Consider the following 72,089-nt stretch of genomic DNA (forward strand, 5'->3'; position numbering starts at 1 on the left):
CCACATCCAAAAATGCACTTCATATGGGAGGGAGGGAGAGATGGGAATTTTAAATACTTAAGATCCAGAACCTTTTAAAAAAAAGGCTGGAAAAAAAATAAACTTAGGCAAGTGGCAGATTTGGGCTTTTGATAAAAGAATGTTTAAAACGCGGCTTAGATAAGAAATGAACTGCTACTCCAAATCTCTTGAAATTTTTCAGCTTATGATGGCTATGCTGTCCTCAGTGCCAGACGCCTCCTTCATGTCTATTAGAGTAAAATCATCAGATTTCATTCTGAAGCAGTGAAAATGGAGTCTTAAATACTTTCACACTGACAGCTTTTACTGTCTCTCTACTTACATTTGAATGAATTGCTGCTAAGGGTATGATCTTGAATTGTGGTTCAGCTAAAATTACTGTGCTGGCTGGAACTAATTGGAATCTTTCACAAGTGAGGGACCACATTCCTTTTGGAAATAATAAGAATGGTTGAACATTCGACTACTACAAGCTTTCTCTATATTTTTTATAAAACTACATATTTTATAAAAACTTAACTACAAAAATGTTTAGTGAGATGTAGATCAGTTCAGTGCTAATAGCCTGCCTATTGAAAATTTATTTTTTGTTATATCATTCTATTCTAACGCTTTCATCGTATTTGGCTGAAAGGGAGTAAGACCTTGTACCCTGTATTCACTTGATGCTTTAGAAATTGTACTTTTGGTTTTCAACTAGAATTACGTATCTTTATATTTTAAAAATATCTACAAACATTTGAGTTGAATTTCAGACTCTGGAATTCAATGCCCGGACAAAAATTTAACATCTCATTCCTCTTATAATCTAGGCTAGAGAGAATAAGATTTAAATAAGCTATGAAGCAGTTATATTGGCTAAAAGAAAAAAAATGTAGAAGGATCTTTATTAGAGCAACCAGTTAAACAAAATCAGTTCTAGAACATGCAACTGGTAAGGTATTTTTGCCTTAAATTTCATTATCCTCACCTTATCTTGTATCCTGGCACTCTTGCTACTGAAATTTAAGATCAGCACTGGAAAACTATGTTAATTATTCTGATAAATGGAATGGTTTTAGCACATTCATTTTGTCTATGTAAAAGAAATAATTTCCCAATAGGTGCCACAAGTATAAAATCTATTTGTCACCTATTGTTTTAGAGATTAAATCAGGTTGTCAGTACGGATGGAAACCACAAGCTTATTGCCTATTTCAAGCTTTGGGGGGGCATGTCCTTTTGCTTCAATATTGCCTGCTGCTCTTCTGTTGTCTCCCTAAAAAGCAAGATGTAGGAGCACTGTGCCGGTAGTTTGTCAGAATTATGCAACAGGACTAGACTAGACTGCTCAGCTAGCAATACTTTGACCTTCATCATTTTCACCAGGTTACTGTGAGGCTGAAATAATCTAATAACAGAATGATGGCATTAGTGTACTTTTTGCCTCTTTGCTGGTTAAATAGCAGGGCAGTCTGGAAGTTCACATGTATTGCCTATTGAAGGGAAAGGAAGCCAAGAAAAAAAGTCAGCTTTTGCAGTGACTTTTTAACTTCAGCATGGATTACAATACAATACAAGATAGTCAGCCTACAGAAACACTGCCTGCAATCAGATTATCTCTCCCCACTTCTTCCTGTAGTGCCTTGGTTGCCGGCTATTTTTCCTACTGGCAGATAACGCACAAGAGAAAACACAGCCAGAAAAGCCAGCCGACTGCTTTGGTTGTGATGTACACTGCATACATATAATCAAAGCAGTGCCATTCTGTGAGCCAGAACAGATGCCATAGAAGGACAGGAATTGCTTAACTGCGGTGGCAAATTTCATGCTGATACTGTAGATTTGAATTTTTTTTTTTGCTACTGAATGATGCACATACATTCATCAGGCTCCCAGTTGGATAGTCTAGAATAAGAGAATATTTGCATTCTAATTATATCCCAATTGAAGCTCATTAAAGTAGAACGAACAAGCTTTCAGAAAAGCACTTTTTTAAAAATTAATCACCAGTCACCTTTTTCTCTACCCAGTAAGAATAGGGCATCTCATATAATCTGACTGGAAAATTCTGAAACCAAGAGACAGTAAATATGGGCAGTTAATAATGTGCACAGTTTACAGTCACTTCTCTGAAGGTCTGTATTTTCAAGATTTCCCTCCATTAAACAAGAAACTCAAATAATTTCCCTCATCGTCTATTAGACTTCACTTTAAATAACATCTCCTTTTAAGTCTTTTTTTTTCTTAATGGAGTTTTACTTTATAGTCATGTTTGAAAAAAGGAAACAGACCAGTTAGTGGAAATTCTGAATGTTTTTATTGTCATGACTTACAGCTACCACCTTTGTAAAATCCCAGAATGAAAGATTATTCAGTCCCGATACTCAAAAGTCCCAATTCCACAAATGACAACAAATCTTTGGGACACAAACAGAAGGGGACAAAACTTAAAAAAGAAATGCGTACAGAATGCATTCAAGCATCAAATTTGCATAAAAGTAGGATGTCTTTTCCCTTAAATGATGACAGAGTATAATCTGCTCTCTACTGACTGCCAGCAAAATACTATTCTTAAATCATCTCAAAAACAGCCTTATATATGACTCAAGTAGATAAAATGTACACAAAGCATCCATACAAACTTGCCTTTCCTTTGCTAGTCTGAACTCGGTCAAAACTCTGAACATATTGCCCTCTAGCATAACGCTAATGACAAGAACTTCTTCCTGTTTAAAAAAAAAGGGCCTAAGCAAACCAGCAAATAAATATAGTTCCCCCATCAGATCTGACATTTTTGCTCAGATGTCAGAGAATCCTCAAATAAGCTTAACAAATTTTTTGGCTCAAAAGTGGAGCACTTATTTGAGCATTGAGGTAAAACCGAATCCCATTCATCTTCTGTCTCCTCGTATGCTGGCGTGTGCTGCAAGCTATTCGCAGGTACTATGTTCGATGAACTGGGGCTGCTGCATGGGGACTTCAGACTAATGCAACTAAGGTTGGGACTTCCCTGGGCTGGAAAAGACCTGTGAATGATAAAAAAAAGTTAAAAAGGAAAAAAAAAGGTATGGAAACCTCACAACTTGGCAAGAAAGAAACTAAAATATTTGGCCTCTCCACAATCTAAGAGCCTAGGGGGAAAGTCTCAAGCTTCAAAATACCATACTTTTTATCTTTTATCGAAGAGGTGAAAACGTGCAACAGAAGTATTAGCCCAGTGCTACAGTTGCTCCCTGAGTTAAGTCATCAGGAGTTCTGAATATTATTTTGTATCTTCAGTTTGCAGGCAACTCTGCAAAAATCTCCAGAAGTTTAGTTACTGACTGGTTTCACACACAGTAAGCCTTGGTTTAAGAAAGGGGTCGGCAACCTTAAACACTCAAAAAGCCACTTGGACCCGTTTGCCAGAGGGGGAAAAAAACACTGGGAGCCGCAAAACCTGCGTGTGTGTGTGTGCGTGCACACACACAATGGGGGGGGGACTTGATTGAAGAGTTTAATTAAAAAGAAATAGAGGCTGCTGTGCATGAGTTCTCTCTCTCCTTGCCTCCCTCTCTTTCTCTGCCTCTCTCTCTCCCTCTCTCCAATTTTCTGCTCATCTGGCAAGCTGGCTTCACACTATTCTGGACAAACTGACACACATTCTTACTGGGCTGGCTCTCCTGCCCTGCTTTCTGCTGCTTCTTGTGGAGACGCAGCAAAGGCAGGAGCCCCGCCCAATAAGCTTGTCAGCTTCTCGGAGAACAGCGTGAGTTACACACACACACACTCACACAGAGAAAGAGAGAGAGAGAGAGAGAGACAGAGAGAGAGAGAGAAGGGAAGCACAAGTGCCTCTCTCTGTCTGTGCAAATGGCTGGGAACTGCAGGAGAAGGCTGAAAGAGCCGCATGCGGCTCCAGAGCCGTGGGTTGCCGACCCGTGGTTTAAGTAATAGGACTATACTGAATATTACATTTGCACAATTCTCTAAATCAAAGCAAACCAGATTATATCTGGTTATACATATATGAAAACAAATACTTCCTTATAGTCATGGCTTCAGTAACAGCTCACCTGTTTTTCCTGCAACTAGTCTGTTGGGGTGAGGGATGCCGTGGTGTGGAGGTGCTTCCTGCACATGGGCATATGGTAAGCACGGGAGAACCAGGATGTCTGGAAAAAAAGTAAATAGGTTTTACTACCAGGCTTAGCAGAAGTCTGACAAAGATATGTTGGGAAATGGGTGGGGAATTCAGATCAACATATATAATAAATGATGCCCAACATGTTTGAACAAGTAGGCTGTATGTGCTTTGTCTTCTCCCTTTCATCATACAAGATCAAGGTGTATTAACAGATCTGTTCTGCCTTCAAGAAAAAAAGCAGAGTGTCAATCCCTTGCCTCCAAAAGGTGAATTCCTAGCCAGAAATAATTTGAATGATCAGGGGATAATTATTTTTTTTGATAGGACAGTTGGCTATCCTTAGCAATTAAACGAAGATGAAATTTTGTTAAAAAGCTGGGTGAGTACTTTCAACCAAGTAACACAAGTAATGCTTAATAACTGACAACAGCATTCCATAAGCTAAAAAACCCACTTCCTAATAATTAGAGAAAATATCAAGAGAAATGCATTCTCATATGAAAAATAGAATTGGATAAGTTTACCAATGTCATAGGTTGGCTTCAGGCTTGGGATGGTGTCCTAATTTTTTTTTACAACTGTAAAAAGCATTGGAGGATACTGCTGCTTGGAATAGCAAGGCAGTTTCTCAAAGACTTGGAGCAATCAATTTGAAGCTCTTCCTTGGTTGTCAGATATGCTCCAGGCAGCAAAATTGGTAGGGCTCTTTACAAAGTGCTTCTTCAAATACTTTTCACAAGCCTAATCGCGGTCCTCTTATTTCAGAGACTGCTAAAACCAGAGATAAGATTACTGCATGCAGGTAAAGTATTAGGGAATTAAGAAGTTCTAAAAATAATTCATCAATTCCTGTATCAGAAGGGAATTTTTCCAATGAATTTTTGAGAGTTGAGCTTATTTGTTTCTCAAATTAGGCCAGCACTTCACTGACCTTAAGCACTAGGATTCATCCAAGACTTATTTTTTAATATATTCTGATGCAGGCCACTTGTTCATGTTCACTTTCTACTTCTGCCACATTTTGAGAGAGGTAGAAAAGGGAATATGCCTTTCTCTCTCTAACTTACTTATCCAAGGGCTGTAGCTCCACAGGGCAAGTGTGATTATGTTGTTTACTTATCTCTGAGAGATCAAGTACATCCTCGCCAAGGCTCTCTTCATCACCCTCATCTTCTTCACCCCAGTCACTAGAGAGACTGCTGTTTTCCAGGGGAAGAAGAAAGGGTGAATGTGGTGGTGTGATTGGAACAGTCTGATGCCAAAAGAACAACCACTGAGCTGGACTGCACAGAGCTCCCCAGAGCCACTGCATGAACCTGAGGAGAGCCTGGAATGAGCAGAAGGAAAGGATCAAATACTGAGAGATCAGCAGATATATTATTTCTTTTATTTCTTTTATTAAATTTATATACCGTCCTTTCCCGAAGGACTCAGAGCGGTTTACAGGGCATTTAAAACAACCAATACAAAAGTTAAAAACAAATTAAAAAAAAGATTAAATCATCCCTAGAATTAAAAACCCCAGTTAAAAATTCTCAGCCTGGACCAGAAAGCTCGAAGCAGCTGGTTCCAGAAAACAACCATGAAATATAGCATGTCTTAAATTTGACAGTAACATGGAAACTAGAAAGGGTTCTAGCATTAAACGACAATAAGCATTTGATATAAAACAGAGTTTTGTACTAATATGCAGGGCTTTTTTTCTCATAGAACGCTCAGAATGGAGTTCCGGCACCTTTTTTGGATGGAACCTTGTAGGGTAGGCAAGGCAGGTTGTATGACATGTGTAAGTTCCGGCACCTTTTTCTTTTACAAAAAAAGCACTGCTAATATGTCTCTTTAAGAATCCCAAGGATTCAAGGAGAAATAGAACCAGTTTAGTTTCATTCATGCACAGGTAAAAATACCTAACAATTTATCAAGACTTACTAAGCTAAAAAAAAAAAAAAAAAAAACAGAAGCCATGGCTGTAGTTATAAGGAAAAGAGTGCTCTGGCATCCCTGTGTGATACTTATTTATTTTTTTAAAGGTTTGTCACTCCATTATGAAGCAAAGATACATAAAAATGAACAGTCACCAAAGAGGATATGGTTAAAGGTTGCTGTAGAATTGGGACCATAACAGTAATCTGGCTAAATTCATGCTTACCTTGTACATGGAGACACCCTGCTGGATCCCAGACTGCGCTAACAACATGAGTTTTCGCCACTTCTCAGTTTTCTGCATGAGACTAGAATTAAGCAACGTCTCCACTGAGGGCCGGAGAAAATGATCGGGTTCCAACATGGCAACTAGAAGTTTTCGCAGCTCAACCGAGAGACCTGAAGTGGATAGGAAGAGTCAGTCACCTATCTTTTAATTATGTGGCATACTGAATTTTTCATACCAGCAGCTTCTTTTTACTTGATTCTTCTGCTTTTCGGTTTGCCTGCTGAAGAAGATTGCCAACAGAATTCTTGCACTGTAGATATTATACACAAGAGTTGTCCCCTTTACTGCTACTCACCTGCAGTGAATTCCGGGGGCAAATAACCCTGTCGAAGCTGCTGCCAGCCTTCACCTCCATTGGGGAGCTCCATATTACAGGCAATTTCTAGGATAGTTATGCCAAGACTAGGAAGACAGAAAGACAGGCAGCACTATTCAACCATTTCACAAATTGTGCAAGAGTGGCCATTCCTGGCACCAGAAAATCTAGCTCCCCACCTTCTCATCCCACCCCACACCTGAAGACATCAGCAGCCTTGGTATATTCTCCACGGAGCAGTTCTGGGGCCATGTAGCGTGGATCCCCTTCTTGAGCATCTTTCAGATCCCCACAGTCCAACTCCAGCATTAGCCCAAAGTCGCCCAGCTTACAGACATTGGTAGATGATAGAAAGATGTTAGCTGGCTTGATATCCATGTGTAGAAGGTTACGATCGTGTAAATGGCGCAGTCCTTGAAGCATATCCCAGAGAAAGGCCTGAACCTGCCATTCGGACAGAGGCCCACATTCCTCACAATACTGCAACAGGGTGCCCGGGCACAACTCTGTCTGGATGTACAGTTGACCACGCTCCTCCCAGGCCTGTACGAAGCTCACACAGTTGGGATGGTGCCCCACGCGCTCATGCTTGCGCACCTCAGCCAATTTGCGCTGCCTATCACCCTCACTCCGGAAAGGCTCTACAGAACGCTTCACTGCATACAACTGACCATCTTCACGAGACCGTACCTGTAAGAGAGAATAGGGAGGAACTTGGCTTTAAATTAAAAGAATCCTACCAGATAACCCCAACATCGTTAGTGAGGAGTGGTACCATTGTGCCAAAAACATTCTTTTTCTCTGGCAGGGAGTAATGTCTGTATTGAGGGATGTGGTGGCTCAATAATGGGTTAGGACGCTGAGCTTGTCGATCAGAAGGTTGGCAGTTTGGCGGGTCGAATCCCGAGTGCCACGTAACAGAGTGAGCGCCTGTTACTCGTCCCAGCTTCGTCAGTCCTAGAGGAGATCAACCCTGACTGCTCTTTAGAAGGCCAGATCCTGAAGCTAAAACTCAAATACTTTGGCCACCTAATGAGAAGGAAGGACTCACTGGAGAAGAGCCTAATGCTGGGAAAGATTGAGGGCAATAGAAGAAGGGGACGACAGAGAATGAGGTGGCTGGATGGAGTCACTGAAGCAGTAGGCGTGAGCTTAAATGGACTCCAGAAGATGGTAGAGGACAGGAAGGCCTGGAGGAACGTTGTCCATAGGGTTGCGATGGGTCGGACACGACTTCGCAACTAACAACAACAAGAAAAATAGGGACCACTACGGTGGGAAGGTAACAGCGTTCCGTGCGCCTTTGGCGTCTAGTCATGCCGGCCACATGACCACGGAGATGTCCTCGGACAAGTGCTGGCTCTTCGGCTTTGAAATGGAGATGAGCACCGGCCCCTAGAGTCGGAAACGACTAGCACGCATGTGCAGGGGAGCCTTTACCTTTACATGTCTATATCATGTGATGAGATTGCAAAGAAATGTCCTATTTGTTCTAATTGCTAAGGCAGCCAAAATTAAATCACAAGTACTTAAATACTGTAGTCTGAAATGCAAAAATTTCTCCGGGATACCAAGTTACACTTGAATATAGGAAATTATCTGCTGTTTAAATAAAAGTTGAATTTGTTTTTTTTAGTTGTCTGCCACCTGGTTCAAAGAGGTTTACTAGTGGAATGAGATGACAATACTTTCATCTGGTGCCACATAGCCCTACAGAATGTGGAATCTCCATTTAGCTGTCCCAACTAAAATCTATTATAAAGGTAAAGGTAAAGGTAAAGGTTCCCCCGCACATGTGTGCTAGTCATTTCTGACTCTGTTTCAAAGCCGAAGAGCCAGCGCTTGTCCGAGGACGTCTCCGTGGTCATGTGGCCGGCATGACTAGACGCCAAAGGCGCATGGAACACTGTTACCTTCCCACCGGAGTGGTCCCTATTTTTCTACTTGCATTTTTACGTGCTTTTGAACAGCTAGGTTAGCAGAAGCTGGGACGAGTAACAGGCGCTCACTCTGCTACGCGGCACTCGGGATTCGACCCGCCAAACTGCCGACCTTCTGATCAACAAGCTCAGCGTCCTAACCCACTGAGCCACCGCATCCCTCATAAAATCCATTATAGTCTCCATTAATTTCCGTAAGCTTATTTTAAGCCATTAATCATTACTTGATGACCACTTACCTTATATACCTCCCCAAAAGATCCTCGTCCCAAACAGCTCAGTTTCTGGAAACATTGCCTGAAAAACAACTCTTTTTTAGAGGCATCATACAGATGGCTATGTAGAGGTGATTCCTGCTTGTGCAAGCTATGGAAGGAAACACTACGTGGCTGGAGCTTAGTCCAAGGCTGCAGACGGCGGTCAGAAAAAATTCGGCTCACAGTTAATGTGCTCTTGTGGCGTGGCCGTGGAGGAAGGGTATAGCTGAGGGCTTGGCGGGTCTTTTTGATGGAAAAACTGCATTCTGCTTCCCTGAAGAAGGCAGGCACTGGCAGAGGAGTATGACTCAACTGAGACTCAGCACCTGAACAGTCAAGAGGTACTGGCATGTCTGAAAATAGAAAGTGTAATCAGTAATACTATGTATCTTCCTTTATAGCCTAAACCAGAAAGCATCAAGTTTTGGTGCTAAGCTGTTGAGGATTTTTCTTCAGGTTCATAAATCATAAAAACTGAATGTAAGCATGGTTACAAACTATTCTTCATATTGAACCTAACTGGAATAATACAGATCATGACATACATTGAGTTTAAACCATCTTTTCACACAATGTAATAGCATATTAAAGAGATACATTGTGTAAAGTACAAAGAAAAAAAACCCCAATAAAATGTAATAAGCATCCTGAATGTAGGTAAGTAAATATATTTAACAAAACTATAAAATTCACAAACCTATAAAGCTTATTAGCTATGCATCTGCTTTGTTTCTTGCTTAGTTAAAGTAAAGGTAAAGGTTCCCCCGCACATGCGTGCTAGTCGTTTCCAACTCTAGGGGCCGGTGCTCATCTCCGTTTCAAAGCCGAAGAGCCAGCGCTTGTCCGAGGACGTCTCCGTGGTCATGTGGCCGGCATGACTAGATGCCAAAGGTGCACGGAACGCTGTTACCTTCCCACCGTAGTGGTCCCTATTTTTCTACTTGCATTTTTACGTGCTTTCGAACTGCTAGGTTGGCAGAAGCTGGGACAAGTAACAGGCGCTCACTCTGTTACGCGGCACTCAGGATTCGACCCGCCTAACTGTTGACTTTCTGATCGACAAGCTCAGCATCTTAACCCACTGAGCCACCGCGTCCCTCTTCTTGCTTAGTTAGATGCACTTAAAAGGCTAAATAGAAGGAATAAAGTAAGTAGTAGCATATTTAGAAACATTAAGAGTTTGAAAGACCTCTAGTGTTGTTATGGCACAAACTGATGCTTCTTTATTTCTAGCTTATAATTCTAAAAACAGCCTTTAATTTGATATTAATACTTTCTATGTTTTCAGTTCTTTTTGCAGTAAGATTCTCTTTATTTTATCCTTTAAAAAAGCCTTATCAACCAAAAGCTTTAGTAATGATCATACTTTTCAATCAGCACTAGATTTCCATCTGAGAAAATCAATGCTCTGTGTTCTGCTCTCTCCAAATTCTGGCCATTTGAAGAATTTTTCAGGTAAGATGGATTTATCTGTCTGCTGCAGTTGTCCAGGATCCATCAATAACAGTCATGACGTTTCTTGATAAGTTTCTTCCTGATGAGACACATGACATTCAAATGAAACTAACAAATCTGATTTGTTAGTTTTTAGAGGCACTCAAACACAACTGTCAGCAGAACCAGCGGTGGGATTCAGCCGGTTTGCACCACTTCAGCAGAACCGGGAGCTAATTTTTTTGTTGCCCAGACCCAGAATGGACTTCCGGAAGCGGCATCCACACAGAGAATTGGTTGTTCACATATTTGAATCCGACCACTGAGCAGAACTATAAACTGAACAAACAATATAAAAAGTTTCAAAGTGTTGGTTTTTTCCCACCAGTTCCTTGCTTACATAATCCATCATAAGGATTTTTTTTTTAAAAAAAGAAGTAATCATATATGCTTTTCAGGGATAAACTGTAATGAAAATAGTGGGGATTATTACTTAAGGGTAAGAGGCGGCATGGTGGCTCAGTGGGTTAAGACATTGGACTTTGTTGGCTGGAAAGCCAACAGCCCAGGTTCGAGATCCGAGTGGCATGTGACGATGAGTTCCTGTCCTTGCCCCAGCCCTTGACAACTAGCAGTTTGAAAGTATGGAAATATGAATAAATTGGTACCACTTCAGTGGGAAGGTAACAGTGCTCTGCAAAGTCATGCTGGCTGGCTACCTGACTGCGGAAATGTCTTCAGACACTGGTTGCTCAATGGCCTTGAAACAGAGATGAGCACCGCCCCTTGTAGTTGGCAATGACCAGCAGAGTAAAATCTGCAAGGACTCTTTTACCTTTACTTTTACTTAAGGATAAAAGTTATAGAGTGCACTACATGCTCTCTTATCCAACATGGCAACTGTAATTAATATTTTATTTAAAAGTCACAAACTATATTTCTATAGTGCCAAGAGCATCAGACTAAGACTAGGACTTCAAATGTAGCTATGAAGCTGATTATGTTCTGCATACTATGGAGCAAATCTCAGCAAAATATTGTAGCAAGTCTCACCAAATTTTTTTATAAAATATTATAAAAATGGTCCAGTGAACATTTCTAGATAATAGAATGATCACTGGACTCCACCCGGAGTAAAATAAAAATTTACAAGGCTGTTCTAGGCATTAAAAGAGGCATTTAAAAGAAGCAGTTGAGTTAAAAGGAATACTTTTGTAACAGAACTACAAATCTGAAGTAGAGGATGGGGATTAAATTGTCCCTTAAAAATACTGTGTACTAATTAATACTTGTACTCCCAATTTTCCACATTACAGTATACTCCTCCTTCTCTTCAAATTGAAAAACTATCTGCAATCTAAAGAAATGATCCATAATATAGGTAAAAAGGTAAAGGTTCCCCCGCACATGTGTGCTAGTCGTTTCCGACTCTAGGGGCCGGTGCTCATCTCTGTTTCAAAGCCAAGGAGCCAGCGCTTGTCCGAGGACGTCTCCGTGGTCATGTGGCCAGCATGACTAGACACCAAAGGCACACGGAATGCTGTTACCTTCCCACCGTAGTGGTCCCTATTTTTCTACTTGCATTTTTACGTGCTTTCGAACTGCTAGGTTGGCAGAAGCTGGGACGAGTAACAGGCGCTCACTCTGTTACGCGGCACCCGGGATTCGACCCGCCAAACTGCCAATCTTCTGATCTACAAGCTCAGCGTCCTAACCCACTAAGCCCTTCCTTAACTTATATTTGTTCAGGGACCATTTCAAGTTACTCCATTACTAAGCCTTTCAGCTAGTCTGTCCCTGATCAATCACCACATTCTAAATTTCTCCTCTTCTAGCAATTCTTCATTTGCCCTGCCTTTTCTCTGATGTCCTGTTTTCCTCATACAGAGAGAAGACAGAACAAATACCTGAAATATTCTTGGGCTAAATCTCCAAAACCAGAGCTTATGAAAACCAACTAAGTTGGGGGTATAATTTGATTTAACTCTAGACTCCATCTTCACATTTATTTATTTATTTATTTATTTATTTATTTATTTATTTATTTATTTATTTATTTATTTATTTATTTATTTATTTATTTATTTATTTATTTATTTATTTATTTATTTATTTATTTATTTATTGGACTTAAATCCCGCCCTATCTCCCGAGGGACTCAGGGCGGCTAACAACAACAAAACCTAAAGGTCTCTGTAAATTAAAATTAAAAATTGAAATAAATTAAAATAAATTAAAGAATAGAGTTAAAATTGTAAACATAATTAAAATCCCTGTCAGTCTAGGTCAGCCAGGTGGAAAAGGAGTGTTTTGAGGCCGCGGCGAAAGGACTGGAGATCTTGGGCCATCCGAAGCTCAGGAAGGAACTGGTTCCACAAGGCTGGCGCTCCCACAGAGAAGGCTCTTCCCCTGGGGGTCGCAAGCCGACATTGTCTAGCCGACGGTACCCTGAGGAGGCCTTCTCTGTGTGAGCGTACTGGGCGATGGGAATTCGTTCCCGGCAGCAGATGGTCCTGCAAGTATCCCGGGCCTAAGCCATGTAGGGCTTTAAAGGTAAGTACCAGCACCTTAAATCTCACCCGGAGGGCAACTGGTAGCCAATGCAGCTCATGCAGGAGGGGTGTAATATGGGAGTATCGGGGTGCTCCCATCACTACCCGTGCAGCTGCACTCTGCACCAGTTGAAGCCTCCGGGTGGTCTTCAAGGGCAGCCCCATGTAGAGAGCATTGCAGTAGTCTATACGGGAGGTAAAGAGTGCGTGGGTGACTGTACATAGGGCATCTCGGTCCAGAAAGGGGCGCAACTGGTGTACCAGGCGAATCTGGGCAAATGCCCCCCTAGCCACGACTCCAATATGATCTTCAAAACTGAGTCGTGAATCCAGGAGGACGCCCAGGTTGCGTGCTCTATCAACGGGAGGTAACATCTCTCCTCCTATAATCAAAGATGGAACCTCTTGGACTAAACGAGATGTCGGTACGTAAAGCCACTCAGTTTTGGCCGGGTTGAGCCGGAGCCTGTTCTTTCCCATCCAAATCTGTACCGCTTCCAGGCAACGGGACATCACATCGGGGGCATCACTGGGTTGCTTTGGGGTGGAGATGAACAACTGGGTATCATCCGCATATTGGTGATACCTCACCCCAAAACCACGAATGATTTCACCCAGCGGCTTCATATAGATGTTGAACAGGAGGGGTGAGAGCACCGATCCCTGAGGCACCCCACAACTAAGGGGCCTTGGGGTTGACCTCTGCCCCCCTGCCAACACCATCTGCAAACGGCCCGAGAGCTAGGAGAACCATCGTAGAATGGTGCCTCCCACTCCCAACTCCTCAAGACGATGCAGCAAGATACCATGGTCGATGGTATCAAAAGCCGCTGAGAAATCTAATAAGACCAGGACAGAGGAGTAACCCCTATCTCGGGCCCGCCAGAGATCATTCACCAGCGCGACCAATGCTGTCTCCGTGCTATATCCGGGCCTGAAACCCGATTGGTACGGATCCAGATACTCAGTTTCCTCCAGGACGAAAGGGAGTTCTCGTGCCACCACGCTCTCAACGACTTTCGCAAGAAAGCGAAGGTTGGAGACAGGACGAAAGTTGTTTAAAATAGCTGGATCCAATGCAGGTTTCTTAAGGAGTGGCCTTACTACCGCCTCTTTCAAGGCGGCAGGGAAGTACCCTTCACTCAGTGAGGCATTGATAACTGCTAGGAGCCAGCCTCGTGTAACCTCTCGAGACGCATACACCAGCCACGAGGGACACGGGTCCAATAAACACGTGGCGGCACTTAATTTCCCCATGATCCTGTCCACTTCATCTGGAGTCACAGGATCAAACTCTTCCCAAATGTTCTCGGCCAAACTCATTGTTTTCCTCTCGTCAGATACTGCCCAGTCAGAGTCCAGACCAGCCCGAATCTGAGCAATTTTGTCCACCAGATATTTACTAAATTCCTCGGCCCGTCCTCGTCAGGGGTCCTCTCCTGTCCCTTGATTTAAAAGGGAGCGGACCACTCTAAACAGGGCGGCCGGGCAGTTGTCTGCGGACGCAATGAGGGTGGTGAAGTAAGCGCGCTTTGCCACCTCCATTGCCACAAGATAAGATCTAGAAAAGGATCTTAACTGTGTTCGGTCAGACTCGGACCGACTGGTTCTCCAAATGCTCTCTAGGCTCCTTCTCTGGCGTTTCATCTCCCGCAGGTCCTTGGAGAACCAAGGAGCGAGTCGGGACCTGCGTCGGGTCAGAGGACGCAAAGGCACAATGCGGTCGAGAGCCTCCGAAGCAGCCTGTTGCCAGGCATTAACTAAGGACTCGACCGGGCTGTGGGAGAGGGAGGTAGGGATCAGTCCAAGCGCCATCTGGAACTTATCTGGGTCCATCAGGCGCCTGGGGCGGAACCATCTGGTGGGTTCCGTCTCCTGACAGCAGCGGGTGACATGACGGAGGCCCAACCGCAGGAGATAATGGTCTGTCCATGAAAGGGGTTGAGATGTTGGAGTAACCCCACTCAGTCCATTAAGCCATTGCCCAGAGATAAAAATAAGATCAGGCGTGTTTCCCCCCTCGTGAGTCGGGTCCTGAATAATTTGGGTCAGGTCCATGGCCATCATGGAAGCCATGAACTCTCAGGCCACCTCCGATGTACTGCCCAGGGAAGGCAGATTAAAGTCTCCCAGAACCATCAGTCTGGGAAATTCAACTGCCAGTCCTGAGAGGGCGTCAAGTAGCCTGGGTAGAGCCGTTGCTACGCAGCTTGGAGAGAGGTATACCAGCAGTAGGCCCAATTGGCCACCAGGACCCCACCTTAAGAGGAGGGATTCACATCCGTCTATCTGAGGGGCAGTGGTCTCCCATGGACTCTTTGATAACAACCGCCACGCCACCTCCCCTACCCTGAGCCCGAGGTTGATGCAGCACACAGAAACCTGGAGGGCATAAATCAATCAGAGGGACCCCTCCCTCTGGGCCCAACCATTTTTCCGTGATGCATGCCAGGTCTGCGTCTTCCTCCTCGATCAAATCATGGATGAGGGGAGCTTTATTCGCAACAGACCTGGCATTGAAATAGATCAGTCTGAGCTCAGGTGTCTGCCCTCCCCCTTCCCCAGGACAGCAGGTGAGAGCCAGAGGGTCGGAGCGTGCCACAGCTCAAAAATAGCGTGGGCGTGATCTCAAATTACGATATGGCCCACTGCTCATCCATCTGCCGCCATTCCCAATCACTGTGGGGATCGGTATCCCTACCCCATCCCCCTGGGTCCCAAGATTCTCCCCGGCCCCCATATTGCCGCGGCCATCGGCCAACCTAGACTGAGAAAGGTCCAGTAGAATCTTCCTTATTCTGCCGGGCCTGACCCTCCCCCCTCCCTAACCCTTCAAAAAAGTTGGGGGTATAATTTGATTTAACTCTAGATTCCATCTTCACATTTAACTTTCTCCTTGATTTCCTTCATGTCATTTTTGCACTACATACGCTGTTATCAATCCAAGAGCATCTGCTGTACTGCAGACAATATATTTTAGAAACAGGTAAAGGTAAAGGTTCCCCCGCACATGCGTGCTAGTCGTTTCCGACTCTAGGGGCCGGTGCTCATCTCCGTTTCAAAGCCGAAGAGCCAGCGCTTGTCCTAGGATGTCTCCGTGGTCATGTGGCCGGCATGACTAGACGCCAAAGGCACACGGAACACTGTTACCTTCCCACTGTAGTGTTCCCTATTTTTCTACTTGCATTTTTTACGTGCTTTCAAACTGCTAGGTTGGCAGAAGCTGGGACGAGTAACAGGCGCTCACTCTGTTATGCGGCACTCGGGATTCGACCCGCCAAACTGCCGACCTTCTGATCGACAAGCTCAGCGTCCTAACCCACTGAGCCACCGCGTCCCATGGATTTAGCCATCTGGTATTTTTACTAATAGTTCAAAAGTAGTTGGCCATTGTCTCTTTCAAGGATGATTTTCCAATTTAACCAACAACTCTAGCACTATCTAGTAGTTTCCCATACAAATACTAACTAGGGCACGGGTTGGCAACCCGCGGCTCCGGAGCCGCATGCGGCTCTTTGAGCCGTCTCCTGCGGCTCCCAGTCGCCCGGTGCGCATGCACCTCTCCGAACGGGAGGTGTGTGCGCACCACTCCGAACGGGAGGAGGTGCGCGCGCACCGGGCGACTGGGAGCCGCAGGAGACGGCTCCTCCGAACGGGAGGAGGTGCGCGCGCACCACTCCGAACGGGAGGAGGTGCGCGCACACCACTCCGAACGGGAGGTGCGCGCACACCACTCCAAAGGTTTGGAGAGCTGCGTGCGCACCTCTCTCGCACCTCCGCCCGAACACCCGTTGGTGGTGTTCGGGCGGAGGTGCGGTTTGGAGACCTGCTGGTGCCGGTTTAGAAAGCTGCCGTGGCCCGCAGCAGCTTTTTAAACCGGCACCAGCAGGTCTCTAAACCGCTGTTCGGGCGGAGCTGCGTGCGCGCCTCTCCAAAGGTTTGGAGAGGTGCCCGCGCAGCTCCGCCCGAACACCCGTTTGGAGACCTGCTGGTGTTCGGGCGGAGGTGCGGTTTGGAGACCTGCTGGTGCCGGTTTAGAAAGCTGCTGCGGCCCGCGGCAGCTTTTTAAACCGGCACCAGCAGGTCTCCAAACTGCTGTTCGGGCGGAGCTGCGCGCGCACCTCTCCAAAGGTTTGGAGAGGTGCGCACGCAGCTCCGCCCAAACACCCGTTTGGAGACCTGCTGGTGTTCGGGCGGAGGTGCGGTTTGGAGACCTGCTGGTTCCGGGCACTGGGTTGCGGCGCCGCCTTCAGCCCGGGCGTCGCCGGAGCCACCCCTGGGACCTCCAAACTGCCGCCCGACCTCCAGCAGGTCTCCAAACCGCTGTTCAGGCGGAGATGCGTGCGCACCTCTCCAAACCTTTGGAGAGGTGCGCGCGCAGCTCCGCCCAAACACCCGTGTCGAGACCTGCTGGTGTTCGGGCGGAGGTGCGGTTTGGAGACCTGCTGGTGCCGGTTTAGAAAGCTGCCGCGGCACACGGCAGCTTTTTAAACCGGCACCAGCAGGTCTCCAAACTGCTGTTCAGGCGGAGCTGCGCGCGCACCTCCCCAAAGGTTTGGAGAGGTGCGCGCGCAGCTCCGCCCGAACACCCGTGTCGAGACTTGCTGGTGTTCGGGCGGAGGTGCGGTTTGGAGACCTGCTGGTTCCGGGCGCTGGGTTGCGGCGCCGCCTTCAGCCCGGGCGTCGCCGGAGCTACCCCTGGGACCTCCAAACTGTCGCCTGACCTCCAGCAGGTCTCCAAACCGCTGTTCAGGCGGAGATGCGTGCGCACCTCTCCAAACCTTTGGAGATGTGCGCGCACAGCTCCGCCCAAACACCCGTGTCGAGACCTGCTGGTGTTCGGGCGGAGGTCGGGCGGCAGTTTGGAGGTTCCGGGGGTGGCTCCGGCGACGCCCGGGCTGAAGGCGGCGCCGCAACCCAGCGCCCGTCACCATGGAGACCCGTCGCCACTGGCGTGCAGGTGCATCCACATTAAAAAAAGTGGAACCGCGCGCGTGTATGCACGTGCACGCATGTGCAAAAAACCGTTTTTCGCATGCGCAAAACATTTTGTTTTATGCGCATGCGCGTGCATGGTTCGGGTCTGGATGGGGAGGAACAGACTTCAACTCAACCCTGACAAGACTGAGTGGCTGTGCATTCCGGCATCCCGGGACATTCAAAATGTTCCATCTCTTTCTATGGGGGGTGAGCTCTTACCCCCCGTGGATAGGGCTCGCAACTTGGGAGTCCTCCTAGATTCACGGCTTACCCTGGAAGATCATATAGTGGCCGTGACTAGGGGGGCTTTCGCCCAGGTTCGCCTGGTGCACCAGTTGCGGCCCTATCTGAACCGGGATGCCCTGTGTACGGTCACTCATGCGCTCGTGACCTCTCGCCTTGACTACTGTAATGCTCTCTACATGGGGCTTCCCTTGAAGACCACTCGGAGGCTCCAACTGGTACAGAATGCGGCCGCGAGAGTTGTCTTGGGAGTTTCCCGGTGCTCCCATGTTACACCTTTGCTCCGCGAGCTGCATTGGTTACCAGTTGTCTTTCGGGTGAGGTTCAAGGTGTTGGTTACGATCTTTAAGTCCCTACATGGCATGGGTCCGGGATACCTCAGGGACCACCTGCTGCCGGCATCGATTCCCCTCCGCCCTGTGCGTTCCCACAGAGAGGGCCTCCTCAGGGTGCCGCCAGTCAGGGAATGCCGACTGGTGGCCCCCAGGGGGAGGGCCTTCTCTGTGGGCGCTCCGGCATTATGGAATCAACTGCCGGTGGAGCTCCGGATGGCACCAGACCTCCGAACTTTCCGTCGGGGCCTGAAGACCCACCTGTTTGAAATAGCTGGTCTGGCCTGATGGGGGATTATGGGTTTTTAATTGTTTTTTAAATTTGTATTACTGTTTTAATTGGGCATGGGTTTAATCCTTTTTTAATTTTTGTATTGTCTTTTTTATATATGCCCTGTGAACCGCCCTGAGTCCCTACCAAGGAGAAGGGCGGTATATAAATCAAATAAACTATAAACTATAAACTATGGATGCACGCGCGGGGCTCCCACTTTTTTTTATGTGTGATGGAACCGGTTCCCAGTGGCTCTTTTGCTTTTTCAGGTTGCCGACCCCTGAACTAGGGCAACTGCTGATTAGCTTCCAAGCCTTCACAAAATCAAGCAAATGTTGCCATCTGCTAAAACATAAGAAAGAAACCCTGCTAGGTATAATACCCCAATAGTAACTTTCAACAGTCTGATCTCCTTTTGTTGAAGTATTGGACAAACATCGCCTCATCTTAGCCATTTGGCAGTTAACTGGGGATGGTGAAAGATGTCACCCAGTGGTCTGAATGACACCAATTTGAAAAGATCTAACACACAGGGGAAAACTTAGATAATATAACTTACATAACAGCTGAATTCCTAAAGCTGGAGTAGCCTCCAGTTCCTATCATCTGGAGCCAACTTGATACTTGAAAGAGACAATGGAAACTGAACCCACACCTATTTAAAGCGGCATAGAAATGTCACTGTTGGAATGGTATTATTTGCATATGTAGGGTGGATAAGCTGCAATAGTAGCTTAAGGGGTACACCGAGAACTTCCATCAATTTTTACCTCACAACCACCCTGGGAGGCAGGTTGGGCTGAGGCAATTATTGGCCCAAAGCCACTCATAAGGGTTTCCTTGTCCAAGGGGAGATTTGAAGCTGGGTGTTGCCTCAAAACTCGCACACCCAATGTGCATGGAGCTGAAGAACTATTCCCTGAATTTGAGATAGAAAACACATTTATCTGGAATGGGTAGGTGGGTGGCAGCAAGTCTTTTTATAGAGTACAGAAACAGATACATTCAGTATATGTGATAAGTCAATAAATAAATGATCAACCAGTAAAATACATTATTGCATGTGAAGTTTGAACAATGGAAAACACTGATTCTAAATAACATTCCACAAGTGACAAATTCATGGGTTACATTATTTTTCCCCAGCTAGGTTAATATCCTTCTTGAAAGTTGCAAGTGTATTCAAGGACTTTGAGAATATGCTTTCTATTTGCAGTTGCTGAAAAGGCAAGTTCTCACATACTAAAAGAAATGACCTTGGCTAAAAGAAAAAAAAATGCTTTATTACACATAGAAGAGGCCCAGAGTGTCATGTTAAACAAGATAACCTTTGTCATTTTTTTCTGTGAACACACTGGAACGCATTAAAAAAATGAAATTGATGCCTGTTCTCAAAAGAATGTCTCTCTGTGTGTATATATATACACTGCTCAAAAAAATAAAGGGAACAGAAAATAAGACATCCTACTATTAAATACAGTACATTGTGTTGTTTAAGTGTTCCCTTTATTTTTTTGAGCAGTATATATGTATATAGTGTGTGTGTGTGTGTATGTATATATATATGTATTAAGTATTTGTTAAGTATTTTAGAATACCTTGCCGGCCCAAATACGGGCCAAACCTTATTGCCTGTATCAGCCTAACCTAAGGCCATCCACAGGCTGTAGTCACAACTGTGACAACTCATTATTGGTGTAAATTTTTGGATTGCTAACAATCAAATTAATTTAATCGGATTAATTTAATTTTGTTAGCAATCCAAAAATTTACACATATATTGGTTTGTGCTTAAATTGTAAGCTGCCCTGAGTCTTCGGAGAAGGGTGGGATATAAATGGGATTAAAATAAATAAAATTAATAAATATGTGTGTGTGTGTGTGTGTATATATATATGTGTGTGTGTGTGTGTGTGTGTAAAAAATATAAAATCGCCAAAAGAGTGAATCAAGCTATTCTCCTGAAGGCAGAACAAGAAGCAGTCCAATACTAAGGAGAAATTTCCTGACACAACAATTAACCAGTGGAACTACCTGCCTCCAGAAGTGGTGAATGCTCCAACACTGGAAGTTTTTAAGGAGAGACTGGACAGCCATTTGCCTGAAATGGTATATAAGGTTTCCTGCCTGAGCAGGGGGTTGGACTAGAAGACCTCCAAGGTCCCTTCCGACTTTATCATCATCGTCGTCGTCACCATCATCTGCCTCACTCCCCTTCAACAACCACAGCGACGGATTTTTACCTTCTTCAAAGAGCCGCCGGCGGGTTGTTTGCAGCCTTTCCTCAACAGAGGTCGGCACCAAGCGGATTCAGTTCCACCAACCATCTCCCTCCCCTCTTGGAAAAACTTCGCAGATTCTCTTACCTCTTTTAAATCCTTCCTGCGTCCCAATCCCCCCCCACCCCGAGTCGCGAAAGAAGAAAAACTCGGGATTCTCCCTGAGCAGCAACCCCGTTTTCCTTCTCGGTCCCACCACCTCCTCTCCGTCCTCCGAGGAGCGCGCCAAACTTCCGGGAAGACAGCCAACGCTCCGCGCTCGCGCCAAAATTCCAAACGGCCTCGCCCATTTCCGCCTTTACGTCATAATCGCGACGCGTACGCACAGACGCCCGCGCCTCCCCCCCCAAAAAAAAACAACCAACAACAACAACAAAACCCCACCAAAGAGGCTTGGCGTCGGGCGCGCCCTCGGCAACCGAATTCGGCTTTTATAATGGCCGCCTTCTGCGGTCTTTCAGATTTACCTGTCCCTCGTTTCGTTTGTCTCCCGCATCTCCTTAAAAGACGGGTTATATATATTTTTTACCCCCTCGTTCCGTGCCTAGTTTCATCGTCTGCTGTTAAGACTCAGGACTTATTAACAGGGCGGCGGCAAAGAAGGGAAGGTTATGTGGATTTGTACCTATTTTTGCGGCATTAAAAACAGTACAGCAGCCTTAGCTAAAAGACAAACGTGTTTGCTACGCTGGGTTTTCTGTAGTGAAACTTGAATAAAAGGTTGAACGAGGATGCGTTTGGGGCTCTCTATTTTATTTTATTTATTTATTTTAATCCCATTTATATCCCGCCCTTCTCCGAAGACTCAGGGCAGCTTACAATCTAAGCACAAATCTATTCATTTCAGCGAAGCCTTATTTCGTCGGTAAAGAATATTAACACCATTGGGGGGGGTTATCTAAAACTCTCCACAATATTTACACCATGCTGTCACTGGGGGAAAAAAGATACATTTGTATTAGTGGGATTGAGGATTGTACTATCAATTTTTAAAATTGCAAGTATTTATTTTTGAATTATAGGGACGCGGTGGCTCAGTGGGTTAGGACGCTGAGCTTGTAGATCAGAAGGTCAGCAGTTTGGCGGGTCTAATCCTGAGTGCCGCATAACAGAGTGAGCGCCTGTTACTCGTCCCAGCTTCTGCCAACCTAGCAGTTTGAAAGCATGTAAAAAATGCAAGTAGAAAAATAGGGACCACTATGGTGGGAAGGTAACAGCGTTCCGTCTGCCTTTGGCGTCTAGTCATGCCGGCCACATGACCACGGAGACGTCCTTGGACAAGCGCTGGCTCTTCGGCTTTGAAACGGAGATGAGCACCGGCCCCTAGAGTCAGAAACAACTAACACGCATGTGCGGGGGGGGGGGAACCTTTACCTTTACCTGTTTCTAAAATATATTGTCTGCAGTACAGCAGAAGCTCTTGGATTGATAACAGCGTATGTAGATGGAAAAGAAATAGAGCAGTTGACAACTGCTGAGTAGTTGGGAACCGGCCTGAGAGCCAGTTTTGGTTACAGTGGTTATGGCATTAGGGTAGAAACCTAGAGATTTCTTAAGCACATTGCCAGCTGGTTGACTTGGGTCAGTCATTTTTTTCCCCTCAGCCCTAGGAAGGAGGCAATGGCAAACCACTTCTGAAAAAACCTGCCAAGAAAAGTGCAGGGACTTGTCCAAGTAGTCTCTGAGAATAAGACACGGTTGAAGAGAAGAGGGAAAGAAGCATCTGATTAAAAAAAATTGATTAACATATATTAAAACATAGGATATAAACAATAAGAATAATTTTTAAAAATAGAGAATACCCTTTGTGCTTTTGCCAGTATTAAGATAGTTTGCAAACTGTGAAGTTTGAAAGAGAGAGCCACTTGTTAAGGTGCTGGATTAGAAATACTGAGCTCAAATTCTCTCTTCAGCATGAAATCTAGTTAGGTGACTTTGGGCTAGTTACTCTCATCTCAATCCACTTTACAGGATTGTTGTGTGGAAAATAGGCAGGAACATTATGTAAGCCCCTTTGAGTTATAAAGATATATAATAATATAATATAACACCATTTGTTATGTTAATTGTCAGTTGTCTGCAAAATGTTTCATTTTGTGTGGGGTGGCTACCTAGTGGTAAACTGAATTGATATAAGCAATATAAATAAATATATATGTATTATTACATATAAATGTATATATACATGTTTCTTTCCAATGTTGAATGACAGGTCTCAGCAATAAGAAAGGTACGAGATATGTTGTCTAGCCATCTATTACCATATAATAGATATATTGATCAAAAGAATATAGTATATCAAAAGTATTAAACTATGTTTCAGACACAAATTCAAATGGGTAAATGACTTATTCCCAGAGTATAAAAATTTTACAACATTGGAAAAAACTGTTTTAATGAAGCAGCATTCCCTTTTCCATTCTAACATGATTTACTGATTCTTTTCTATACAAATGCAATGGGGTACAATAAGTACAAAATATTTTTGTAAATATTTTGTAAATTAGATCTGTTGACATTTTTGATACAGAGGTTAAGACAGTTTCCTGTTTAGATAAAATAGGGGTCTCTAATTCCTTTTTTAAATGTGCATATCAAAATGATTAATCAATAAAATGTATAAAGACTAATGGGTGTCTCATAAGATTTAATCATCTCTTCTAATCATTTAAGTATCTCTGAAGCTGAAAATGCTAATGGTCCAAATTATGATGGCAATAGATATAAATATTTCCAGTGGCCAGCAACAAGCAAATACTATTTATCCTTTACTGTAAGAAATGAAAATGATTTATTATCCAATAATTGATCTGAAGATGCCAACATTCATCTGTATTTCTAGATTCCATAGTATCAATTTTAGAATGCTATGTTTAGAAATAATGTAATACATTTAATCTAGCATCTAGAAAATGTTGAAGAAATTTAAGTGGTAAGCTTTTAGTTTGTGCATAATATATTTAGTTTATGGAAACCACAGCAATGGAAGATATTCAATGGGATTTTTTAAAAATATACACAAATATACAAGGCTGAACAAGGATACCACAAGTATGCAAGACATTGAGAATGGTGGATTTATTCTTATGTAAAAAGACATTGGAGTCTGGGCCTCCAGACATATAATTAGATGAAAAACATCTCTAGACTGCCTCCTAATCTGTGGAATTCACAGGGTATGTCTTGGGGGGAAAAGCAATTTCTAGCTTCTCAAACTTTGTGTAGTACGGTCACAGAAATACTATTAGTTCTTGGAAAATATGGTTGACCAAAGCTTTAAAAACTAACATGCACTGTTTTTCACTCTTTAAAAAATGAAAAATTTCTAATGACAAAATAAAACATAGAGAAAGAAAAAGACACAGTCATTTATATTGGGGACGCAGTTGTTGGTCTTTAAACTTAGCACCAAAGATTGCTGAGAATGTTAGATCTTGCTGTTAGAAGTTCTGCAGAGCAATATTGTATTTCAGCATTTTCCAGAAGAGCAGCGGCCTAGGAAAGAGTGAAGACAAGGGCACCATTATTTTATTTTCCAGCTTTGCCATTTACAGAGACTGACTGCAGGACAGCATGAGATGATTTTGGAAATGTCAGTCCTATTCCTCACATAATTAGCTAGGAATCCACTTCTCCAACATTCATAATTATTCACCTTCCTTGCGTATATGGTATTCCCATAACCCAGTACAGTTTTTTTAAACAAAATAAAATACTTAAAAGCACAAATATAGTATTGTTTTAAACAGTAAAATATATTTATCATTACTTCCTTGAGTGATGCTGAAATATATAACTAATTTCTGTTAGCAATTCCTAATACTTTTCACCTAAGCTGAAATCCCAGACCCTTCAGGAAAGACAGTGATTGGCTTAAGATAATGGTGATGACCTATAAAGCCCTAAATGGCGAGGGTCCGGGATATCTGAGGGAACACCTGCTGCCGGCATCAAGCTCCCTTCGTTCAGTGCGCTCCCACAGGGAGGGTCTTCTCAGGGTACCGCCGGTAAGAGATTGCCGGCAGATAACACCCAGGGGGTGCGCCTGCCCTTCTCAGTGGGTGCGCCTGCCCTTTGGAACCAGCTGCCAGTGGAGCTTAGGACTGCCCCCGACCTCCGTTCACTCCGCCGGGACCTGAAGACCTGGCTCTTCGAGCTCTCTGGCCCAGGCTGAGAATTTTAATTTTAATTTTAATTTTAACTGGGGTTTTTATTTGTTCAGGGATTGATATAATTTTTTTAATTGTTTTTAACTTTTGTATTTTTCGTTTTAATCACCCTGTAAACCGCCCTGAGTCCTTTGGGAAAGGGCGGTATATAAATATAATAAAAATAAAAAATAAAATAAATAAATAATATACTGGTTTTGTTTGTTTTAACCATGGTTTGTTGATCACAACAGCTAGCTTCACACTTCATGTTTTGCAAATCACAATAGCTAGTTTCACCCACAAGATAAATAAATCACATTATAACTTAGGAACCTAGGGAAGATTTAAATAATAACTTTTGATGATTGTGTGGAACTTTTAATTTTACATAATGCCTAGAAATGCAGACAGAATGCATGTTTTGGCTGATGGTGGGTACGAAGGTGAACAGAAAATCAACATAATAGGAGATATATGTATTTCATCTTCTTAAATCTTACCTCTATAGCCATTTCCCAGGTATCCATTCATTCCGTACTTTGATTCCTTCCCTCCTAACCCAAAAGAAAAAAAAATCCAAAAGATTTAACTCTGGACAATGAATTTTTCTTCTGTTTCTCTTACATCATATTCTTGATTGTTAATACTTCTTTATAATCCTAAGACGTTTACTGTTTAATAAATAATATGAACAAGTGTTACACTTTCATATCTGTGTGCAAACTGCAGCACTCCAAAAGATGAATACAAACAACTTAATCATACTTTCCCAACATCTATGTAATCATAACATAAACACGTCCTGGAAGCATTGTTTTTCTATCACATCTCTATAAAGTTGGCTTCATCTCAATCCCCAACCCATGGGTGAAATAAACTGAAGCCGTCTTTAGCTGTAATGGGGTTAAAGTGATATTTTCTGTTTCTATCCAAGGGTAGCCTCAAAGTATACCAAATATATTGCGCTCTGGTAATAATTCCCATTGCAATAAGTCAGAGGACTGATGGTCCTCTTGGAACAGCAGCATGATTGGGATTCATAGGATGCAGAATAGTTTTCTGTCATGGATGGGTGGAAATTTAAAGCAGCTGTTTGCTGAGGCATTTTTTCCCCTTTCTCTTTTGTGTGGAATGATAAGGGGATTTTGTTGCTGCAGGTTGGTCTTTCTTCTATCCCACAAGCAAATCTGTTCATGCTGCCTGTCAGCAGGCATTATTAAGAATGCATTTCCCTTCCCAACAACTATATATCTGTAGCACGGTATATCCATAGATGCAGTACAGATGCTGGAGGAAATGGCTGATGTGCTATCTTTTCACAATATGGTCTTCAGCGCAATAGAAATGAGATAGGGAGTTCTAGGGCCTATAGTAACTTGGGCTAGGGCCCTGATTGGCTCATGCATTCCAAGGTTTGAATCTATGGAGACAATTTGCACAGCCAGATTCAAAGCAATATGGTGGGAATGCAGAATGGAAACTGCTATTTAGAAATGCCGTAAATACCCTGTTATACATATAAATTTTGGATTCAATTGTGGCTGTAAGTCGAGGACTACCTGTTATACAGGTAGACTTCGACTTACGGCCACAATTGAGCCGAACATTTTCATTGCTAAGCAAAACAGATGTTAAATGAGTTTTTGCCTCATTTAACAACCTTTCTTGCTACAGTTGTTAAACTAGTAACACAGTTGCTTTTATACGCTTTTTAAAAGGTGGGCTGTACATCAAAAAATATGAATGAGAAATGAAATGCAAATACAGTTGAGGAGACTATGCTAATAGCATTAACAACAAAAATGAAATTTTCTTCTGATGAAAGTGTAGCTTAATTCTGATGATCTCTGCAGTCCAAGGCATGGTTGCTTTGTTGTGCTAAGGGCAGGGCTAAGTCACTGTGATTCCTGAAATCATATTTTTCTTCAGTTAAAAATTATATTTGAAAGAAAAAAGGATACATATAGCCAGTGCTTTTTTTGTAAAAGAAAAAGGTGCCGGAACTCACACATGTCATACAACCCGTCTTGCCTACCCTACAAGGTTCCATCCAAAAAAGGTGCTAGAACTCCGTTCTGAGCGTTCTATGAGAAAAAAAGCCCTGCATATAGCAATTAAAACTATTTAAAACTGCTTGCAAGGTGGAATAGTATCATCTTGTAAAGGTAGCATAATAGTAGGAAAACCTTCAGAAAGCTGGATTTGCCTTCTAAAATAAGCCCAGGAAGTCTGCAGAGATTGGCTCATATTTTGCAGCACGCAAGATGTAAATAGGTTTCAATATTCTGGCCATCTAGATCTCCCAATGACATGCTAAGTACATTTTCAAATCTTTCCCAGTCACAGAAGTGTGAAGTGCTTTTAATGGTAGCTTGTCTACCATCAGATCAGGGTCCTATCACTCATGCTTTGGCAACATCCAGGTTAGCTGATGGTGAAGTGCTTTTTGTAGGGCTGTACTTGAAAGTGTGTTTGGATATCGATTATTTCTGAACAATGTTCCTACACTTTTAAGGGGGGAAGAGGCAAATAAGAACACTGTGCTCTGATTTTCATTGTTTCACTGGTTATTTAGTTGGTCGCTGATGGGTAGAAGGATTTATTTATTATGCTTGAATCTGTAGGGTTTTTTTTTAAAAAAAATTATTCCATCTTTATTACTTTACAAGTAACTCAGGGAGGTGAACATAATATATACAATACTCCTTCATCTTCCTACATTTCCCCACAACCATAATACTGTGAAGTGAGTTGGGCTAAGAGAGAGAGTGACTGGCCAAAGGCACCTAGCCGTCTTTCATGCCTAAATCCAGATTAAAACTCAGTCTCCTGATTTCTAGCCTGATACCTTAACCACTACTAGATCATACTGATTTTCACATAAACCTTACCTGAACTCAGGTAAGCAGAGAGGTCTGAAACGCAGAAGGTTGCTATATAAAACAAGCCTTCTCAACAATAGTCCTTAGATTAGGAAGTACCACTGAGTAAACATACAGTATGCTTCACTTAAAACTTTAAGTGACAAACACTTGCTTTCTCCAAAGGGTATTCCTACTGATCACCATAAAGCTTCCTTTATTTCATTACACTAAAACTTTTAAAGAACAATGCTTTGTTTAATACTAGCTTATTGATTATTATGAATTCATTTTTTTAATTAAATTGCCCAGTGGTTCCTACTTTAAGCAGTTAGATATAAAAATGTTAAAAAATACAGTCCTTAAGGATCTTATATCGAAAGACTGCAGAATTACCCAGATGCACAGTTTGAAAAATAATTGCTCATTCCAAAAATCTGGAAATTATTTCAGGCAAGTTTTAGGCTATTAGCAAATGAGTAAAAAAACATGGGAAAACAAAACGGTGGTGCCACTTACGATATCCTCCTAGTGGCTGTCCAGGGCCTAGCAGACTACCAAATCCTCCTGGGGCTTGCCCTGCAGCAATGGGGGCATATCCACCTGCCAGATTAAAAAAAAGAGGCAAGATAATCTTCAATGGTACTATGAACCTTCCCACCCCAGTGACCCTTAACTTAGCTCAGTCAGTGCTCTTTTTATATCCATGTCCTGATGAGATACTGATGTGCTATTTTGGTTCTTATTATCACTCTGATTGGCTACTGAAATGTCCGTATTGATAATGGTGAGGATATTTGCTGACTGGCTGATGAACAGCTAATGGCATCTCACCTAAAATACAGGGACTTTTCTAGGATCCATTGATCAAAGCTGTTTTGATTAAATAAATACACCCATCTAAAATGGGGTGGGTAGTGCAAAAAAAAAAAAGGTCTATTGCCCTTCATGGTTCTGTGTTGACTTTAGCAGAGTTAGTGTTAAAATCAGCATAAGATTGTTTGAATCATAAGCTAGAGTGAGATAAAGCTAGTATCATGTGACAAAGGGACAAGCTTAGGATTAAGACTGTCAGAACACCCTAATGCTAATTACATAACCAGTAGGAGGATGAAGAGTAAGAGTCTTTTCTGTGGAGGAGGAGGGGGTGAAGAGTCACACTTAACCTTACCTGCCCCCAGTCCATTAGCTTGAAGGTCTCTACTGTTCAAATATCCTAGTCCATTTCCGTTGCCTGCCAAGGATGGAAAAATAGAAAGGGGAAAACGTACAAGATAGGAAATCACATCAAATGCCCTGACACTATGCTCCCTTCCTGGAAATTTTGATCCTTGGAATGGGAATCTAGGAAGTATTGTTGACCATTACTTGCCAATAATAACCTTCAATTATCCATATAGAACCTATGTTTTCCATCTAAAATAGGATATCCAGTATCCAGTTCAGGCAATACAGAATATTTCCATATATAATACAAGACTTAAGGAGCAGTGAACAGACTGTCCTCTTTGAATGGTCCAGTTGTGCTGTCAACAGCAGCTAGTCATCGAAAGATATAACACAATTATCTGCAAAGGGGAAGATTTATGTAGACATAAAATTCTCTCTCTCTCTCTCTGTTTATTTCTGATTTTCAAAATCTGCATGGGAGTGGAATGGAATGGCAATTTGCAGTTCTTTTGGATGGGAGAATTTATTTCGTCTGAGACAAAATAGCCACTTTGCTATTTAAATTGTATTTTAACAAATGTGATGTCAAAAGTTATACGTCTGGTGTTTAAGGCAGATACATCCTATCAGCTATGGGTTCAATCTGACTGAATAAACTCATCCACTTTGGCTTGCAAATCAGGATTTATAGCAAGTGTGGTGATTGCAGTTTATTAGAGAAAGCGTAATTGAATCGTATCTTAGTATAATACATCATACATGTAAAGCAGAATAATTTCTTTCTTTTTTTCTGGGCTTGTTTCGACAGGCTAACCTAACAGCTCCTAAGAATTTGAGAATGTTGCCCTGGGGTATGAAAGAAAAGAAAGAGGCACAGTAAGATGGTGCTCCTTTATTACATCAATCATATGCTAAGTAAGTGTTTTCTAACTTGGTCAGTCACACATTGAGACTCTCAGGAAGACGTGAATAATGAATACTTTTGCCTTTTCAAGATGAACTATTTGTTAAATTCCCATTTCCATCCCAACTGGTAGGATGTTCAATTTCTTACCATCCAATCCTATTGCCTGGGCAGGCTGGGTTTCATATCCTACTTGTGGCCCACCTGGGTGAAAGAGACCAAAAAGCAAGAAAGTGAATTTTTAAAACAACAGATACGAGAATTGTTTATATTGCACAGGACTCTCCAGATGTAATCTAGGGATTTTGAGGTTGGTGTCATATCTACAAGGGTTCCTTGCAACATAGTAGACTTGGCCTGCAGCATTATCTCTACTAAGTAGGAAGAGGAGCTTTTTCCTTCCAAAGCCCATAGTGGCAAGGAGTAATCATATAGCCTGATCCCAGAGCAGGGGTAGGCAACCTCGGCTCTTTTACGACTCGTGGACTTCAACTCCCAGAATTCCTGAGTCAGCTATGCTGACTCAGGAATTCTGGGAGTTGAAGTCCACGAGTCATAAAGGAGCCGAGGTTGCCTACCCCTGTCCTAGAGTGAAGGAGATAGGGGCTGCAATACAGTCTCCAAACTTTGGGGGACATAGGAAGCCATCTGCTGATGTCACCAAAAGGGCTGTTCTTTCTTAGGTATGTTTTTCCTTTTTCTTTTTTTAACGTACTAGTTGAGAGAAGGAGCCCCTGAGGGACAAATTACTCCTATTTCAGAGGGTCTTTAACACCACCACCCCCCTTTCAGATTGTCATCTGGAGGGTAATTCATGTGTTTTGGAGGAATTTAAAGAGCAGTTCACCTCCTAAAACCTACTGTTCCCATTCCCTTATTTAATTATGGAAAATAAAACACACACACGAAGAAGAAAAGAAAAATGAAGTGATTGTAGGGAGAGACGTTGGGGTGTGTGTGAGAGACATGTGGCCCTGATCACTTTTGTACTAACCAATTTTTACTGGTATAGTAAAGGAAGTTGCTGTGTCCCGCTATGTCATATTGAAAGCATTAGACCATAAGTTGATCCAGGTGTCTGAAACAAAATGTAAATCAAGGGCAGGAGATCCATCAAAGATAATTTAGAACTCTGGAAAACAATTGCAAAACAACCAGAGGAGTGCAGGAAAAGAGTTCCATAATAGTCTTACCAAATGGTCCTGCTTTACCCTCAACTCCAAGACCAGCAGGTTGAGCACCGTATGGCAGCTGGCTGGGGTCTCCTAGAAGAAGGAGATGTGCAAGAGATCTTCAGTGCAAGAGATGTGATTTACAAAGAAATGAATGTCCTGCACCAGGCAGTCTACTCCTGAACTTCAGTTTACAGTAGCTTTCTAAGAAGACAACTCTTTCATGCATTTCCTAGGAATGCCACTCTATTATTGTTGTCTTTGACCAGAAGAGAAATTCAATTGGTATAACCCTTTTCGCCCTTATGTGTTGGACTTCTTCCCCATATGGATGATAAAAGTATAACTCTACCCGCCTAGGACATTTTTGGAATAATCATTTCAGTTCTTAGAAGCATTACCTAGTTAGAAAGGTATCTCTTTGCCTATAAATCTTCTAATCTGTTTACAGATAGAACACCTTTCTAACAAGTCTAAAAATTGGGATCTTTAAAAAGACTAAATTTAATGCTATGTTAAATTTAAATATATGTTATTTTTCTGTTCTTATATAGTGTAAAAATAATCCCAGTACAATTCATTCTGCTCTACACACACCATATCTGCCAGCACCATAATCTCCCAGGCCGGTAGCTTCTGCTTGCTGTGGTTGTCCTCTGTATGGAAGTTGTCCAGCCCCTATAATAGAGACGGCAGTCAGAGAAGAGTAACTGGAACAGAGACAAGCCCAGTTCCTCTGTAGCCATCTTCCCACATCTTAAGACAAATCTACATTACACCTTTAATTAAACAGAATAGGTATTCCCTCTCTCCAGGAATCTGAAGCTCTAGGACAGCTGTCCCCAATGTGGCACTTTGCTAACAAATCAAAACGTCCATCATCCACAGTGGCTTTCTATCCAGTACCTTGGAAGGACCCCACTGTTGAGAAGAAGCTTGAGGAGATGTGTGGCTATTCCACAAAAATTTCTCTTTGCCTTCTTCAAATAATATGATTTTTTGGGAGGAAGTCATGATGGAAGGGCTTAAAACCAGAATAATGGTCAATGTAGTTCTGCTCAGGCCATTCCAAGATCAGATCTTTGGTGCTCAGAGCTTGCTAAGCACTTGGCAAAGTCCACTTGGCTAACTTCAAGCTGCACAAAGATTGGTTGGATTTGCCAGGGAGTGGTAGAGGAATACTGCTCTTAATTCTGTCATAGCTTGGAGACTCACCTCCATACTTGGTGGAGGCGGCAGCAGCAGCAGCAGCAGCTGGACCACCTAGCTGACTGCCATATGGAATCTGGACACCTGTGAATGAAACCAGCCTAAAGATTGTGTTCACACGACACACTTAAGCCATCATCATAACTATGGTTTGTTCAATTAACCTAATTTTCTGGATTTACATAGTATCCTGGAATTTAAACAAGACACATCAGCTGAATTTGCACAAAAGTGAGGCTAAAATGTGGTTAGCTACCATCTGCAAACATGGCCTACATCTCAGCATTGATTCAATGAATGAAAGCAAATATACGTGTGTCCCAGGATCCAATCTGGGTTGGTCACCGGGACCAGAAGACATTTAGTCTTCCAAGCTTTGGACTCATGCTGGAGCCCATCCTTAGGGAAACTTTTCTTTGGCAGGGTGTGTGCTGTTCTGCTTGTGGTATTGAAGCCTGGGAAACAGGCCGCTCAAGCCGCTCGTCAATCAACAGGAGTGCTGATTTACCATCAGCCTATCAAGTACTTAGAGGGTGAGGGCTGGGCAAAACAAGCAAAATGACAGTTTACGACTTAAAAGCCAGCCATCAACACATCCCAATCAACATCTAAAAAGCCATGTACAACAGGCACTATAAACACTACTCACTGACCCAGATTGTATCCTGCATTGATTCAATGATTCAATACCGACTGCGATTAATTTCTTGCAAATATGTATATTTCCTAAAATCTACTTCCTTCAAACTGAAGAAAGTATTCCCTCCCCAACCCTACAGTTGTAAATAGTAGGAGAAACTGGGAACGCTAGTTTTGAGAGTAAAGGTGAATGAGTCCCTGTGGATTTGACTCGGCTAGTGACTGAATACAGGGGGCAGCGCTCATCTCTTGTTTCAAGGGCCACTGAGCCAGTGCTGTACAAAGACATTACTGTGGCCATGTGGCCAGCATGATATCACAGTGCATTGTTACCTTCCCACCAAAGTGGTACCTATTTATCTACTCGCATTTGCATGCTTTCAAACTGCTAGGCTGATGGGAGCTGGGGCAAGGACCAGAGCCACCTTGCTGCTTGGGTCTCGAACCTGAGCTGTCAAGCTTTCCAGCTGAAAAGCCCAGGGTCGTAATTGCTGAGCCATCACACCACACTACGGTAATTCTGAGAGTGAAAGAACTAGAACAGGGGTGTCAAACTGCCGGCCCGTGGGCCGGATGCGTCATGCAGAAGCCGCGCCCACCCCATTGCCGGCAATGGCAAAACCGTCCCGATATGTTGCGTGACGTCATGTGACGTCGCGGGTTTGACATGTCTGAACTAGAATAAGGTCTTCTGCATTTTAAAGCCAATATATTTACAGGGAAGGCTTGTTTCAACCTGAGAGCACAGTAGCGATGGGGTAAGAATGCCTTTGACACTAAAAATTCAAATAAATAAAACGTAATAATAATTTTTGATAGGTGGATAAAAATGCCAAATCCAGTCTGAACTGTGTGTGACTGTGTGATGAACCATAATTTATGTCATTTTCTCATCCAAATTTCTCCTTTTGGAGCTACACAATGCCTCATAAAATAAATCAGGGTTATATGGTACTGGGATAATTTCAGACTAGAAATTGGTACAACAAAGACATGGCAGGAAAAGCCTGTTCCCATTGTAGCCCTGGTTTTAATTTTGCAGATTGACTGACTGAATTTGCATAACATTTTAAGCCGTAGTCTAGTTGATTTAGAGGTAGTTTGACCTCAGCTGCTATATTCTGCAGACCATAGTTTATCGTTTACTCTAAGGGAAAAGCTACAGACATTTGGAATCAATGGTTTGTGGCTTAGCCCAATGTGGTTTATTCAAAAACCATGATTGAAATGAACCATGGCTTAGCACAATGTGTGAAATCAACACATTTGCTCTTGCAAAATGCCGATCCATCTAATTATAAATCTCACTGGAACAGAGAAAGCTTTGCAGCTCAGTAGGTCATCTCTTTTAGCTGAATATTAGATATTCCTGCCTTCTGCCTTCTAGATAGGCTGGGATTACAACTGCAAGAATTGCAAGACATCATGGGAAACTGGTATATTATTTGATCCTTTTAATTAATAATATTAATGACTGGGCCTGGGATTCTAACCTTGAGCCATACTCAAAGGAGCATTTGTATTGCCATGAACCTTGAACTTCACTGAAGGGAGATAGTATATTTGTCTGGGTCTCACGTAAATTGCCTTGGACCTTCAACTAATGTTCCTTACACTTTCACCTGCTCAATTGCTGGCTCCCTAACTGCCACGCTTTCTTGGCTGAAGCGCACAATAACCCAAATAAGCTCTCACACTGAGCTAGAGATCCATGACTGGTAACAAATTCTGTAGCCCACTTCTTTCTTACTCTTCGGTTTCTTTATACTATCTCGGTCCCAAATGAATTTCCCCATCACTACCAATATAGAAGGTCGGCAGTTTGGCAGGTCGAATCCCGAGTGCCGCGTAACAAAGTGAGCGCCTGTTACTTGTCCCAGCTTCTGCCAACCTAGCAGTTCGAAAGCACATGAAAAATACAAGTAGAAAAATAGGGACCACTACGGTGGGAAGGTAACAGCGTTCCATGCGCCTTTGGCATCTAGTCATGCCGGCCACATGACCATGGAGACGTCCTCGGACAAACGCTGGCTCTTCGGCTTTGAAACGGAGATGAGCACCAGCCCCTAGAGTTGGAAACGACTAGCACGCATGTGCGGGGGAACCTTTACCTTTACCTTTACCAATATAGTGCAGTGGTGGCAGCTGCTGAATTTGAACATGAGTAATCGACATTCAAATATGGCCTTTGTCATCAACTTGACCAGAAGGCTTAAGCAGCTTGCCATCTGGTTAGCCTACACTCCCTTATCAGTTGTTATGTTAAAATGGTTCTCTAAACTCTTTGGAGGAAAGGAGAAAAACAAATGTGAGAAATTAATGCCATCCATCCTCATTCCCACCTGGCTGAGCTCCAACAAGAGGGAATCCATTGGCTCCAGCTCCATAGCCTGAAAAAATAAAAGAAGATGTCATTCGTCTAGCCAGCTAGAAACTCATGGCACCAATCTCGAATTATCTATTGTGTATCTATTGTGTGTTCTAAAGCAGTTGAATTCAGATAAAGAAGACAGCTTTTATTTTTTTTAATACATTGGTCAATAGCGCCACATTCTGGACATACCTATTTATTGCAGCAAGTAATGTGCAACAACATTTTTGGGCTGCTTCATTCATGCAGCTGTCTATGTTTCTGAATTAGTGATGCCAGGGAAAACCAGGAACAGTTTGCATGAAAGAGAAATGCAGCCATGATTTTTATCTGCTTTGTGAAAAACCAGGGTACAGGTAGTCCTTAACTTACAACCATTTGTTTAGTGACTAATCAAAGTTATGATGCTGCTGAAAAAAGTCCAGTCCCCCCTCTTATGACTAGTCCTTGCACTTCTGACTGTCACACCAGCCCAATGTTCACATGATTGCAGCTCGAATGTTTGCCAACTGATTGACATTTATGACTGACTGCAGCATCCTGCAGTCACGATTGCGATTTGCTACCATTTTTGTTGATTTATGGCAAAACTCCACAAAACAACTGTGGTATTTGCTTAACAATCCTGGGTTCACTTAATGTGAAATGATGATTCACTGAAAAATGGTTGTAAAAATGAGTCTATCTTGACTTATGGCCACAATGACTTACAATGGAAATTCTGGATGTTGGTTGACGACTACCTCAAGTATCCCAAGACAAGATGGCAGAAATGGAAACAAAGAGGAAAATGAAAGGGCAATTTGTACATAACAGTGTGTCCAAAGAAGCTGCTTTATAACAAATTTATGGCTCCTTACCTCAATACTAGTCACTCTGACCCACCTACCAGGTGTTCCTTGACTAGAAGTTGGCACGTGTTGAATTTTTACATGCAAGTCCATGAGTACATTATCATTAGTGTACCATTAGTACAACTCTATGAAGAGGCTTACTTGCACAATACCTACATGTGCCTCTTTCTGAAACAATCCAGTCTGACAATATGTGTAGCTTTCTTACCATTGCCATATCCATTCTGCATCCCATTGCTTGGGAAACTTCCAGCTCCAACACCACCCATATATCCTGTGGAAGAAAATACACAGTAAAAACCAGGACACAAGTACACACACACACACACACACACACACACACACAAATACAAATACTTTTCCTCTTTTTCCTTATCTTTTGCTTAAAGCTCAGCTAGCAGGGCTGACATGGAAAACTGGAAGTAATTACTTCTGAATATGTGTAAAGTATCTTTCCTGTTCACAAAAGGAGACATCAGGGAAAAAGAATAGCTAAAAGATTCATTTTAAAAAGAAAATTGGGCCTAAAAATCTCCCTTTGGAGAGATAAACTTTAGAAAACTTCCAGTGACTCTATATCCACATTTTGCAGCTAAACCCCCTGTGGATTAATTCCTAGGTTATCAAGCTGTGTTCAGAAATGAGCCCTGTTTGTAACTTGCTCAGGGTAATCAGAAGCTAAGAATGTTTTGAATGCTTTCCTTCATAATCTTCTCTGATCCTTGCCTTGTTGCCACCTTTGTTCTTCATTTCCCTGGCACTAGTAACAATGGGAAGATCAAAAAAAGGAGAAGACTTGGCTTGCCAAAAGCTTGCTGAGACCAAAGATGCAATATGTAATGTCCGATGAACTGGAAAAGTGCAAACACATGGCAGCCTACAAGATAAAAATACAACCCTGAGGAAAGGCTGAGGCTACAATATGGGTCTCATGGAACGGCTGTGAACTCGAAGAGCATGTGGGTTTCCTGCCAAATCGTAATGAAGTGCAATAATGAAGTTGCTGTGAACCATTGGCAAGAGGTTAGGATGATACATCAGTGCCTTACCAAAGTCCATAACTGCAGAGCTTTCTTAAAGAAAACCATTCAGCAAAGAGTGGGGGAAAAAATGCAGTGGCTGCTATCTATTTACCTTGTTTAAATAATAATAAATAATAAGGGGCAATAAGCTGACTTTGTAAAAATGCCGCTTGGGGCCCCCCCGAAAGCCCTAATAAGCAGGCATATACATAGAATGAAGGCTATTGCTAAGTACATTGATTTCTGCTTCTTAGATTGTAAGCCGCCCTGAGTCTTCGGAGAAGGGCGGGATATAAATGGGATTTCTTTTAAAAAAACTTTCCCAGCTGGCTTTTGACAAGCAAAATCAATGGGAGAAGATGGATTCACTTAATGACCATGTAATTCATTTCATTGCAGTGATCCACTTAACAACCATAGCAAAAAAAGGCAGTAAATCCGATGGGGCTCACTTGATAACCACCTTGCTTAGCAAGGGGAATTCTGGTCTCAGTCGCAATCCCAAATAGCCTGTAGATCTTTCAGGTGTCCCAAAAGAAACCCATTGGGGAAGCTGAGATCCTATTACCTGCTTTGGAAGGCTTGCCTCTTGCTCCAAGACCTGTGGGATGACAGAGTAAGAAGTCAGACGCTATATATTCTGCAGATGAAGCTTTTTGGATAATACATGCATACTGTGTCTGGCATTGTTCATCCTTTTTTTTAGTAATGTGGGGAAAAGGGTCTATTGTTTTTACAGAAACTGCAGAAGACATGCTAGCCTGTGAAAAAAAATACAGTACATTGGATGTATTTTATTCTCATGAGCCTTGCTGAAGCATGAGAATTGTATCTAGGTAGGTCTCTGATACTCTGAAAACCGGTATATTAACAACAACAACAACAACAACAACAACAACAACAACAACAACAACAACAACAATAATAATAATAATAATAATAATAATAATAATAATAATAATAATAATAATAATAATAAAGTTGGAAGGGACTTTGGAGGCCATCTAGTCCAACCCCCTGCTCAGGCAGGAAACCCTATACCATTTCAGACAAATGGCTGTCCAGTCTCTTCTTAAAAACTTCCAGTGTTGGAGCATTCACCACTTCTGGAGGCAGGTTATTCCACTAGTTAATTGTTCTAACTGTCAGGAAGTTTCTCCTTAGTTCTAGGTTGCTTCTCTCCTTGACTAGTTTCCATCCGTTGCTTCTTGTCTTGCCTTCAGGTGCTTTGGAGAATAGCTTGACCCCCTCTTCTTTGTGGCAGCCTCTGAGATATTGAAACACTACTATCATGTCACCCCTCACCCTTCTCTTCATTAAACTACACATACACAATTCCAGCAACCGTTCCTTATATGTTTTAGCCTCCAGTCCCCTCATCATCTTTGTTGCTCTCCTCTGTACTCTATCTAGAGTCTCAACATCTTTTTTACATCGTGGTCACCAAAACTGGATGCAGTATTCCAAGTGTGGCCTTACCAAGGCATTGTAAAGTGGTATTAACACTTCACGTGATCTTGATTCTATACCTCTGTTATTGCAGCCTAGCACTGTGTTGGCTTATTTGGCAGCTGCAGCACACTGCTGGCTCATATTTAAGTGACTGTCCACTAGGACTCGAAGATCCCTCTCACAGTCACTACTATTGAGCAAGGTACCACCTATACCCGTGGTGGCGAACCTATGGCATGCGTGCCACAGGTGGCACGCAGAGCCCTCCTTGTGGGCACGCCTGCCATTGCCACAGTCCTAGGCCTTCAGCTGGATTTTATAAAACCTTTTTGCTTTAGGCCTCTGCCGCCGTGTGCAAAAAAAAAGAAGGTTCAATCAATCAATCAATTTCAACTTCTCATGGGGAAAAAAAGATCTCGCAAAGTTGGAATTGATTGATTGAACTTTTTAGTCCCACCCAGTCTGCCATTACCACCGCAGCCACGCCCACCCAATTGGCCACACCCACCCAATGGGCCACACCCACTCAATGGGCCACGCCCACCCGGCACCCGACGATTCATAAGTGGGTTTTGGGTTGCAGTTTGGGCACTCGGTCTCTAAAAGGTTTGCCATCACTGACCTATACTATACCTGTGCATTTGGTTTTTCCTGCCTAAATGTAGAACCTTACTTTTTTCACCGTTAAATTTCATTTTGTTAGATAGCACCCAGTGTTGAAGTCTGTCCAGATCCTCCTGTTTCTTAAGCCTATCTTCTGGAGTATTGGCTATTCCTGCCAGCTTGGTGTCATCTGCAAATTTGATGAGTTCCCCATCTATTCCCTCATCCAAATCGTTGATGAAGATGTTGAAGAGCACTGGGCCCAGAACAGAGCCCTGGGGCACCCCACTATATACTTCCTTCCATGTAGATGCAGTTTCATTGAGGACCATACGCTGAATACGGCTGGTCAGCCAGCTACAAATCCATCTGGTGGTGATGCTGTCTAACCCACATTTTTCTATCTTAACCAGAATTTACTGATATTATAGTAACTTTAGAGACAACCCACCAGGAACTAACAACCATAAAAGTTAATTCTGTAAATAAGGCCGGGGGGGGGGTAATAGAATTAGGGAGGTGGGAGATGTAATCAGAGGCAGAGATAATGTATTCACTTTGGAAGCTTTGGATAGGCTGTGTGGACAGGATTACAGTATGATTACTAAGCCAATGAAGAAGAGGTGAGAGGTAAATTTGTAATGGCAATGGAGAATATAAATATTGAAGATTTAAGGTGTGTCCACTGTGTGTTTGCATGCACAAGGAGCACCCTCTTTGCAAAATAAATTACCATTATTTTCTCTTGGAAGTTTTGGCTGGTGATTGTTTATTTCAACTAGACAGCGAATCCCGCAGTAACAAGCTGAAATCCTAAACAATGACATTCTGAGCAATTTAATTTTGTTGTGAGTTACACAATGACAGTAAAGATATTATATTCTATTCACACTAATAACAGTCACATTATTATAGTCACACACACACACACACACACACACACACACACACATTCCAAAGGAAGAAGCTGAGAGCATGCTTTGCATAAGAAAAACACTTAAAAAAGAATCTGCCATAATAAATAGAAATAATTGGGCTAATCAGCCTGACTGCTGCCAAGATTTATGTGTGAAAACTAAAGTAGTCAAATGGACCCAACAGGAGCTATCAGTTAAATAAACAGTCTAAGATCTCACATAAAAGGAAAGAAAAACCAGCAAACTAATCATTACAAGACTCAATCCCCAAAAATCTTAAAATGAAAGAGGCACCCAACTGCTTCCAGAAAGTCCACACAGGAAAAAGAAGGGTTGTTTTTAACCAAGAAATGCAATCAAATCACCTGGTGGGCCTCTCAGCTTGTAAAAAAAGCATACTTGGAGCAAGATGTGTTTTTCACTGAAATGTTAAGAAGAAAAATACATGTAAAAGTGCCTCGTTAGTCCAAAGTCAACTTCAGTTTAACCTAGAAACTATTTATGGAGTACTGCATGTGGTTTGCTGCCTTATCTGAGGTTTGGGCTCTTTTAATCTAAGGTTGTTGGCTATGATTGTTTAGTTTTATTGCATAGATCACTCAACTAATCTGAAATTTTACTTTAATAGTGGTTAAATATGACAGTTTTGAAAATGCTAAGGTGTTAAATTGTCACAATCAACTTTACATTTGTTTTAATTCAGGTGGATTTATTAGAGTATGAAAGATGCTTCTTCTGATAATTTGTACCTTGTTCTAATATTACCATACATTATTCTGCAAAAATTTCCCATATAAAATCTGTATTTTCTAATGTGCATGTATTGTTCCTTTTTTTTAAAATTCCCTTAAAAAAATAAACCAACATTTTAGAAAAGAGATGCCTCTTCAGCTGGGAAGAAGAGTCATAAAATCAAGAAAAAATATCCAAGTGAGAATTCTTACCTCCCAAGGGGAGACCAGGATGGGGGTAACCAACACCTCTGAAGCCTGGAAAGCAAAGATGCATCATGAGCTATATCCTAGTTTGGACACTGATCATTTGTTTTTAAACTAATTTAAATTAACAGTGGTCATATTTCATTTCTAGGTGAACAATGCATTTTTAGATAATCATGTCAAAACAACTTTCCCTAATCTGATACCCTCTAGATATTCTTATAGGCTAGAACATCATAAGAGCCCTGGGTGGGCTGTGAAAGTTATGCTGGCCCAATGTTAAAGACTTCAGTTGACTTCCCAAATTCATAGCCAGTATCAGTCTATGCTAAGTTTGTTTGAAGTCAAACAAATTTCTGATTTTTTTTAAATGGCAGACATTAGAAGCATTCACTTAAGACAACCTGTTTGGTTGAAATATTCTACAACTGTCCCTCAAATCATTGGAAAAGAGTTTCTGATGTGCCTCTGTAATTAATCAAACATAGTTTGTGTTCACTAGTCTTTACTTAGCACCCAATTCTACAAAATGATTTATAGGAGGGATCTGAGCAGTTCTCCAAAACACAGATCAGGTGGTTTCCTTCCCATATCTATAAACAATGATGGGATTCAGCTGGTTCACACCACTTTGGCAGAACCAGTAGCTAATTTTTTGTTGCCCAGGCACAGAATTGACTTCCGGAAGCGGCATCCACACAGAGAACCGGTTGTTCACGTATTTGAGTCCCATCACTGTCTATAAAGATGGGCAGATGTCTATATTAAGGCCATATCATATCTTCATGTCACATCAGAAGTACTATTATAATCAAATGTATCAGCAAATTTTCCATGGCTGGTCTGTCCTACCATTAGACAAACCAACTGAGGCAGCTGGCTCCTACTCTTGGCATGGAATATCATAAAACTCAAGCAAATCTTTGATTTTGAAGATAATTTCTTAAAAGGCCAACCATTTCTCATCTTTGTGCAGGCAAATGTATATTAATTTTTCTTGGTCTTATCTTATTCATGTGTCCATACCCAGATGTTGTTTCGCTGTCTAGGTTTTCTTTTCTTTTTTTTTTAGATTTGGAATATTTTCAAAATGTTTCGTTCGGCCATCATCAGGGAAAAAGTACATATAAATTCTTAAAATGTATATTTTCCATCATCAAAGGTCTAGAGAACGCTGTTGCTCTTTCGACAGTCTGCTTAGTTTGCAGAGTCCAACTGATAACTGTTCCTCCTCTACAACCAGCCCTTTCTCTGAATGGGCCTGTTGTCATGATGATTCACTTTGCTTTTACCAGCTCACTTTCCTTTGCATCTGCTTTAACTTTTCTTTTTCCATTGGATCATGTCAAGTCTGGAGACACAGCCTTTCTAATTTGTGCGTACAGTCCAAACATTTGGGGGGCCCAAAAATCCATAAATAATAATGCAAAAAGAGTTGGTCTTAATAAACTACAGGTGATCCTCAACTTAAGACCACAACTGAGTCTAAATTTTTTGTGGTTAAGTGAGAAATCTGTTAAGTGCTGCCGGCGTCGACTCCCCTCCGCCCTGTGCGTTCTCACAGAGAGGGCCTCCTCAGGGTGCCTCCGGTCAGAGAATGTCGACTGGTGGCCCCCAGGGGGAGGGCCTTCTCTGTGGGCGCTCCGGCTTTATGGAACCAACTGCCGGTTGAGCTCCAGACGGCACCGGATCTTTGCTCCTTCCGGCGCGGGTTAAAGACCCATTTATTCGAACAAGCTGGCCTGGCCTGATGGGGGAACCTTAGGGTTTTAATAGGTTTTACATTTTGATTGTTTTAATTGGGCAATTATTTAATCTTTTTTTTAATTTTTGTATTTCTATTTATATGCCCTGTTCACCGCCCTGAGTCCTTCGGGAGAAGGGCGGTATAAAAATTCAATAAATAATAATAATAATAAGTGAGTTTGCTCCATTTTATGGCTTTTCTCGCCACATGTGTTAAGTGAATCACTGCAGTTCTTAAATGAGTAACATGGTTGTTAAGTGAATCTGCTTTCCCTATTGACTTTGCTTATCAGAAGGTTGCAAAAGGGGATGACATGACTCTGGGGCACTGTGACCCTCATAAATCTGAGTCAGTTGTCAAGCATCCGAATGTAAATCACGTGATCCTGGGATGCTGCAACGGTCATAACTGTGAAAAGTGGTCATAAGTCACTTTTTTTAGTGCCGCTGTAACTTTGAATGGTTACTAAATGAACTATTGTAAGGTGAGGACTACCTGTAGTTCATTTTTCACTACTGATTTCTCCTACGGGAGAAATCCTCACTTGTTAACAGCATGGAAAGGTCATTTTGTGCTAAAGCTGCCAATAGCCAAAGGGATTTCTACGGGTTTTGTCTCACGGGCATTTAACTACAGCACAAACACATCGGGAGGACATCTTTTTCCTACTTTATCCTCTTGCAACAAGTGAGACAAGCTTAAGTCATTCCGGTCTTAAAGTAGAATTTTCCCTCCTTATCCGGAGAGCATCTAAAAATAGTTTTAAGTAAGGTATAGAGAATTTGTTACATTTCATCACTCATTATCTAGAAGAGAAATCAGTTGATTTCAGTAACTGGAAACAAAGCCATTTGAAGCAGGACAGGAATCAACAGTGGAGTTGCAAATACGTGCATGTAATCCTCTGTTGACTCAAGGATAAGCGTAGAGGACTTCAACCCAGTGGTCAGGATCCTTCAAAAACCAAATCCTTATCCCTCAACCTTCCCATGGAATTGAGTTCAACATTTCCCAATGCTGAGTTTTAAACAGGTGTGTGTAGAATGGGCCATCACAGAACATTGTGACCTTGACTGCTTTAGATGTTCCAAAAGTGATGCAATGTGTGTAATGGTGTGTGGGAATGATGTTAGGAGGGGTGGGGGAGAGGTGCTGCCTAGGGCGATCAGACAAGAGAAGGCATAGCCTGCAGCTGCATAATGGACAGAGAAAGAAGCCCAGAAATGAAACTCAGTAACTTCTCAGTCTGTAAAAGGGGTGAGAGATTTCTACTTTCAGACTTGCAAGATTCTGTTAATAAAGTAATAAACTCTAACCCTTGCAATCAAGTAAAATTAGCTCATCTGGTCCTATTTCCCGTCTGGTCTACCTGGGGAGACTAACAGTGTGAAATGTTCAGAATAGGCCTTTTTTTACGTTGGACTTCTGAACGTGGAGAACTCTGAATGTCTATTTTGAACGTGGAACATCCCATGCATTGAAACTGAACAAGAGAAGCACATCATACCAGTTCCATATCCAGCTGGCATTCTGTAACCTGCGGAGAAAGATTCAGACAGAGATGCATTAGATAGTAAGATCAATCACTTCAGGGAAAAAATGGAAAAGAGGGATTACTATTAAAGTCTTATAGTAATAGTTATTCACATATATGCAAACCTGTGGCCTCAGGGCCACAAGCTACTCCAGGTTTGTTGTTCCAAGCTCCTTCCTAAGTTGTCACAAAAGGAAACAATGATTAAATAAATGGGTAATAATCGCCTAGCCCTGTTCCCCTTTTTTTGCCTGAAGCCACTGAAAAGGCAGTGGAGGTCCTCAGCTCCAAAGAGACTGTGCATCTCTGCTAAATCTTTAAATCCTGTAATGACAAATATCTGGTTAAGAACATGATCATTAAGGGGCACATTAGTCTAGCAGTTAAGGCACTGGGCTTGTTGACTGGAAGGTCAGAGTTCAAGATGTGATGGGGTGAGCTCCTGTCCTTGCCCCAGTTCCTGCCAACCTAGCAGTTTGAAAGCATGCAAATAGATAAATAGGTACCACTTCACTGGGAAGGTAACAGCATTCTCTGCGCTTCAGCATTTAGTCATGCTGGCCAGATGATCACAAAAGCATCTTCAGATGACACCTTTTCAACCATCCTGGAGTAGGTATGCTCAGACTTGGGTGCATTACACTGAGTAAAAGAAATCAACTGCTCTGTCTATACTGAGTAGGTGTTATAGTCTCTGATGCATTTGTTGTTGTTGTTAGCTGCAAAGTCGTGTCTGACCCATCGCGACCCTATGGACAACATTCCTCCAGGCCTTCCTGCCTGATGCATATTTAGCACAAAAATTGTCAGTGTAGGATTTTGTATTGACAGATTGGAATCCAGCTATCAACAAAGGCATTGCTCACCTGGCTTCCCTGGTTTGCCCCCAAAACCTCGTGCAGCCCCAAATCCATTTTGAACACCTGCAAGGAAAGAGACAAGGAAAGTTAATATTTGTGTATGACTGTGGGCAGACTTACCTGTAAGGTAATTTCCCTCAAACCATAAATTTTGTTTAGTATTGGCAAAGCAGAGGAGTCCAAATTTTGCATCAGTTCTTTCAAACTAGAGTAGATGTGATGAGTGCATAGGCAGAGAAACAGAATGGGCTTATCAATCACTGTTACTGTGCTGGTCTAGAAATCCTACCCAGGTTGCTATTAAGATCAAAGTATTTAATGAGAGAGAACATTTACAAGTCCCTCTTTAACGGGTGGAAAAATGGGATGAAAAAAAAATGAAACTATTACTTTAAAATCAAGAGGTCCACCTTGTGAACTTCTTGGTAGGTGTGTGCAAAATGTTCTTTGGAGGTTTGGAGATTGCAATGGGCTGTTTGGCATAGTCTATGAATGGCTTGACCTTTTCAACCCAATCTGAGCGTTTCAGGCATTCTGGAAATGGTTTGTCCCCAAACAGCCATTCTTAGGTTACTCAGAACCCTCAGAATGAATCAAAATGGAAAAATTCTAGGTTCAAACTTTATCTGGGGGAAAATTTGGCACACCCGAGTGCTGGAAATGCCTGCATTCAGTCTAAATACCAAGGTGGACTCGACTTACTGGCTTCTGCAGGGAGGGTCAAAATCTGCAAGGTAGAGGGTGCTGTATAAAAAAAGCAGCTCCTTTACACATGTGTAGATATGTACAAAAGGAGCAAGGCTTTATGCATAGCACCATACCCGCCATCTTGAATATTAGTGTATTGCTTACTTCTTAACATCAGTAGAACATATTCTGAAAGCTTTATAACTACAGTAATACATAAACATCTCTCTGCAAATAACTAACATGTACAGGTAGCCCTTGACTTACCACCAGTTGCTTAATAACTGTTTGAAGTTACAATAGACCCCCTCCCCCAATATAAAGTACTTATGAGGACCCAGATTGTTGGGGGCAATCAAGCTGACTTTGTAATAATGCCGCTTGGGGTGTGTGTGAAACCCCTAATAAGCAGGCATATACATAGAATGAAGGCTACTGCTAAGCTTGTAAGCCGCCCTGAGTCTTCGGAGAAGGGCGGGATATAAATGGAATTAAAATAAAAATAAAAAATAAATAAAAATGACCCAGTTCTGAATTCCCAGCTGGTTTATGTGACCAAATGTTGGATGCTTGGCAACTGGCCTGCATTTTTAGCTATCGGCAGTGTTCTGGAGTTACATGACCATGTTTTATGCTGTTTTTGTTCAAAACAAGCATTTACTTCTGGTTTTTGGCAAAAACAGCCCACAGTGAACAATGGGTTCACTTTATGACAGCTGCATTTGCTTAACAACCACTGCAGGGGGGGGGAAGGTCATAAAATGGGTCTGGTCATCTGGTAACCTGCTTTACAATTGTCACAACTGTAATGGGCAGGCTCCATTACAATTGTAGTGTAAATTGAGGAATACTTGTATCCAGGCACACCAGGAAAATGAAGCATTTTCCATCACCCTTTTTGTTTTCTGCTTCTTTGATGTTTGTCATACATTCAAGAGTCGACTCTGTCCACAAATTCCTTTTTCTCTATGTCACCGTATGTATGGGTGGCTTCAGTCCTTTCAAGTTTTTTAGAAGGCAAATACAAGTGTTTCTGTTCCAGTCAAACTCGAGCCCACAAATACAAAAAAGAAAAAAGCATAAAAGTGTTATGCTTCTTAGATTTATTTCACTTATCTGGCTAAACTTACCTAGTCCTGCAGAAAGCCCTTGGGCCCCAAAGGCAGAATATTTTCCTATGATGATAAAAGACAAAAATGGACAATGTAAACAGAAGGATAATTACAGGTTAGTCTGCTCTATACATTATGACCGATATTGCATTTTAACTTTTACCATATGCTAAATATAATATGAACCAGGAAAAAAACTCCTAGGTTTGCGCCTCTTCATCTGTGACACCCACTGGTTCTACAGATCAGTTAAAAACTACATCTTGTTTTAATTTAAAGTGCTGTTATGGAGATAATTTGAGAGAGGTCACCCTGCTTAATCTTTTCAACTTCTTAAAGGTAAAATGGAATGGAATGGAATGGAATGGAATGGAATGGAATGGAATGGAAGAGAAGAGAAGAGAAGAGAAGAGAAGAGAAGAGAAGAGAAGAGAAGAGAAGAGAAGAGAAGAGAAGAGAAGAGAAGAGAAGAGAAGAGAAGAGAAGAGAAGAGAAGAGAATTCTTTATTGGCCAGGTGTAATTGGTGAGCGCCTGTTACTCGTCCCAGCTTCTGCCAACCTAGCAGTTCGAAAGCACGTAAAAATGCAAGTAGAAAAATAGGGACCACTATGGTGGGAAGGTAACAGCGTTCCGTGCGCCTTTGGCGTCTAGTCATGCTGGCCACATGACCACGGAGACGTCCTCGGACAAGCGCTGGCTCTTCGGCTTTGAAACGGAGATGAGCACCGGCCCCTAGAGTCGGAAACGACTAGCACGACTAGACTACCTTTAATTGGACATACAAGGAATTTGTCTCCGGTGTATAAGCTCTCAGTGTACATACAAACCACAAAGTGATAAATCATAGATCATAAATTGTAAAGATACAATAATCAATTATCATTAATATAAGAGAGCCAGTTTGAGGCAGGGGTTAAAGACACTGAGCTAGAAACTGGGAGACCAAGAATTCTAGTCTTGCATTAGGCACAAAAACAGCTCTCTCTATCTCTTGGCCCTAGGAAGAAGGCAAGGGCAAATCATTTCCAAAAATGCTAAAATGGCAGGGGTTAAAGTAAGAATTATGGGACTTATAAGGGGGGAGATGGGAGAGAGAAGAGAGAGAGAGAGAGAGAGAGAGAGAGAGAGAGAGAGAGAGAGAGAGAGAGAGAGAGAGAGAGAGAGAGAGAGAGACAGACAGACAGACAGACAGACAGACAGACAGACAGACAGACAGACTGACAGACAGACAGAGACAGAGAGACAGAGAACACAAATACCCTGGACAGTATCTCTTTACTCTCCTACCATCCGGTAGGAGATATAGGAATATAGCCAGCCGTACCAACAGGCTGAAAAATAGCTTTTATCCGTGGGCTGTTAGGCTTTTAAATGGGACATAATCTTATGCAGAATTGACTTGGGAGGCCGGTGTGTGGTGTAGTTGGTTCACATAGTGTGGTGGGATGGAGGGTTTGTTGTCACTGTGTGTTGGGGGGAGAGAGCACAGGGGGAGGCTCAGCTAATCTCAATGTACACATGTTGTACTTTGACAATAAAAGGTTTATTATTATTTATTATTATTATTATTAAAAGATCATCACGCAGTCACTGAAATCAAAAGGTATTCACCATGTCCTCTTTACATCTATGTTCCTTTCCTCTAGATGAACCTTGTCCTAAACACATTTCAGAGCAACATAAAACCTACAGTTGCAGTTCCCTAATATTCCAGAGGCAAAATATCTTTGATACTACATCAAAGATATTGCATAATAACGGATAAAAGAGACAGGAGGCAGATAATAATTTCATTTTAGTCCTCTTTTGAAATGCAGGTACTCCTTGACTTACAGCCTCAACTGAGCCCAAAACTGATGTTGCTAAATGAGACATTTATTGAGTTTTGCTCCATTTGATGACCTTTCTTGCCACAGATGTCAAGCGAATCACTGCAATTGTTAATTTAGTAATACCGGCTGTTAAGTGAATCTGGTTTCCCCATTGACTTTGCTTGTCAGAAAGTTGCAAAATGTGGTCACCTGACCCTGGGACAGTGCAACCCTCATAAATATGAGTCAGTTGCCAAGTGTCTGAATTTTGATCACATGTCCGTGAGGATGCTACAACTGTCGTAAGAGTGAAAAACAGTCATGAGTCACTTTTTTCCAGTGTTGTTGTAACTTTGAATCGTCACTAAATGAACTGTTGCAAGTTGAGGACGACCTGTAAAGGAACCTCTTCCCCAGCTTGCCATTGCTACCCAACCTACCAGCTTTAGCTCCAGCTGGTCCCATTCCAGCTCCTGGCTGTATGGCTCCTGCACCTGAAAGATAGGAAGGAAACAAGCAAAGCTGAAGTCAGGGACATCCATAGGTCAAAAATGTCAGGATGCCAGCTGCAACTCCATGACTGAACCTCCATCACTTTTTTATATGCATCTTGTGCAGAATTCATATAAATGTGTGTGAGGGAGAATGTTTTGCCCATAGTCACTCTCTGGTCATTTTTAACCCATCCACAGACCTCCCTTCCTCCTTACTTTAGTTTCAGAGTTCAGCTGAGCTATAAACCAGGCTGGGTGAAATGAGAGAATTTCTTGAAACAGAAAAAAAAAACGAATAGTGGATGATTATTGCTAGATTATTACCTCTCCCAAGAGAACCATGTCATGCTATGAATGCCTGGAAATTAGCTCAGTTTCTGTGTACAAACTTTAAATCACTCATTGGAATAAAGGTAAAGGTAAAGGTTTCCCCTCACATGTGCTAGTCGTTTCCAACTCAAGGGGCTGGTGCTCATCTCCGTTTCAAAGCTGAAGAGGCAGCGTTTGTCCGAGGACGTCTCCGTGGTCATGTGGCTGGCATGACTAGATGCCAAAGGTGCACGGAACGCTGTTACCTTCCCACTGTAGTGGTCCCTATTTTTCTACTTGCATTTTCACGTGCTTTCAAACTGCTAGGTTGGCAGAAGCTGGGACGAGTAACAGGCGCTTACTCTGCTATGCGGCACTCGGGATTAGACCTGCCAAACTGCCTATCTTCTGATCAACAAGCTCAGTGTCCTAACCCACTGAGCCACCATGTCCCTCTCATTGGAATAGGCTTTGACAATAAAGGACCTCTGTCAATTAACTAGCATCCTGCTCTATTTCTAAGAAGGCTGAGGAGAGGGAATGACACAAAATACTTACCTCTTGTTAGAGATGGAAGGTAACCTCCTCCATGGCCACTTACTTGAGGTTTCACTCCTAAAATAAGTTGGGGGGGGAAAATGGGAATGAGACTGGAGTCACATCACATTAAATCACGATAAGTTGACTAGCCCAGCTAGGTGACAGCACCTCCTAGCCAGTTTTCAGAGTTCTAAAGTAATTAAAACAACTAAGCAGCATAGAACCTGGTAAGGTTGAAGTGGTAAATTTGAAAGAAAGGGGAAAAAAAACATGTAGGACAAGAAATGGCAAACATTTTTTTTATATTTCTAAGAAAATTATATAGACATATCCACAAATTACTAGGGGCCAAATTCTTTTTGGTACTGCTATGATCTGAACCAATGTAGCTGGTTTCGTATATACAGTTCAGCTCATGGTGGTTGGGTATTCATGCCTTGCTTAAAGTGCAAAAAGAAAAATAGCAATAGCTCTTAGACTTATATACCTCTTCATAGGGCTTTACTGCCCTTTTTAAGCAGTTTACAGAGTCAGCATATTGCCCCCAACAATCTGGGTCCTCATTTTACTGAGCTCGGAAGTATGGAAGGCCAAGTCAACCTTGAACCAGTGGGAATCGAACTGCTAAACTGCTGGCAGTCAGCAGTCAATAGAATTAGCCTGCAATACTGTATTCTAACCACTGCGCCGCCATGGCTCCTAATGATGTCATGGGGATTGTGTGAACAGATCCTCAATTTCATTGAGGGCCGCATCAGCATTGCGGTTGCCCTCAGGGGGCCGGGTGGGTATGGCCTGGGTGGGCGTGGCCTACTGGGTGGGTGTGGCTAGAGTGCATATGGCCTACTGGGTGGGCGTGGCCAGCTCTACATCGTTCGCATCAAGGGTGCCTATGAGGGCCTGGGCAGGAGTGGGACAGATCTGAGGGTCTCTGGCAGAAGGAAGGTCTCTGGGCCAGGGCCAAGGCAGTGGGGGCCGTTCCCTCACTGTTTCCAGGATGGCTTCACGGGCCACATGAAACCACTTTGCGGGCCGGATCCGGCCCCCGGGCCTTGTGTTTGACATGTCTGCTATACATCATAGCCTTTCTGCCTTAGTTCAACTAATCTTAAATTCAACTGGAGTACAATTATCATTTGCAGTTCTAAAAGACTATTGGTCTGAAAGCAACCTATACCTGAAAGGACTGTCCAATCCATTCAGATTTAAAGGCAGAAAGTTTTAAGAAGTGATTGGCAGAAGATATCAAGTTGGCCATCCATCTTTAGCAGATGAAAAAAATATAATCACATTCTCTGGGCCCCAATCTAATCTAAACTATTTGAGAAGAATTTCTAAGTAGAAATAATTATAGTAATTACTTCTACATTTGCTTGTATTCATATAAATTACTATATATAAAATGTGCAATCTACGATCTCCCTTGTCTTCTTTGAGGGAGAAGAGGAGATACAGCATCTCCTCTTACCTCAAGAAATGCATATGCTCATCCTAGATGTGGGTTTAAATCCAGACAAAGATAAATCAATGAACTTTGAGTGAGGCTGGTTTAATCTGCTTTTTTGTGTGTTCTACGTTCCAATATGTCTTGTGTGGAGATGATTTCACTAATTCTTTCTTCAGTAATTTTGTAATGTATCAGATGGTTGAATTAATCATCATTATCATCCAACCCCACACATTCTTTCCTACTCAGGTTCTCCAATTTTGTTGAATTACCACTCCCATTGTCCCAGGCCATGGACTCTGGTCTCTGGAAGTGATGGAATGGCAGGCCCATGGTGTACAGCACATGTACAACTGACGTATAATATAGCACTTCAGCTTGCTGTAACACTTGGTTGTTTGGGTCACTGAGAGAGCAATTTTCCTGTTGCATCTGGTGGAAACCATCCATCGTTTTTTTCATGACAAGTCTGATGGGGTCAAGTCTGGGCTTTTCCACAAAGCTGCTTTCAGAGCCTGAGTCTCTGATGCCAAAGGATTATTTAATCGCGGTGGGGAAACATTTAGAACTTCTAATCCACCTAGAACTGCAGTGTCTCCTGGCGTAGGGAGTTGGCTGGCTTCCCTTTATGGCTTTGCAAGAGTATGTCAATGTTTTCCCCCCTACTGAGGGCACTAAGGAGGCCTTTGTGTGCAGAAGGTGGACAAGAGAACTAGAGGAATTTGTCATTGTTATGCCAGACAGCTATGTGGCACAGGATGTAGTGTGCAAATTCCTATTCTTGTCCTATTTTCACATGGAGTGGTCCTTTTGGATAGATTTGGGACACAGAAAGTTTGGTTGGGAAGTGAGAAATATAGAAGGCCTGAAGGGTTGAAACACTCTACAGGTAGTCCTTAACTTGTGACCATTCATTTAGCGACTGATCAAAGTTACAATGGCACTGAAAAAGTGACTTACACTTACAACTGTCGCAGCATCCCCATGTTCAAGTGATGCCAATCTGGGTGCATCTTTTTGATGTCAGTTAATACTGGCACTTTACAAAATGACACAATCATTATAACATAGGAAATGTTAAAGGAGATATTTGAAGAATAGAACCAGAAATTAGTAACTACAACGTCAAAACTGTAAAGATGTCTGTGTTGTCTATGGATAGACTATGTATAAAAGATGTTAATGAAGGAAGGACAGATGTGGAAGCAATTTTATCTGACAAGGCCAAGAGAATGGTTTGTGAAAAAGACTCTTTACTGGATATACAAAAGAAACTGACCAAAGTTTTGAAAATTAAAATACAATTATAAACCAAATGAAAGACCTGGAAAAATGTTTTCTAATTTGATCTACAAAAGAAGCTTGTTAAAGCCTTGAAGAAAACTGTGTGATGGGATAAAGAAGAGCTGAAGAGAAATTAAATCCTGTGAAGATATTTGATTGTATTATAGATTAAGACTGTTAGAAGAAAAAGGAAGGAATATAAAACCAGTTTATTTGATCAAGGTTAAAAGTCTTTTTTTCCAATATTATGGCAAAGGTTTATAGACTGTTTAACACAAGGATTAAACAGTTGACGTTTTATGGATTTGCTTATAGATAAGGGATGGGCTATTGAATGAAGAGATATCTGTTTAACCTTATGGGGTGAAGAATTATTAAATTTATTTATATTTGTGATGGAGGTTAGAAGTCACTATATATATGTGTGTGTGTGTGTATGTGTGTGTATTTCTTTATTGTATTTCTTTTATATGTATTTTATATGTATTTATATGTATTTCTTATTGTATTCTTTCTTTTTTCTTCTTCTTTTTATATGGTCTTTATTCTTTCCATTCTCTTTCTCTAAGTTTAGCTTGTATTAGTTTTAATTATAATTATTTTTTCATAAAAATTATATTAAAAAGGAACAAACATATATTTTAAAGTAAAACAATGTATTAAAATTAAATATAGAAAAAAAGATGACAGCCCGCATCACAATCTATAATGTTGAATTTTGTAAATTCAGACTGGGGAAATGTAACTCTCTTGATATTTTAGGACTTTAACTCCCGTTGACCAGAAACTGGGGTCAACAAGATTTGGTGGCCTTATGTTCTTTGCTATTCCTAAAAATTTTAGGCCTGGTGTGAAAAAATGCTTTTTAAAACTCTGCCTGAAATGTCTTGCCATTTAGACTAAAGGCACCTCCCTTGGGCCTCTAGAATGACAAAGCAGAGGACAAACTTGTAAAATACAAAATCTGAGCAGTTGTAAGCCAAGATGTTAATTGGGTCAGTATGGCACCTTCAAGATAAATGAAATAGAGGTAGTCCTCAACTTACAACAGTTCATTTAGTGACTGTTACAACAGCATTGAAAAATGAGACTTAAGACCGTTTTTCACAGTTACAACCCCATGATCATGTGATCAAAATTCAGATGCTAGGCAACCGGCTCATATTTATGACCGTTGCAGTGTCCCGGGGTCATGTGATCCCCTTTTGCAGCCTTCTGACAAGCAAAGTCAATGGGGAGGCCAGATTCATTTAACAACCATGTTAGTAATTTATCAGGTGTAGGGATTCACTTAACAACTATGACAAGAAAAGTCGTAAAGCAAGGCAAAACTCACTTGACAAATGTCTTAACAACAGAAATTTGGGGCTCAGTTGTGGTTGTAAGTCAAGGACTGTCAGTATAGTGCAGGGGTAGGCAACCTCGGCTCTTTTATGACTCATGGACTTCAACTCCCAGAATTCCTGAGTCAGCTATGCTGACTCAGGAATTCTGGGAGTTGAAGTCCATGAGTCATAAAAGAGCCGAGGTTGCCTACCCTTGGTATAGTGGCTTCTCCAGATGTGCTTTGACCATATTTGCTGAACATTGTGGGCATTATAGTCTCAACATATTCAGAGAAAGAGTCTGCTGATTAAAATTGCTTTATTAGATTTAAACTATAGGCTTTTTTTTTAAAAAAATCCAACAAATGCCCTTTTGTTTCCCTTTCAACTCATTTAATCTTGGCCTGATTTAGGGTGTAACCTTAAAAAATACTTTATTTAACTGGCATTAACAAAAGTGTTATCATAATGTTACTTTGGGTTTTTTTTCCTAATATGTAACAAAAGCATCTGCTGTTTTTGTTTGGTCATCTTCAGCCAATGAAAATAGGACTTTTGTTTCTTTTTTGCTGCTGCAAAATCTTTCTGGACCCAAGAACTGAGAAGAGTGTATTACATTCAAATGGTAAACTGTATTTATCACAAAACAACAACAACAAAAAAGCAGGGGAGAGAACTTCTAATCAATCTCTCTCCCTCTTTCTTCATATGTTAATACGAAGCCTAATGCATTTTGGATTATGTCCTTCTTCAAAGTCTCTTTATTTTTTTTCAGGGAACTCTTTCATGAAAAGCACCTACAGCAAACGGCAGCCACTTTCCTTGTGAGAGATTTTGTAAATATTCTTTAAGAGCCTAGCTAGAAACAAGCTGAGCTTCATCTTAAAATATCATTTTATACATAATTGGAGGATTTCCTGTTTTCGTTCTTGGCGGTTTTCGTCTTCTCTGAATTTACCGAAAGAAAATTGCGATAAAATTAAAACCGCAAGGTTTGGAGGTAAACACTAAGGAACTTTATTCTTCTGTTGTACCCCGTTGGAAATAAATATATAGCACACACAATCCTCAAAATGTATAATCACAAGAAAGATTTAATTTGGAGGCATAAGCAGATTTGGGATGAAACTAATCCTATGCTCAAAATATCTGGCATGCCATGGTCAATTTTGCAACAGCTAAAAAATTCTATTAAGACTTTAAAGGCCTACTTAGTGCTGGCTTTAATTAATTTTACATTCCAGATAAGAATTTAAGCAAGTCCTTCTCTTGCTAGGCTTTAATTGGCAAGGTGGATTGACCTAATTTCTTGTGTTGGGCAAGCCAGCTCTGCTGTGTCTGGAGGCATCATTTTGTTGAATAGAATCTCAGATTCTGCCTCCCCCAAATTACCAATCTTGCCCTGGCTCCATGATGCTATATCAAAAGCTATTCCCTTATCACCCACCTCTCATCTATTACCTTAACTAGTTCCTTTTCTTCCTTTCTCCTGAACTGTAGAGTAGAAAGGAACACAGGTCAAAATTTGCCAGCAAACTGGCCCTGACCAGGTGCAAACCCAGTGATATATGAGGGACAAACCATTCATTTTAATCACCTGGTTCCTGTAGGCTTTCTAGCTACCTCACTGAGTTTTCATAACCAAAATATGTTGTTTTGTTATATACAGGGACTTACTGTTTCATTTTTTAAAAAAAAATCCAATAAAGTGGGTGAAACTACTGCAGACAAAAATCACATCAGGTGAACAGGTCAGAAGTGTACACACACGCACACATATGGAAATATACATATATGGAAATATACATATATGGAAATATACGTATATATATATATATATATATATATATATATATATATATATATATATATATATATATATATATATATATATATATATATGAAAAAATAGAATAACTGTGAATTCTGATTCTCTTTGTAACTTTATAAAGTTGTATCGTGTCTCTTGCATTCGTCTTTTTAAATTTGCTTTTAAATTCCAATTATATCCTATTTTCCTCATAGGAAAGGGGGTCCATACTTGTGATTAAAAAAAAAGATCAGATTCTCCATTCGTTCCTACCTGTTATGTAAGGTCCCTTTTCACACACACACACCCCCCTCGGTCTGACTTACCTCCTTGCAGGCTGCACCTGGTCAAACACAAGAGCACAAGCGTAAGACAGAGATTCAGTCTGGCCATTGTGAGATGCTGCAGTCACTTTGCAAAGCCTCTGGGTGCCACACAATGTTGAGTGGAGATGGGATGGCTGATTTTATCCCCTCTTCTCACTCCACCCACCTCACACCTTCCTTCCTCATTCACTATTTAGATGATCCTTCCTTTACGGGACCCAGTCGATTTTGAACAGAATTCCAAAATGTGTTATGGGCTACAAACATTGTACTCCAATCCTCCTTGCTCAACTGTCTAAGATAGATTCACAACAGTTCTATCTGTGCAACCTGCAGGGACCATGCTCCCAGAAAGATGAATATCGCTGTTTCATTATATTTTGGAATCATTAAAGATATTGAGTTTGTTGCTGTTTTTGCAGAATAGAAACTAATGTACAGTATGTCTTTTTGGATGTTCAAATGATCTGAAACTTTTTAGACACTGTTTTTAAGTACTGTAGCTTCTTGGTAATGGCTCGATCATAATTTGATGGATTTTTAATTTTAATTTTGAACAACTATAAACACCTTAGGCATCTATACACAAACACACAATGCTTTACAATTTCTACAGGCTGAGCAATCTCTCTCTCACTCTCTCTCTCTCTCTCTCTCATTCACTCTCACTCTCACTCTCACTCTCACTCTCACTCTCTCTTTATCTCTCTCTCTCTCTCTCTCTCTCTCTCTCTCTCTCTCTCTCTCTCTCTCTCTCTCTCTCTCTCTCTCTCTCTCTCTCTCTCTCTCTCTCTGCCTCTCTATCTCTATCTCTCCTTAGAACAGTGTGCCGTACACATTTCTGGGCATCAGATTTTAACAAAGCTGATATGTGCTGGAGGAACTTGGAAAGTTCAGTCTGAGGAAAAGAAGGCTAAGAGGGCGCATAATAAGCGTTCAGGAGCATAAAGGATAGAAAAAAAGAAGATGGTCAGGAACCATTTCCCACTCCCACAGAAACTAGAACCAGAAATAATGGGTAATAAGTTGCAGCTACCTAGATTTAAAAATAAGGAAAAAAAATCCTTTTTTAAAAATACAATTTTTATTGCTTTATCAATGTATAAAATACAAAGAAAAATAAAAATGGGAAATTAATTTCCCATTTTTATTTTTCTTTGTATTTTATACATTGAAAAAACTTCCTGATGATAAAAAGAAGTTTCCCACTGAACCATCTCCCTGTGGAGATTATGGGTTCTCCATCTCAGGAGGTTTTTAAGAAGAGGCTGGACAATCACCTCGATGGTTTAAGTGGGTTTTCTCTACTATGCGGAGGGGTAGGTTACACGATCCTTGTGGTCCTCTCCCACGCCACATACTTCTATAAAAGTATGAAAATGAAATTTCTTGGTTCCATATACTGAAGTCATCTGAGCTAGAATTTGGCTATTCGTTACTGCTGACTGTATCTTCTTCCATTGTCCTAAGCAGTGCTTTTTTTGTAAAAGAAAAAGGTGCTGGAACTCACACATGTCATACAACCCGCCTTGCCTATCCTATAAGGTTCCATCCAAAAAAGGTGCCGGAACTCCGTTCTGAGCGCTCTATGAGAAAAAAAGCCCTGGTCCTAAGACAGCAGGCTAGCTTAGCAGAAACAGGGAAGACAGTGTGGAACAGATGTCTTTTAAGGGGGGTGGGTGGGAAATGGCTAGTTCTGGAGCAATAACGAGTGAAAACGAATCTCTCCCCTTTTGCAATGCACTTTCATGCTAGGAATGCTGCAATCTGCTGAAGGCACAGACCTTTTCTGGCTTCTAAAAAAAAGAGTGAGCTCTCTCTACCTGTTCTTTCTTCTCCAAAACAACTCCGTAAAGCTATTTGCAAAAATCAGCTCTCCTCATCCAACGTAAATACTTGGGTTGGTCTCTCTCCCTGAATTTATTACTTATCCACCAGGATGTTTCATAAACTTTTGCATCCAGCCAGCTGTGTAATGTTCCCCCACCAGCTCCCCCTTTTTTCTTCCTCCTCATTTCTCCCCGCTAGCCCGTGTTTAAACTGTCTGGGATAGACACAGTCTCGGCTGTTGAACATTAGATTTTCTGCCAGGTCTTGTTCCCAAAGATGCCTCCAGCTCTTGTGCTGAAAGTTCGGGAGGTGCAGCTTTTGCAAAAATGTTTAATGTGGACTAAATTACTTAGCAGCATATTAGCTGATAATCTGTTCCGAGTGTCATTTCCACTTGGTTGCATTACAAGTCATGTCCTTGCTAAATAGCTGTTAATGATCTGGAAACTTCTAGCTGCAACATGGGGAGAATAATACTGGCCAGCTGCACAAGGTTGTTATGTGCCACTGACTTGTGTATGAAAGATACGGATACTTTTGGGATACGCTCTAACAGTTGTCCTTAGGTTTTAAGATTCAGATAGAGGAACGTGGAGTTGGCTCTCTTCCTGTTCTGCTCCTTTTGGATCTTTCCGATGTTTGCTAATGCTCAGCTGCAACCTGTGAAGCATCCTGCCACACTGTGTACCCACACACCTTGTGTAAGTATGATTCCCTATTGATTTAGGGGCCAACACATACACAGCCTTTTCCTGCTTTCCTAAATCTTGGAAAATGCATCTACATTCCTGGTCCATGACCTGTTTTATCTTCAGGGCAACTTACAGGGGATTTGATCCAAAGGATCTTGATGTATGGAAGGAGGAACAAATGCCACAAGAATGGGGTGCTTTATCGCAAACATACATGGTAAATTGGGGCTGGAAGTTCTGTTGGTTGGGTGGACAAACAAATCCACTTCTTCTCCACTTGCAGTGTTTACGTTCCAGAGATCACTGTCTGGGAATGCTTGTGGTGGTGGGGAGGGGGGAGGAAAGGAAGTGGGGGGGGGAGAGAGAGAGAAAGAGAGAGAGAGAGGGAAGGAGGGAGCAGAATAGTCCTTCTCTATTCAATAAGATCGTGTTGGAAAAAAACTGAACCAGCTCTTTACTAGAAAGACACAACTGGGACACAAAACTTGTTTAACCAAGTTAGATAGATTTTACAAGGCAGCAACATCCCAATCTTGTAGACTACCAGCTCTAGGTAGACCAGACCAAGAAATCAACTCCGAGGCTAAACTACTTTTGGGGGGATTAGCTACAACAGAATATTGCAATCTTATACTCTTATGAATTAGGGAGGTGTCTGAACTGCTCATGAAAATTATCTGCCTGTAAGTCGTCCCCCCCGTTGCTTTGGTAACAGAGCCCAAGGTCATCTTCCTTATTCTCTACACCACTCTACCTATACTGATCTGGGATGATGGAAATTGCAGTCCATGACATCTAGAAACCATGAGGTAAGCAAGGCCATTTTAGGCTGTGAGAGCCCTCCCAAAAGCTGAGGTCTGCGAGAAAAGTTAGTGAATTCATTTACCTACATTGTAATTGTACCAAAAGCCAAGATGACCTTGGTGAAAGGAAGGCAGCTCCACAGCAAGCCACATGCTCTACATGCAATAATGGTGCTGCATTTGAGATCCCACAATGCACACAATCTGCAAGAAAGTATAAAGGACAACTTACAATTAAGGAGGTCATACAATTGAACAGTTTGGAACTGTTTTTTTTAAAAAAAATCCCATTTATATCCCGCCCTTCTCCGAAGACTCAGGGCGACTTACAATCTAAAGCACAAATCAATGTGCTTAGCAATAGCCTTCATTCTATGTATATGCCTGATTATTAGGGCTTTCGCCCCCCCCCCCAAGCGGCATTATTACAAAGTCAGCTTATTGCCCCCAACAATCTGGGTCCTCATTTTACCTACCTCGGAAGGATGGAAGGCTGAGTCAACCTTGAGCCTGGTGGGATGCGAACCTGCACTAATTGCAGGCAGCTGGTGTTACTTAAGGAGGCATTAGCCCACTGCTCCACCAAAGTTCTTGTAACTTAACGTGTTTAAGTCCAGTTTCTATAAAACTACACTCTTGGATAGTTTGTACAGTAGTTGGCCAGCTTGTTTGTTTCAATCCCCACAATTTCAAGTAGACTAGGGAAAAACATATCTTGCCTGAAATCCCAAAGAACTGCTAACCTGCCAATGGAGGATATATTGAACTTAAAGACTTAGTAAGTGGGGCTTGTAATCCAACACTTTAGGATAAATCAGAGTGTGTAGTACATTACAGTACCAACCAAGACAAGGTGGTATTGTAAAATCTGAATTAAGGGGCATTCACAAATGTTAAAAAAAATAATTTGGAATGAAGCATCAAAGTCAAAAAGTTATCCATTCCATTTTGACCTAGAAATATTACAGGGCTCAGTCCAGATGAGGAGGAAACCTTGCATCTGTTACTAGACACACCTTAACATTCTCATCATCCTTCAACAGTGGAAACAATAGCGGCCCAACATGATCAACCCAAAATTCCAAACTTCTCTGCAAACACGAAGCATTTTCTCCTTGTTTCAATATCAGGAGGAATGCATAAAGGGCATGTCTTTTGACCTCTGACTGGGATTGCAGAGGGAAATCCCTGTTACCTCTTTTCATCCCAACAAACTTCCAAAGTTTTTATTTTTAAAAAACAACAAAAACACACATTTGGGGTGGTAGAAAAACAGGACAGGGCTTATCTTTTGTTGGGAACAGTTTACAAATTGGTATAGTGTGGCAGGACTCTATATCTTGATTGATTATGTGTTATCAAGTCAGTGTCAATTCTTAATAGCCACATAGATAAATAAGAGGGACGCGGTGGCTCAGTGGGTTAGGACGCTGAGCTTGTCGATCGGAAGGTCGGCAGTTTGGCGGGTCGAATCCCGAGTGCCGTGTAACAGAGTGAGCGCCTGTTACTAGTCCCAGCTTCTGCCAACCTAGCAGTTCGAAAGCACGTAAAAATGCAAGTAGAAAAATAGGGACCACTACGGTGGGAAGGTAACAGCGTTCCGTGCGCCTTTGGCGTCTAGTCATGCCAGCCACATGAAAACGGAGACGTACTCAGACAAGCGCTGGCTCTTCGGCTTTGAAACGGAGATGAGCACCGGCCCCTAGAGTCAGAATCGACTAGCATGCATGTGCGGGGGAACCTTTACCTTTACCTTAGATAGATAAATAGACTTCATGACAACCTATTCCTTACTCAGGATTTCAGGTCTTCCAATGGGTTATAATTGAGTCCCTTCACCTTGCTTTTGGTTGGTCTTCTTTTCTTTCACCTTTCCCAACATTACAGCCTTCTCCAGAAAATTTGGACTTAAATATGACACTAGTGGTGTGTCAAAGTTTTTAATACAGGTAGTCCTCAGCATATGACCACAATTGGGACTGGAATTTCCTTTGTTAAGCAAAGCAGTTGTTAAATGAGTTTCAATGCGGCTAACATCGGATGTTTTTGCTTTGACAACATAGGGAGATGCTGCCTTTTTCTTTCTTAGCTTTACTCTTAGAATGTGATGGGAGTTAATTAGACATAACAATTCTGGAGCTTTTGAAATAAGAGATGATAAGAAATGGTGGGTTGGAAACAGGAGGGAAAGCTTGCATTTCAAACTAATTGGAGAATGTGATTTATGACTGTAAATTAGGGGAGTGAATTGTGCTTGATACTATGTGTTTAGGAGAGGGGAATCCAGGTTTCGGCTTCAACCATGTATGTGCCAAAGCTATGATTTTCTATTAAAGATTCTTTAAGGTAAACAATGCCTTGAAGTTGTTTGAAGAGTTTCATTTGTCGGAACCATGACATTGAGCTGGGCCTGATTTTATGACCTTTTTGCCATGGTTGTTAAGTGAATCACTCAGTTAAGTGAATCACGTGGTCATTAAGCAAACCCAACTTTCCCCATTGATTTTGTCAGAAACTGGCTGGGATGGTGTGAATGGCAAACATGTCACCCTGGGAAGTTGCAATCTGTGAGTATGCTGATTGCCAATTGCCTGAAATTTGATCATGTGATTGTGTGGCAGCTATGATGGTTGTGATTGTAAGTACTAGTTGTGTAACTCACTTTTTTCAAAGCCATTGTAACTCTGAATGGTTGCTAAATGTATAGCTGTAAGTCAAGAACTACCTGTACATGGAACAAAACACATCCATAGTCACTGAAGACATACACTGGGAGACCTCAAGTTAAGTTCTTTGCACCTATATCAAAGTGACTCTAAACAAAATAGGAAAGATCCCCAAGTTAGATCCTAGACAGTATTTCCAACCAAAGTTGACTATGCCAGGCTAAAGAAACTACCTCAGTGTAAGATAGCAATGCTATAATTTATCACAATGATTATAGAGGGAGATAACTATAACTAACTTTCACTGGATAAAAACTGGATATACGTTAGTTATAGTATCCCATACAGTAAGCTCCCATTATTCAGGAATTCCCAATGTACAGTTCTGCACATGTATCACTGCATTATCTTCAAAGAAAAAACAAGAAAGGCCAGTTACCTCTTGAAAAAGCACCTTTGGGACAACCATGACATGGATGACTGAGAATCTCCGTAGACATTTGAGAGTAGTATTTATATGGGCTCCACTGAAATATTTTAAACAGATTAACAAGTTAATAGCTTGTTAACTTTTTACGAAAGGAACAAATGCCAAAGAATTCTTTTTAAAGAAATACCATATGATAATGCTATTAATTATCATATCAGTGATATCACTTAACATGAACCTATATTACTGCTAAGCTTGTAAGCCGCCCTGAGTCTTCGGAGAAGGGCGGGATATAAATGGAATTAAAATAAAATAAATAAAAATAAAATAAAAATTTCTCCTGCAATCTGCTGCCACTCTGAGAAAGAGAGAACCAGTGCTTGTGTCCAGCTTCTCATTCCATTATACACTCACACACACAGTTGCAATGGAAATTTAGCAGTTTACTAAATGTCAAGGAAATAACAGCAAACAAGGAATGTAAACTAAAACAGAGTCCTTAAAAGAAACTTGCCTGAGTGGTTTTACTGTTAACAGAAATGTGCAGAAAAATAGACAAAGTTCACTCTCAAATTCCAAGAGCCAGGTCAGGGTTATCAGCCAGTCCAGTGGTCAGAATTTCACAAGAAGAATCCATACAAATGTCACACAAAAGAGCAGAGATCACGCCCTTGCTAGGCAAAGGAGTCTCATAAAAAAAAATCTCTGCTCTCTACTGCAGGGGCTTAGAGACCTTACATCTTCATTATCTGACTACTCCAGTTATTCAGATGGTAGCTGTGTTTAATCTGCCTCTGGTAACTCTTGGTTTCTGGCCTCCTGAGGCTGACATTCCATACACAGGTTCTACTAGAACAGTTTCTTCAAATTCAGAGTTAGCATCTGAGTGATGACATTTTGTAGGAGAATAGCACTTCCAAAGTTGTACTATAAATTCCCAGTCAGCTTGGAAGGTCGCTCAGTGACTGTACCTCATTCATTCTCTCTCAGTCAATCTATTTTGGAATGTTGAGCAAGATAAAATGGTGGCAGGAAGAGCAGTGAATAAATACCACCTCATGGGAAAGGCAGGATATATAGAAGGAATAATTAATACACCTGCAATTTCCTAATTAGAGTTTCAAGTATTGGCTACAAATAGTTGAGTTCCCTCAATGCCTTAGTTTTGGCCTACAGCAGAATTAGAAAAAAGATACAGGACCCAGAATATTACAGAGAAATGGGTCTGTTGTGCAGGGATACTGTTATTCTATGTTCTATGTTCCCCCACTGAAATATATTCATAACACAACTCTCATTGTCAAAGGCTATGACTTGGAATCTTTTTTCTCCTTTTCTCCAATGAAAAATTGAAGGGCTAAAAATAAATTTCTATGTTTGCAGAAGCTGTGATGCCCCGGCTAGTAATCCATAGCATGATTTCCTGCGTGTTTTTAAGCAGGAAATAGGATAAACTTGGCTTACCATAAGTTATTTTTAATAGTGAAAACATCACCATAAGATTACTGTTCCTGGTTTACAGAGTAGAATAATATGCGTTTAAGTCTCTCAGCTTAGCATGAGGAAGTATCATACATCTGTTTTTCCTAATTTTCTAGTCAGCTCTGCTATTGTTCTGAAGAGTATGCTCCACTTTCTATTCTGTTTCTACTGTTGTCCTTCCCAGTCTCAATTACAGTTGGCTCTGATTTTGCACTTCTCACTGTATTGGAGTCTATTTGCTCAAACGAATGGATAACCAGTCTGTTGTTGTTTTTTGATCATTTACTTCTTCCAGCAGTTATAATGTGGCTGCTGTGGAGAATTTATCTTGCTTAAAATATCTCTACTCCCGGAGTCAAAACTGAGGTGACTCCAGGACAGATTTGAAAGACAGATTATCCTGAAAAGAGAAGAGTGCCAAAAACCACCAATAAACCTAATTTCTAGCCCACCTGAAGAGCAGAATGGAAAGATACAGAAGGATTGGCACCCAATCAGAAAGTGAACTGAAGGAGTTGAAAACACGAACTTTTGATGCCTCTGAATTATGCGTGCATGCTGTAAATTGGAGCTGAGAGGCTCGGAGAGGAAAAAGAATATCTAGGTCTTGGGAGCCAGTTTTGTCAGATATTTTGAGAGGTGTTGACAAGTATCCAGTGCAAAATGATAGCCAAGATTTCTGGGTTCTCTGAAAGAGAACACAATAAAATCTCGTCGAGAAAAGTTCACCTTGCACCGTGTCTGCTGACAATCTATTCATAAATGAAAGAAGACAGCGCATTTCAATAATGCTGGATTGCAACTCCCATTATCCTCTGCCAGGATGACTATTGCATTAATTATTGCCTCATAATATTCTCAACCTCAGCATATATAGCTGGTGACCAATGGATATCCTACATCCATTTTAACTACTGCTCCTGAAGTGAGCACAAATGTCTAAAAGTCCTCATTCAATTAAAAAAAAAAAGAGAATCCCTAGTGATTTTTTAGGGATCGGTGGGCCACAAAATGGGCACTTTTGTGCTTAGAAGTAGCATTTTCTGAATGCAAATCATGGTTGCTGCTTGGATTTTATGGATTACTCAGAAAGCAATCCCTCTAGCTTCCAATGTCTTTAAAACTAAATAAGCAAAGCAAAGGAGTGGTCATCCCATTCTTTATGCTTTCCGAAAGAATCCATAAACCCATTATAAAACCTAATTGTTCAGCTTGTCAAACCTCTCTCTCTCTCTCTCTCTCTCTCTCTCTCTCTCTCTCTCTCTCTCTCTCTCTCTCTCTCTCTCTCTCTGTGTGTGTGTGTGTGTGTGTGTGTTGAACCTTTTTTCTGCATTTTCTCTGTCCAGGCTTGTGGGAGAAAACCTTTGAATTATCAAGGTGGGTGGGATCAGTTGTCACCCTAATACACCAAGTTCCTCTGAAGCTTCCTCAGAACCTGACTATTCTCGTGGGAAAGTCAAACAGCAGGTACATTCCAGGAAAGGCATGTAGCAAAGAGATGAAATGTTTGGAAATCTGGGGAAAGGAGTGTAGGGTAGGCAACGACAAGTGACGTGGATGGGCAAGCACGCAAAAAGAGTGGGGTCCTTCCACAGGAAGATACAAAGACTCTTTTGAGGCTGAACAAGGTCAACTGAGATAACCTATCGGAGAGGCCGAAAGAACTGACTGCCAGGCAGGCACATCTTTACAATGTGCAAATGAAATTAAGCATTTCCAGGTTTGAGAAGGATCCGTTTGCGGGTAATGTCATAGTGGTGGCTATTTTACAATTCCCAACTTGTCCTGGTCTTGTTAGCTGATGTGTGATGATCCAGGATTGTTGTTTTTTTTTTTGCTGTCTTTGCCTTTTGTCTTCTTTTTTCTGTTACTCCTGAGGTGTGAGACCAGCAGTAGGTAGTAGGAAGTGAGAGGAAGAGCATCTTTTTCAGCTCCCTACATTGCTGTCCGACTCTAGATATTGGATCCGTTTTTATGTCAACAACTCTTAGGAAATTTGGGGCTTGAAATATTTGTCTATTAGATTTATACACTGCCTTTATTTAATATGACATGTAATGCAGGGAGAAGAAAGAAACAAGAGAGTTAAAAAGAACAGATGTGAGCTGGTGCAAAGGCATTTTTGTCCTGGCATCCTGGGAGGCTCCAGCAAAATACAGCAAAGGCTTATTCAACAAAAGCGTGCCCTATCTTGGAAAGGAAAATGTCTCACAAAGAGGAAAAAAGGAGGATAGAAGTCTGTGTAAATACTGTGTGCACACGCAAGTTTAAAAATAATGATTCTACAGGCATATCTTGGTTTTTGTGCTTTTTTACAGATCAAAAGATTACGACTAGTTGAATGCTTAGATGAAGATTAGCGGTGGGGTGGGGTGTTAAGCAATAATTAAGATGATGTATTGGAATTCTTTTGGGCATAGTGCTATTGTATACTTAATAAGGCTATAGTGTAAGCATCACTTTCGTATCCACTTAGAAACCCTAAAAAATGGTGTGACTTGTTTTATTGCAATATTTGCTTTATTACAGTGGTTTGGAACTGAACCTGCAATATCTCTGAGGTAGGCCTGTATTTTATATGAGAACTTTTCATATTGTAAAACCTTACAACAGGTTATTTCTGTTCCTGCTACGTATGCTACCTATGTTCCAACTAGTCTCCTTTTTACTGTAAAGAGTGTTTGTGTGTGTGTGTGTGTGTGTGTGTGTGTGTGTGTGTATGCATTCAGCTTGGACAGTCATTCAAACTGAGAAAGCTTTCAAAGCAAGAAATGGCTTCTACCAGCCATTTAAAGAAGACAACTGTCTAGGGGCATCATCAAAGGAAGGATTAAAAAAAAACACCCACGCGGGTGCATGACTGATGTCTTGCCCCCTTTTTATACGTGTGAGATCTGCGACATATGTAAAAAGGGGGCAGGCTGCAGCTGAATGGTTGCGATCGCTGCATTTTACTTTCCCCATGAACGCTCCTACAACTGGCTTCTGTAAAGTAGTATGGGTGAGTACTAAAATGATCCTAGATGACTAATGCATGATGAGTAAACCTCAAGAAATAGGAAAATGTTAATTAGTGACAAACACTTGATCAAAGACAACGAAAATAAGAAAGGGAGCAACAGACGTCCCAAACAGGATCATTGTGGGCTGATAAATAAAACCAACCAGGAGAGAATTCTTTAGTGCTAGCATAAGGCAGCCCTTGACCTTAATCTAGACTTATATTCTCCAATGTACTTTCTACAGCATGGTACCATAGCCCTCCTTGGTTGCCAGTCAGTATTGAAAAGGAAAGCATGGGAATTGTAGTTCAATACAAACAGAGGACAATGTAATGGGGAAGGCTGCTGCTACAGGAATATTTTGAAACGACTGAAGTTTTTTCCCCACCCCAAAGCTGCCCCATATAGATTTATCTAACCTTCTGAAATTGCCTCCCACATTTGCACGAAGATGTGCAATTGCAGTCACATGTGCAATTGCTAGTGCTTTTTTTGTAAAAGAAAAAGGTGCCGGAACTCACACATGTCATACAACCCGCCTTGCCTACCCTACAAGGTTCCATCCAAAAAAGGTGCCGGAACTCCGCTCTGAGTGTTCTATGAGAAAAAAAGCCCTGGCAATTGCAGTCACTGAACTTCACTCAGAAGTTACAATTTCTTCGTCCACTTTCCCAAAACCACACATTCAACACACACCCCTCCCTTCCCCCCCCCATATCAGCCTTGACAGGCCTTTAAAATTTTGTTTGCATGTATAGAAGTAGGTGGGAAAACAGGAAAGGCGTAGATGGGACCATCATACATTTCTCTGTTTCTTTCCTCCAGATGCTCAATAACACAAGTCGGGAAGATAACCGTGAAGCACAATAATGGTAACATTATGTTATGTTCTTTGTTTTTTTTTCTCCTTAGTGATAATTCTAACCCCAATCAAGAAATAAATAATTATATGTAAGAATGTAAGAATAGAGAAAGGCAGATAAATTGCAAAGGCAACTTTAGGTCAATGGAATAAACCTGCCCTATTGTTCAAAGAAACATGGTTGTGTTTGTGCTGCTAAATGAGTCCTTATGCTCCGTCCTGTGGGTCAAGGGAATGAATAGCAGAAAACCCTCCCCACCACACACTCAAGACTTTATGAATGCAACCACACATGCTCACCTCGCATTCTTTCTTGTTGGTCATCAACACTAACTTCTGGGATATCAGATATGCCTCCTGTTGAAACCACTGCTTGGTTTTGGACAAAGTACAACAACCAATAGTGTTGGCATTTAAAATCCAGAGCATGGCACAGCTCTTTCCCAGACTGTAATTGCCCAGTTGTACTGGCTGGGATTTCTTGGATTTGGACTTCCATCACATTTGGAAGATGCTAAGTTGGCAGAAAATGCCAAACAGAAAAACTGCTTTCAACTAGAGGGGATGCTGAGAGGGATGGCTTTGGTCCCAAACCTCTTACTCTATAATGTGCCTATTTATGCATTGTCCATAAGTGGAAAAACACCACTCCTCTCCTCTTCCAAAAGATGATGCTATAAAATTTGCATTGGCCCACCTTAAAACGATTGTGATTGTTAAATACAGATAATCCTCGACTTATAGCCATTCATTCAGCAACCGTTTAACATTACAAGATGCCTGAAAAAAGTGACTTACAACTGGTCCTCACATTTATGGCCGTTGCAGTATCCCTACAGTCACATGATCAACATTGGGCACCAAACAGCAAGCATGTGAGGGTGAAGGTTCATTCTTTGAGCTTGTGGGTTGGTGTCCAAACGTTTCATTAGCAGACTAGGTTAACATCGTCAGCAGTGTTTAGAGGATGTCTGTGTCAATGTACTTCTGTTTAGAAGGGATTCAGGTGTGGGTGTGTCAAGTGAGGGTCTTGTGAAGGGTCAGGTGTGAATCATTAGACAGAGGCTTGTGATAGGTCTTTTGATGGGGAGGTTACTTCAAGTCAGGGATTGGAGAGTGTAAGACATCAGCTGGGTCAGACCCTCACACCATCCAATGACCCTGACCTCAAGTAACCTCCCCATCACAAGCCTCTCTTTGATGACTCACGCCTGACCCGTCACAAGACCCTCACTTGACACACCCACATCTAATGCTCTTATAAACAGAAGAACACTGATGTCCCCTAAACTCTGCTGAAGATGTTACCTAGTCTCATAATGAAACAGTTGGAAACCAACCCACAAGCTTGGAGGATAAACCTTCACCCTCATCCTATACCTAAGCCACAGATATTTGCTACTATTGCAGCCAGCATGTATTTGTGATGTTGCACCATCCTGGTGTCATGTTATTGCCATTTGTGATCTTCCCAGCCAGCCTTTGACAAGCAAAATAAAAAAGTGGGATTTGCTTAATATCTGTATAATTCATTTAGCAACTGCAATGATTCACTTAACAATTGTAGCCAAAAGATCATAAAATTGGCTGTGATTCATTTAATAACCATCTTGTTTAGAAATGGAAATTTTGGTCCCCATTATGGTCGTAAGTTGAGGATTACCTAGACAGAGTCAATGCATATGATGATCAGATGGTTTTCAGATGGCTGTTGAGCGGCATTTTAACTTCCCTTCTTGAAGCTCTTAGGACTGATACTAGGTTGAAAGTATAACATTTTTTGAAAAATAATGTATACTCCACTGATGGCTTATCCAATAAGTACTCTTATTTACATACTAAGATGCATGCCATCTAACTAAAACATTGTCTCAGGTTGCTAATATACTCTTCAAAGCAATATTGCCCAGACTAAAAGCAGTATAGTTAAAAATCACATAGATCATAGCAGCAGAAGTAAGAAAAAGAGAGGATCAAAACAAAAAACTCAGGTTCACATTCTGTACCGAGCCATGATTTCCTTAACTTTGTAGCTGAGTTCATACAAAGTCATACAATGTGGTCTACAAACAGTAACAATTGACTTCATCCAATATCCTAAGCCAAAACCAAATACGTTACAGCATGGCTTGATGCAAAGTGTCAATCCAATCAAAGAGAACTTATTGGTTTGTTGTGTAAAATTATTAACTGCGCAACGAACCACATAAATTCAGGACTGTAGATTTGTCACCATATACACACTGTCATGTTTGATACACTGTATAAAGCAGCCGGTTGGAAACATCAAGGCATGGAGAATACGAACCTAAAAAATGGACTTCAATCAGCCCTTTAAATTTTTAAGCAGCATTGTTATGGGAGCAAAAAGTGAAGCTTGTGCCACAAATTTTCTCCAGGCAAGAGAAATAATATTTGTCTTCACAGTTATGTTTTTCAGAGCTGTTGCTAAGTTGGATCAGCTGCCTATAATTGCCATTTGTTTTACATAATCCATTTGTCACAAAATAGAAATTAGGAATTAGGAATCCAGACATGAGCCTTTATTTCAGATGTCTGTGCCAAGTTTTCACTCTTGACATGAGTGTGATTACAACCCCCTTATACATATAAGAAGTGCAAAATGTGATTCATCTTTAATGCATTAACAACAACAACAACAACCTGCCCTTGAGTTCAGATTATGAAAAAGGAAAGTGGCTGCTATATAAATGTGAGTTCACTGGCTTTCAAACATGATATTGAAATATGGGAGACAGCTCAGGAAAAATCCTGTGTCAAAATAAGATCGGATGGAGATGATCTGCAGAGGGTTTAGACTGATAGGGAGGTTTCAATCAGGAAAAAGTATTGGGAAGGGATGGAAATGTTCAGCTAGAAATGCTGGTTGGGGACACAGGCAGTTGTAGCTTCCAAACTATGGAAGCAAATGATAGAGTGGACACCTTTCCCTGTAGAGCAAATGGGGGTTCATGTTTTAAATGTATCATAATGTTAAATGCAGACATACTGTACTGTTTTGCCTAAAAATAAGTATTTTCCTCAAAATACTTTGAGTTCAAAATGTGCAAGTTTTACATTTGCTGAGAACATGATAACAGCAATTTTTTAAAAGATAAACATAGTTTGGGGATGGAGGGAAACATCATCTTAAGAGAAATGTCATATATGGTTACATTTCATTTAATTAGGTAGCTGGATCAGGCTGATCTGGACCGACCCTAACTGTTTAGATCCTGCAGTTACGTATAATCTAGGCTAGAAGTTAAAAAAAAAAACCCATTCTGCACTGATGTGTCCATCATTAGTCAACTTTGATTTAAGATTCTCTTACATCTGAAGTTGGAAACTAGGCCATCACAGAAAAAAAAAATCCAGGTTAGGCTTTCCCTACTGTGATTGTTTTCTACTTACTGGACTTTGGGAAAAGGTAGGAAGGAAGGGCAGAATTCTCTTCAGAATTATTTCATAAGAAATAATAGTTCTGTTACTTTATCCCAAGTTAGACCTCCACTTAGCTACCCTCTCTTTTCTTGTCTACCTGGATACTAGAGATTCAATGTGGAATCTTTGAAAACAAAGGCTAATTCTATGAGGGCAAAGCTAGAATACTAGCTATGAATCCTCCATTAGCCCTCATCTATAGAACTACTCTAAGAACCGTTGTTTTCTCATAATTCCCTCTGCCAACAGATTTAGACTGGGAAATCTACAATGACCACTAGATGGCAGCAAAGAGGGTTCTTTTTCTGTGTCTGCTGCCCTCTAGTGACTGTCTTCATTTTTGCAGTCCAGATATCTCTCATGACTTGTCTCATGATAAG

At 41.5% G+C, this 72,089-nt stretch overlaps 2 protein-coding genes across 2 annotated transcripts; both read right to left on the reverse strand.

Moving 5' to 3' along the window:
- Positions 1-2,301: 2,301 nt before the first annotated feature.
- Positions 2,302-21,259, reverse strand: LOC308677201 (membrane-associated tyrosine- and threonine-specific cdc2-inhibitory kinase-like). The gene is made up of 9 exons (XM_081343409.1): positions 21,036-21,259; positions 10,221-10,388; positions 8,837-9,207; positions 6,857-7,347; positions 6,637-6,743; positions 6,279-6,451; positions 5,197-5,456; positions 4,059-4,157; positions 2,302-3,029 (listed from the first exon to the last, which is right to left on the reverse strand). The coding sequence occupies exons 3-9, from the start codon at positions 9,203-9,205 to the stop codon at positions 2,783-2,785; spliced, it is 1,746 nt and encodes a 581-aa protein (XP_081199535.1). The 5' UTR covers positions 9,206-9,207; positions 10,221-10,388; positions 21,036-21,259; the 3' UTR covers positions 2,302-2,782.
- Positions 21,260-24,197: 2,938 nt separating this feature from the next.
- On the reverse strand, positions 24,198-49,433 carry GREP1 (glycine rich extracellular protein 1). The gene is made up of 16 exons (XM_081345932.1): positions 49,404-49,433; positions 47,170-47,214; positions 45,359-45,415; positions 44,466-44,495; positions 41,218-41,262; positions 37,870-37,902; positions 36,488-36,553; positions 35,397-35,444; positions 31,804-31,884; positions 31,228-31,299; positions 30,613-30,619; positions 30,185-30,238; positions 29,132-29,194; positions 28,480-28,563; positions 25,600-25,653; positions 24,198-24,443 (listed from the first exon to the last, which is right to left on the reverse strand). The coding sequence occupies exons 3-16, from the start codon at positions 45,404-45,406 to the stop codon at positions 24,418-24,420; spliced, it is 711 nt and encodes a 236-aa protein (XP_081202058.1). The 5' UTR covers positions 45,407-45,415; positions 47,170-47,214; positions 49,404-49,433; the 3' UTR covers positions 24,198-24,417.
- Between the last annotated feature and the right edge of the window lie 22,656 nt (positions 49,434-72,089).

This window comes from Vipera berus (genome assembly GCF_964194415.1).
Source record: "Vipera berus genome assembly, chromosome: Z".
Classification (NCBI taxonomy): domain Eukaryota; kingdom Metazoa; phylum Chordata; class Lepidosauria; order Squamata; family Viperidae; genus Vipera; species Vipera berus.

Excerpts from the sequence above, each read along its gene's own strand:
- LOC308677201 (XM_081343409.1), bottom strand. The coding sequence starts at position 9,205 with ATGCCAGTACCTCTTGACTGTTCAGGTGCTGAGTCTCAGTTGAGTCAT. Across the intron at positions 7,348-8,836 it reads CTTTTGGGGAGGTATATAAG|GTACGGTCTCGTGAAGATGG; the intron begins GTAAGTGGTCAT and ends TCTCTCTTACAG. Across the intron at positions 3,030-4,058 it reads ACTAGTTGCAGGAAAAACAG|GTCTTTTCCAGCCCAGGGAA; the intron begins GTGAGCTGTTAC and ends TATCATTCACAG.
- GREP1 (XM_081345932.1), bottom strand. The coding sequence starts at position 45,406 with ATGGATTTGGGGCTGCACGAGGTTTTGGGGGCAAACCAGGGAAGCCAG. Across the intron at positions 44,496-45,358 it reads GGGCAAACCAGGGAAGCCAG|GTTACAGAATGCCAGCTGGA; the intron begins GTGAGCAATGCC and ends CTTTCTCCGCAG. Across the intron at positions 35,445-36,487 it reads GCAGAATGGATATGGCAATG|GCTATGGAGCTGGAGCCAAT; the intron begins GTAAGAAAGCTA and ends TTATTTTTTCAG.